Source organism: Pseudopodoces humilis, chromosome 9 (genome assembly GCF_049639895.1).
Source record: "Pseudopodoces humilis isolate 2021_Gansu_Grassland_sample_001 chromosome 9, ASM4963989v1, whole genome shotgun sequence".
NCBI lineage: Eukaryota > Metazoa > Chordata > Aves > Passeriformes > Paridae > Pseudopodoces > Pseudopodoces humilis.
The window spans coordinates 6,472,454-6,544,542 of record NC_142208.1 but is presented as its reverse complement, the minus strand read 5'-3'; the positions used below and the strand labels follow the sequence as shown (position 1 = coordinate 6,544,542).

Below are 72,089 nucleotides of genomic sequence, written 5' to 3'. Positions count from 1 at the left end.
TAGTGGTGCATTGTCAATTTCCCTTAATAGTGCTCAATGTAACCTCTGTGTAATATCAGCTATATAGGCAGAGTCAATCACAACAAGTAGAGGAATATGGGGAAAACATTGGAAAGCAATTGCTACAGCATGTAGCTCAACCAGCTGAGGTGATCCACTCTCACAACCTTCCAACATTTGCCACCCACCTTCCTCTTTCCATGTTACAATGGCTTTTCCCATTTTTCCAGAACCATCTATGAATACTGTAATACCTTTTAGGGGTGTGCAGCTACTCGGAGGTTTTAGGGATAGTTCAGTGGGCCTACTTAACAGTAATTTATGGCTTGGTAGATGGTAAGTAATTTGCCCTGAGAAACTTTGTAAGGCGCTTTGTAAAGCTGTGCTGTTGGCAAAGTACCATTCAAATTGTTCTTGCGTCACAGGTATAATAATTTTTGAAAGATGTCTAGCATTCAATTGTAAACACCTATGACGGCATTTGATAATTAACTATGCAATCAGCTCAAAGACAGTAGGTGCCAGCTCTTTTGGTTGGTGTGGTAGAAACATCCACTCTAGAATGTGCAAAGGATCAGGCTAGTATGTATTCCACTGTCCAATAATACCAGTAGGGTGAAAATCAACTATGAGAATAAATACAGTAATGCATCAAATTAATTAGCAAAGTAATCTGGGCACATCTGGAGGACTTGTCTGTTATGACTTGCTCTACTGTTTTGAGACTGGCTTTTGTCTCTGGTGTTAATTTTCTGGGGGAAGTTAACTCAGGATCACCTCTTAGGAAGTTAAATAAGGGTGCCAATTTTGAGTTGGACAATCCTAGATAGGGTGTGAGCCAGTTTATGGTATCCAAAAGTTTTTGCGCATCATTTAGTTGTTTAGAGTTTGAATTGTGGTAGAAAGTTGAATCATTTGTGGCTGTATAGTTTGATTCATTATTTTGAGTCCTACATATTTCCAGGGTGGTTGCTGCTGCACCTTTTCTGGTGCTACCTGCAACCCAAATGTTCTTAATGCTTGCAACAGGCTTGGCTGAATCTGTCAGAGTTCTTTTTTGGTTGGTGTTGTTGTCAAGATATCATCCATGTAGAGGTAACAGTATGCCCCTGGAAATTGTTCTCTCGCTGATGAGAGTGCCTGTGCAATATACCACTGACAAATTGTGCGGCTGTTTTTCATACCTTGCAGTAAAACTTTCCATTGATGCAGCATTTTTAATGGATGGCACTGTAAAAGCAAGCTTTGGGGTCTCATCAGGGTGTAATGGAATAGTAAAGAAGCAATCTTTTAAATCCACAGTCAGAATGTCCCGAGTGGCAAATATCATGGTAGGACATGGCATACTACCCATGCTCTCACAATGATAGCAGTGATTTTTCTCAAGTCATGCAGCAACCTCCGTTTAACAGATTTCTTTTTTAATAACAAATACTGGAGTGTTCCAAGGGCTCATTGAAGGTTCTATGTGACCTTGAGCTAGTTGTTCTAGTACCAGGGATTTTAGGGAGTCCAGCTTCTCCTGAAGGGACCACTGTGGTACCCACACAGGCTGAGTACTGAGCCATTTTAGAGCTAATGTATTGAAGGGATGCTTCACACCCTTCAATACAGCGGCCCCTGTTAAAAATCCATGCCCATGCAAACTCCCTATGCTGATAGAACATTCCTCCCCTGCAAGTTAAGTGGTGCAGCAGTGATATATATGGCCAAATGGTAGCTGTCTGACCCTCCAGATTCTTGACTAACACAAGAGTGCTGCTCAAGCAGCTCTGTGTGGTCCCTCCGAGGCCAGCAATGGCAGATCCTTGTAGGTGTGGTGGGCCACGATGGAAGCCAAGTGTTGGCAGAGATGATGGTGATGTCTGCCCCTCTATCATTTATCCCACTGACCTTTATTTGTTAAGGCCTTGCCAGAGGCATCACAACAGTACAAACCATATTAAGTCTTTGATCACCAACAACCTGAGTCCAGTACACCTGGGGCTTTCCTGTTGATCCAAAGCCTCGGTCTCCTCACATCCTAGAATCTGTTTTGGGGACAGAAGACTTTAATGAGTTGTGCAATTTGCGTTTTAGCACGGATAGTCATGGGTGGAGTAGGGGTTGATACCATAGCATGTGTTTGTCCTGTAAAATCAGTGTTGATGACACCTAGGTGCACAAAAATACCTTCTAGAGTGGCACTGGATCTACCAATAAGCAGAGCACTCAGTCCTTTCCCTATGGGCCCCTGGGCCTTGAGAGGGATCTTACATACCGTTAATGAGCTTATAGTTGTTGTGACTGAGGTGAAAACATCCATTCCAGCTGATCCTCTTGTTCTTGCTGTGAGCTGGTCACACAGGCTTGCACTGGAGTGTTGGAAAATGCTTGTGTCATCGTGCATTTCCCTTTCACACTCGTTCTTCTGTTTCCCTGGTCTTTGTGAAATTTTCCATTAATATGAAATTTGGACTTGCATAGTTTGGTCGCATGTCCAGACCTACCACATCAGTTGCAGTTTGGATTTACACCCCTCTGTCCTTGAAACGTCCCCAGTGAAATGGACTTGCAGGGACAGTTTACCATCAAGTGGTCTTGTTGTCCACATCTGTAGCAATGGGGCATCAGTTTTACCACAGTGGATCCTGAGTAGGGATGGCATCCTCTCAGAACAGTGATGGAGCTGGAGCTGGGACCAGCAGTGTTTCAGGGGCTTCTTCTCTGGGTCTGGCAGTAGTACAGTGACTTGGGTTCTCTTTGTGGGGGTCTTGTGTATCCATCAGCAATGTGGGTTGCTCAGGCTGCTTGAGCCTTGATTGTAGGGATGGTGGGGTCATGGCAGCAGTGCTCACCCAACATGGTGGTGTGGAGCAGCACAGCCATGCCTCTACCATCTGCTGGGATTTCACTGCTCTATAGGACTCCTCTGCCTGCTGCAGTTTGGCCACCCACAAGGATTGTACTGCTTGGCAGGACTCCTCTGCCTGCCGGGGCTGTGCTGCCCACCTGGGCACTGCCAGCCGTGGCAGCACCACCTCATGGCAGGTCTCCACCACCCACCAGGATTGCTCAATCCAGTGCAGTAGGGCAGAGAGCAGCCAAAGGGTGCCCATTCAGAGCAGTGCAGGAGCAGCACAGGGTGGCCATTCCATCTGGCCATTTCTCCAGCATGCTTGGTGGGGTGCTCATACCTCCCACTGCCTTCTCCAGCACCCAGTTCTTGCCACTCATGTCACTTTCTAACTGCCTCAACAAGTCCAAGGTAAGCTTCCAGGGTTTTGTAATTTTTATAGCCCTTTCATCACCTTTAGACGCTTCTTCTATTATAAATCTGCCAGTCCACACCCAAGTTTTTATATCAAGTGTGGCTTCTTTGGTTGTGTCCAACTCTCCGTTCTTAGTCCACATCAGCAAGGCTATCAAAGCCTGGTTTTCATAATCTATCCTCCATTCCCATTAAAAAAGGGTCCCTACCTTCATAGCTGGGTGTTCTTCCACCAAGATATATCCACCCATGTCTTCAGCGGCAGTTTTCTTCTATTTTCAGGGGTATGTGAAAAGGAATCTGAATTTGAGCAGCTTTTTCCTGTAGTAAGGATGTCCTCGCCTTGGTTTTTGCAACCTTTTCGCTATTTGGCGGCTCTCCTCACTTGCTGTCTGTCTGCCCACTCTATATGCAGAATGATTGTGTCAATCACATTGGGAATTCACCACTTACTATGTAATGGTCATAGGTTGGAGACAGGCATGACAGGACTCACCAAAGATCATGCAACAAATAGCAAAGATTTATTATGGCCATCCCCTTTTATAGGGGTGCAAATTCAAAACTCCTGCACCTGAACAACTGCTTGGTCAGGGTCTCAGCACTGCCCAGCTCCCTGGCCAATGATATGTGTGCATTCAGGGTTGAATGGGATTGGCTGGGGTCCCCTGTTTGAATTCAAAGCCATCCTATCATTGCTCACCCAGGGTTTACTTCTTTTCTATAAGTAACTAGGCTAGCCAAATTGGATTTCTGTTATGTCCAGATTTAACTGCCAGCTAAAGACCAGCTGTGCTGTGACATCAAGCTGAGGCATTTTCTTCTTTTTATGTTGAAAATGCAGCCAGCCAGTGAAAGAGGTGGGGGAAATGTAGACACCTGGATGCTGGCCTTTGGAGGAGATGCAGAGATGGCCAAGGCAACTCAGTTTCCAGCACTGCTTGTTTCCTTAGCCTTAGAAGGGCTTTTTTTAGACCCCCCTGGTCTGTGGATTAATGTAAGCCAGCACTGTTCATGCAGTGCTGGAGGTGCCTGTTGGGCTGCCCTACGCACTCCTCAGAGTGGCTGGGAAGAAGACCCCAGGAGCAGCACCCTGGAGCTTTTCATAGCCAGACCAGCCTGGACTGTGAGTGGCACTGAGGCACAGCATCCTCCCACGCCCCCTCCCACTGGGCTGGGCACTTCCCAGTGAGTTTGCTGGGGGTCACCTGGGGGTCAGTGCACCCACACCTGGGCAAGCAGTGCAGCAAAGTAGTTTGTGTTGACAGCAGCCAAAGCATTTGTAAGGAAACAGGCACCTCCGCAGGGTTCAGTGCACCCCACCAGTTGCTGGTCTGCAGGACAGCTGAGCTACACCCAGGAAGAATTCGTCACTGTATTAGGAACTCCAAAGTGCTTCTGTGTTTGAGAGTGAAATGTCCAGTGATGTGAGAGGACAAGGGATGCTGTACCACTGGCTTGCTGCAGACAGAGAGTTTGTCACCTTGTAACACCAGATTTTCAATTCAGCGGCGAGCAGCAGGGAATTAACAATTTTGAGGGTCTAAAGCAAAGTGGAGATGCACAATCTGGTGTTGCTGGCTGCAGTGTAGTTCCCCTGGCTGAGGGCTCTTAGCTCTCTGCTTTGCTGCCTCACTTTTCCACAATTACATGGCAGTACTCTGTGCCAGGCTCCTTTCAGAAGGAACAATGTAATTGAATCTGGTCTCCTGATTTCTGGGCCACAGCACATGCCCCTTGAGGACCTTGAATAACTTCTGCAAGCCTTGCACCCTAGCAGATATGGAACAGAGGGTACAGAGGGCTGAAAGCTAGTGGAGGTCCTGGGGCAGGATTCCCCTGCTGTGGATGGATCACAGGGAAAGTGTCTCAGCAGCAGCTGCATTGCCTGGCATCCTTTTGGGGACAATGATTATCCCATGGTGATGCCAACCTGTTAGGAATGGGGCCCTTCCTCCATCTCTGCCTCACCAGCGGTGTCTCTGCTCCAGAATATTTCAGGGACATTTTTAGCAAAGTTTCTGCTGCTGGGAGAAGCTGATCACCCACAGACATCACTGCTAATCCTCACTGCACCCTGTTTGCTCTTGGAAATTCAGCTCTCATCCACAGGTGAGAGGTGAGGCTTTCCAGGAATATCAGACACCTTTTGCTTTTCCCAAAGCAAAAACAATGGAGCCTGTATTCAGGCACACTCGCAGCCAATGGGCTATGGGTATGTATTGCCTCTGCAGCTGAAGAGAAACATGGAAGATTGGATGGTCTTGAGGAAAGCAAAAGGAATGGCCCTCAAAGCATCTCCAGTCTACTTGGAGCCATGGCTGCTAAGGGATTGCATTCCTGCAGGAGAAAGCCATGGCTGTGCCCAGGCAGTATCCCCTGCTGCCTCCTGTGCAGGCACTGCATGTCCAGCAAGCGGGCAGGGATACAGCTTAATCTGTGCTTTCCTTTAGTTTTTCAGTTTGTCCTTTATGGGATTTATAAAGAGTATTCACAATGTCAGATGCTCCATCTAGTGCTCACCTGGAGAACGAGCCCCCCAGGTCACAGGCCAAGCCTGCATCCAGAGGTGCCCTGTCCTGGTGGTTGGGGCAGTGGAGACAGGACCCTCCATGAGAGCTGTCAGACTGGGCACAAATATGCCCAAAACTGGGTTAACAAATTCATGAAGACTTTCATGGCTGCTGAAAAAGCAGCCCTGTGAAGACCTCCCCACCCTCACAAGGGTGAGGGGTGTCTGCGTGTGCCCTGTCCTTGGGTGCTGCACCATAACATGGACACAAAAGTCCTCATAGTTCCCCCTTCCTCCTCCTGGTGCTGTTCCTGGGGTCAGAGCAGCTCAACAGCTGCTTGGTTTTGGTGATGAGCATAAAAACATTTAACAAATTGTCTTGGATGTGGGGGCTGCTCTCCTGGGAAATGAGGTGGCTGAGGATGCCGGGCCCATAAGGGGCTTCTTAATAAAGGAAGAAAGAGAAGGAAAAGTCACTGAACTTGCAAATGTTGCTCAGTTTGTTCTGCAATTTAGTCAGGAAAGGAAAAATCAAAGGGCATCTACATCCCTTCCTCTGCCACAGGCATTGCCCCAAGCAAGACATGTGAGATGCCATCCCAAGAGGGGTTGCCATGCCGTGAGGGGCTATGATGTTTTGAGGGGCTGCCATGAGGGGCTGTCATGCCATGAGGTGATCCCATAAGGGGCTCCCATGTTGTGAGGGGCTGTCATGCCATGAGGGGGCTGCTTTGAGGCTGCTGCCATGCTGTGAGATGATCCATGAATGGCTGCCATGCTGTAAGGGGCTGCCATGCTGGGAGCAGCCGTCATGCTGTGAGGGGCTGCTGGTCCATGAGGGGCTGCTGTGAGGCACTGCTGTGCCATGGGGGTATGCAAGGCTGTGATGCAATGTGGCAAAACTTCCCATCTTGCACAAGCCAGTGAGAGATGTTCTTTAGCCATTTTGGTGCCAAAATTGTTTGTTTGTTAAAATAGGTGTCTCACGATCTCCAAGGGTTTGGGCAAACTGCAAATGTCCCCCCATGCTGGGAGACACCAGAGGGGCAATCTACGACCCAAATTTATTTCAGGGCCACCACACAGATGTGTGGTAGCTGCAGTGCAATTGGGCAATTCCATGTCCCTTCCATGAGGCAGGTGCCATGATGAGGCCAAGCTATGGAAGTGCTGGGATAGGGAGCAGGAGTTAAAAATGAGGGGCAGCCATGCTGCACTCCCAGCACACATTCTAAGTACTAAAGGATACACAATGGACACAGTGGTGTCTCATGCCATGAGGATGAAACTACTGCACCTCTGTCATTCTGTGGATAGTTCACAGATACACCTAAACAGTGGTAAGTTGAATTTGCAGGCAACCCAGGTATGTGTAAGCAGGGGAACAGTGGATATCTGCAGTGAGAGGTGCTGGCCAGTGCTGCTTGGAGTAGAATTCAGTTCCTGTAACCTAAACACTTTGTGTGCACCCAGCTGGGGTTCAGCCACTGCTGGTCTGGGGAGGGAAGCCCAGAGAGTGCTCTGGATGTGGATGTCTACACCCCACTCAGGTCCCATTGGGGTGGCTGGGACCTTGACATGATCATCTTGTGTAGTTACATGAGCAGGTGATGGCCATGTGGCTCCCTGGGCTGGTGCCCTGCTCCAGTCCCTTCCATGTCCAGTACCAGTGGGAGGAATTACCAAACTTCTGGCACAGGATGCACACACAGCAGCCTTGGCCTCCCTTGGCACTGCCTCCTGCACCTCTTCCCAAACCCTCCATCTTCTGCAAGGCTCTCTCATATTTCTTGGCAGTGGTTTTGTCTGAAAGCTCCCCAAAAAAACAGCCAGGCAAACCAAACTGTCTCACTCTGCCCCCCACCAGTGTCTGTGGAGCTCTCAAATGACGAATAAAACCATTTGTTTCTAATTATATTTGGCAGCCACTCAGTGAATTGAGGATTAAAGCACGCCATTTCTTTTGCTCGTGATTAAAGTACTTGACCTCATAAGCAAAAAGCAAAGATTTCAACACACTCCCACAAGTAGGCTAGGAATGAACTACACAGAAAAGACCAAAAAAGAAAACTCCCTTTGCTCTAGATACACAGAATAATTCATTATGAAACAAAAGGCAGAATATTTAGTTCATTTCCCGAGTTCGCCTAGGGCTTAGCTAACCGCCCAATTACTTTTAGAGTTCTTACACCAAGCAAAGGCACACACAGTGAAGCCCCATATGCCCCACTGAGCCTGCACGTGGCCAAGTTCCATTTGCTGCCTGCAGGAATAAAGTACCTTTCTTGCCATGCCAGCTTTCCTGGTCCCTGTGCCCAGCTGGCAGGACACTGGGATAGGGAATAGTGACAGTGGGCACGTGAGTTGTCATCATCATCATCATCATCATCTTTTTTCCCCCCATATTCCCAGGCTGAAATAGTTTTTACCCACCAGGTGCAGCATGCTTGGTGCCTAATTTCAAGCAGCTGCCCTGGGGTGGCAGAGGGTGGCCTTCCTGTGCCTTCCACACAGCAGCATCCAGCTCCCATGTTTGCTATTTTCCCCGTCTTTAAGATAGCACAAGGATGTGTTGCAACTGCAGAAGAGTCAGTTGGCTCCCAGCCAAGAGAAATAGCAGTGATCTTGATGGCATCCTTTAAAATAGCAGAGAAACCAGCTCAGACAAAAATTAACTACCCTGTGAGGTTCCGTGGTCCATAAAATACTTCTCCCGGCTCCGTGGTTTTAAAATAACATGAAAGAAATGCTTTCCATAAAAAGTAATTGACTATCATACAGATTTTTTAGTCGTAATTCTGAGAGTCATACCCAAAAAAAATAGCTATACAAGCATTAAATTATACATTAAAGAAGGCTGATAAAGACAGTGAATTACAGAGCTACCATATAAGATTTCAGATATACAGATAACAGCATTATTAACATTTCTATTAAAGGTGACCTACAAAAAAGGGACTAAAATAATCTGCCATGCTTCTGATTTCTCATGATGCAGGAGAAATGGCTCCAGCCCAACTGCCACCTAGTCTATGCTATCATCCCTGCTCTCCTTGCTATCATCACTGCTTCCCCTCCCCATCCTCTCCTCCAAAAATTAATGGAAAACAGAGGGTTGTTTTCTGCAAATAGCTAGGCTAATGTTTTACCTGCAAAACTTCCTTGGAGGACATAAAATGGATGTTTTTCTCAGTGCTTACCCAAAATCTCAGTGGGATGATGAATTTTTAGTGGAGAGGTATATTTTTTGTCTGTGTTTGACAGGTACCAGGGTTTGTCCATGGCAAACAAAGGCAGCAATGGATACAGGTGGCTGCAGTGGGGCTGGGGGGTGGTTCCTCATGGAACCTGCATCACCCTCCAGTAGTTCTTCCCCTGGGGGTTTCTCAGCACCTGTGAGGTTGGTGTGCTGTGCTTCAGCTCTCCCTGGGGTGGGGGTACTGCCTGCCTTTCCCCTCCAGCCACCTCCGTGGTTTCGTAATGCCTGTGGCAATATAAATGATATAATTATAAAGATATATAATGAAATGTTAAAGCTATTTTTATATAGGTAGATATAAATACAAAAGTATAAATAAAATATTAAAATAATTTCTATATTTCTATAAATATTTTTTCTGTAGGTTTATATACTTATATTTATATAGAAACTATATACACTTTCATTGTATAAATATGTAATGTAAATGTATAATTAACTCTGAGCCTGCTGCTTCTCTGCTCCTGGGATTATCAGGTTATTTGGTTGCTCTTAGTTTCAAAATTTATGTGTAAGTAACTGAAGAACAAATTGCCACACACAGGTACACACAGAAACACACCAGCCCTGCACAAGCAGCACATCAGTAGGTGACCAGGCTCACAAAATGGCGATGCCCAGTGTATTTGATCTTTCATGCTGCCACTGGGCTCGGCTGTTGGGATACTGCAACCACCCTGTTGGGGTCCCCCTCAGCTACCCTTCCCATTTGAGCCACTTTGGCTGGATGGGATCTGAACTGATGGTGGAGAAAAATGATTGTTAAGGACTATAAACTATAGATTTATATAAAATACCAATATGCAGAGAGGGGGAGAGAGAGATCATGTGTGCATGCCCTGAAGTATTGAGAACTCAGCATTTACCATCAGAGCAGTAGGGTTAACAGGACTACTGGCAATTTTGCACCAGAGTGGCTGTCCATGAGGAGCTGGTGATGGTTTCTTGTGGCAATACTACCCAGAAATTAAAAATTTGTCTCTATTTTTCCTGATCTTTTGGTACAGTTGTGGCAGGCTTGACAGAAAACAGGTGAGGAGGATTGGGTAAAGGTGATTTACTGTGTAGGGCAGCTCTCAACAGAGCCCACCCAACTTCTGCTCTTGCTATGCCCTAGGATTGAACACCATCACTTTGGAGTAACACACCCATCTATGAGTTGTGTCCACCTTGCTCTGTTGCTGTAAACTGAACACCTCTTCCAGCTTGAAGCTGGAATCCCATACTGGCTCTTGGTCTGTGATGATCCTGTCCCCATAGCCTGTCCATAGCCAGGGTTAGGGGGGCTTGCAGAAGTGTGAAGGCTGGGTGATTTTGTAGAAGCTTGTCTGTGCATTTGGGCATTAGGTTGCTATTATACAATGACTCCAGATTTCCAGCTGTAGCCTGTTTTTCTGTATCTTTAGTATCTGCTTTGTTGTAAGCCAGATGGCCCCAGGGTGGCCATGTGGCCCGTCCAGCAGCCTGTCTTCAACAACCATGAGGGGTCCTTTGGAGAAATACCCTGTGATGTGTGTTGTCCAACACTTCTTTTAATACTTACAAAAGGTGTCCCCCATTAGCAAATCCAGAAAAGGCTGCTGACACGTGCTGCGGCAGGGCAGCCTGTGGAGATAGAGCTGGCTGGGCATCAGCTTAAGACTGTGGGATGATAGCAAGCCTTTTCATATAAGGTTATGCTTCCAGAATGTTCTCAGTTTTCTCCCGTGATTGGTTGTCCTTTGCCACGTTATTTTTAATATTCCTAATCTCAGTTTGTGTTTGGAACCCTGTGCTGGAGTCTGAGACACAGAGTGTGTGCACTTGTTTCTGATACTTAGTTTTAAGATCCAGAAAAACACTGAATTCTATATAACATGAAATTTATGAGCATGTTCTCATGGTGATGCATGAGAACAACTGTTAAAGTTAGAAAAAACTAAAAGTGTGAGTGTGTAGATTAGAAAGTTTTTTAAGTCACTGGGTGAAAAAGTTAACATTTAGAGTTTAAAACAGTTTAGAAAGCAGAAGACAAGATGGAGGATTTAGACTGTTGTTTCTTTTCCTTCTTCTTTCTTCTTCATGTTCTTCTAGAGGTTTTTGGGTAATAGTAAGTGATTGGACAGAAAATGCCACAGTGCAGCACACAGGTGTTGGGTCATGGGGTCATTAAGAAAAATAATACACATGTCTATAGTTAATTAGATAAGAATGAGTATAAAGATTAAAGAACTGCGTAGTTCGGGGCCATTTTGAGCTTTCAAAGCCAAAGTGAGCCACAAAGTGAGCCACAAGGCCATTCTGTACCATCAGAAGAAAATGAGCCAGATTGCAGTGAACTGAACTTGTGCAGATAGTCTGAAGAGACCTGCCAAGTTTTGTGATAACATCCTAATAAACACGAGAAACAAGCCTAACAGGCTTTGGAGTTTTTGTCCTGACCTGGAGGACTGTGATAAGCAGGACTCCCCATGAAGGAGTATCCCAAAGGAGCTCAGCTCAGAGAAGACTGAGAAATCCAAGAGTGGAAAAAAAGTACAGAAGAAGTGCAGCAGAATCAGAAAGAGAAAAAAGAAATGAAAAATAATTTTTTAAAAAAGTTACACCAGAATGTTTTCAGTTTTCTTCCCTGATTGGTTGCTGTTCGCAGCATTATTTTTAATATTCCTAATCTCAGTTTGTGATTGGAGCCCTGCCTTCAGAACCACCCTCAGATCCTCTGTATATATACTGTTGTACCCACCCTTTTTGCACCATTTGGGGTTGACCCTATACTGTGTGTTCATCTTCTGCTGTTTGTTATTTTGCCATTAAAGCAGTTTTACTTTTCAGGTCACCCAATCATGCCCGTCCTGTTATTTGCCACACCACTCCCAGCTGGCCCAGGTCCAGGGTCACAAAGCCAAAACGCGACAGCAGCCATCTGCTTTGCTGCCATGGACGTCTTGCCTCATACATGATAATCACACCATAAAATCCTAGTCCCTGCTGAAGCACAAGGGAGGAGATGTAGAGGAAAAACTGCTCTGTCGTTCTCTTTTCATTAACTGCAACTTTAGAATTAGACAAAACTCCACTTCATCTGATGTGAAAACAAGAAGCCAGCATTACTACATCAAGAGATGAACAAAACTGGATTACATTTTCCCATCTGGAATGATACTGCAGCCCAACAAAACACTACACATATGATATAAAATAACCTTGAAATAATAAAGACTGACAACAACCCATACATTATGAGTTTACCTGTGTGATATCAGTCAACTCTCTTTTGGTGTGGACTGGTTTCTGATCCAAACCAGATCTCCTACAAGGCAGTTGCAGATGCTTCTCTTCTCCAAACTATTACAAAATACATAAAAATGGTACTCAAGAAGAGTCTGAACTACAGCAAAGGAGCTGGCTTCAGAAGCAAGAATGAGAAGATAGGAGTGCCAATCCATTAAGAAGTTATGTACATCATCAATAAGAAGAGGATTTTGCTCCTAATAACTTTGGAGTGTGACATGAAAGGCATTCAGGTTTCACACTTTAGAGTACTGCTGCCTTGTGCAGCCACAGACTCTGACCCCACCAGTCTCCATCCACCATGCCTTGTGCCACCATCTGCCACCATCACGGGGGGACTCTGAGAAAGAAGACATTATCCCCACCATCTCTCCATCTTCCCCTGCATATCCTCCTTTCAGCTGCTAATGGAGATGGAAGAACAACTCCAAGACTGGAGCCACCAGTTGTATTTTCCATTGGCTGCAGTTGGATTGTGTGTTTTTCTAACCCCTTCTGTCTTCACTGGTGCACAATAGCTCTGCTCAGAAGTATCTGTTCTTCATTTAAAGCCAGTGTTGAGCTACTTTGCTACAGAATTGGTGGAGCCAGAAGGAGGTCAAACTTGATTTATCCAAGTTTTGAGATAGTCCCATTAAATAGCTAATAGTCTATAGCACTTATTGATTATTGGCCCTCCTCCTTTCAGAGGAATTATATGGATCTAAGAATTGAAATCCACATGATAACAAAAAGCAGTTCCCTACTCAGTCCATATTTGGCTTTTCAGACGAGCCCTTTATAAAGCTGTGGACTGAAAACCGCAGAGAAGACTGAAAGAGCTGTATGCTATTAGAATAAGGCTACATTTCCATATGGATCAGGCACAAAGGAATTACATCTGCATGCTGGATACTTCAAACGAAGCAACAAGGTTACCTGGACTAGAAATCCAGTGGCCCCTCCATCTCTGGTGGGCTGGACGGGGGCTCTGCACTCCTGCTGCCATCACCACTCTTCAACGCAGTTCCCTCTCTCTCTGACAGAGCAGGGTTTGGATATTATTATTTGATTATTAATTTTCATTATTTTTTACAAAACCAAGCTCTTCTTAAAAAAAGCTCTATCTGCGTTAATTAAGCCTCCTGAAATAAAGCTGTATTTGCTGAAACATTGCTATATAGTGCATGATGCTGTGATGGCTGCACTGCTTCTGTACAAGCTGGTTGCTCTGCAGGGCCATTGTTATCACCATGTGCCAGATCACCCAGAGCTGGACAGGACCACACTGTGAAGCTCCCTGATGAGAGTGTGGACTGTGCCTCACTTGACCAGCACAGAACATTCAGCCAGCAAATTGGCACCAAAGGCCCTCAGCCCTATGAGAATTGCTACACCAAGACAGTCATCCTCACCAGGGGAGCAGCCCACAGCTTTGGTGTTGGCAGAACTGAGATAGAGGATAATAAGAAATGGAAAACTTGTGCTTGTGCCATTTTGTTTTATTTTCTTTATCTAAGTAAGAAAGGAGGAAGAGAAGAAAGAAGGAAAATGTCACTTCTTGGCTTCAGCCAGCTCAGAAGCAATGGGTAGATGCAGAAGTTGCGTATCACATTTTACAAGCCCTGCTATCTAGGCTCCCACTGTGTGTGCCTTAATAGGTGGCTGGCAGTGTAAAAACTTACACATACATGTGCACACACAATAGACAGCAAAAATACTTTAACATTTCTGCCTCAAGTTAATGGTATGATTATTACCTGGAAGGAGTATGAACACAATCTTAATTCTCCACTTCTCCTGTTCACAGCCCCTGAATTACATTCTCAAACACTCTCTTTGAGATCATACTGACCTGTAAAATTTTGATCTGGCTCCTGAACCTGTTCAGAAAGGTTTGCAACCTTCAGGAAATTGCACTGAGAGTGACCGTGCTGCACACCTCAGCACTTTGGAGGAGTTCAGGTGTGATTTCTGTCTGCAAGCTAAGACATTCCATGCTTAGGTATCATCTCTGCCCATCTCTTCTAATTATAACCAATTCTTCTGTCAGTGATCCTGCAACACATCATGCAGCAGAGCTTCTGTGATCCATCCTGGGCAAATGCAAGCTTGTGCTGCCTACAAAGGTGAGCATGTAAAAGCTCTGCTTTGCAGTGACCTGGCTTCTCCTGGCTTTTACCATCCAGGTTAACCTCACTTATGTTAAAGGGAGTTTGGCAATGAAGGAACTACTTTATGGAGAGTGCAGGGATATTATTCACATCCAGTGTTTAATATGGAGACAATTCATTGCAAATGTTTCACAGCTGATTCAGGCACTTCTCCGTCAGACTCTCTCCAAGAAAAAGATCTGCTAAGGACTTCCAATGAGGTCTAATTTCAGGCAGCTTGGAGGCACCATCAGTGCAGTTTGGCTTGTGCTCACCTCTGCAGGAGCATAGGAAGACCACCTGTCCTCAGCCACAGTGAAAAACCTGATCAGAGATATTTAATTGATTTCTCTGAAAGCTGGGACGGTACGGAAAAAAACTCACCAGGGCTACAGTGAACATTGCTGAACGCAAGCTGGTCAACCTTCCCAGGAAAACTTGAATTTATACAATTGCTGTGCTCCTGGAGCTGCAATAAAACAGATTTCACTCTAGTACCCTGGTACGGGTCCCCACTCCCCGTCTGTACCCATGCTGTGTGCTGCTGCTCTGCGTGGTCCCTCCAAGCCGTGCTGCAGGCAGGACCCATCTCTTGTACCCAAAAAAACCCTCCAACAGGTCCAGAGTTACACAAGCCTGACTTCCTGGCTTTCTGTTTGCTCCATACTTGTGTGAACAGGCCTCACCTGGAGCCTACAGGCATGGAGGCCATGTAAATGAAAATGTAAACACAGCCATTCTCATTAAAGGATGTGCCGAGTGAGGTGTGCTGCAGCTTATGTAATCCCGCTTTGAACAACTGTGAGGAATTCATAGAATTCTCATAAATCTTGATTGTTTCACTTTCATTGAGGGTTTTTGTTATCTCTTTTTGAATTTTGTTTACTTTTTTTTCCTCCCTCCATTAATTGTTCTCTTGTTCCAAAGTTCCTCTCTCCAGTGAGGGAGAATTAAAAACCTCTGCTTGGCAGACCCAGTGAACCACACCAACTGCATACTAACAAGGATGAGGATGTCTCTTGATCAACATGTGTGAAAAGAAGGGATGCATCCACTGGATCCAGTGTGTAGCCTTCCAAGAAAGCTTGGATGCTCTTTGTCAGCAGTGCATCTATGCAGAGTAACTGGTCCTAACCCTTGTCTTACCAGCTTGGGGGATACTATTGTGAACTTCATGACATTTGGCCATCTATGTCATCCTCTGGCTGCTGCAGTCCTGTAACCAACCATGGTTTTGTGTGTATGATCTGTCTTCCAACTACCTTGATCACTTCAGAAAGGTCCAGTACCTTGAAACACTCTTAGGAAACCATTGTCCTTAGTTACTACACCAGGAAAATTGGAAGTGTGGAGGGGAGGCAGACAGAATATGAGACACTGTGACACTGAGAGCCATCCAGGGGAAATAAGAAGAGTGGGAGAGGCCCTGAAGTAATCTACAAAGGAGATGAACCTGGAAGGATGCTGGAGCAAAACCATGGGATAAAGTTGCAACTGTGCCAACACTGAAATACACAGGGTTTTATTTTAAACAGGCAACTTGCAGGGTTGTGTCTAAAATCCCCTTATTCACAGGGCTCAACTTCCATGACAAAATAGTCTTGGTGGAGAGAAGCCTCCAAAGTGTGACCTACTGGACTGAACAGCCAAAATGTCAATAGAAATAATATTCTATGACTTTCTTTAAAGGCAGCTGCCTCAGTATTAGGATCTGGGGTTGGCAAAGATCAACTTTCTTAGCAAACAATTTTATTTATGAACCTGCTTTACTAGCACATATGTGGTAGCTCTGCAGTCCAGGTCAAATGCTCAGCTTGTGAAAACCATTGAGGAAGGAGCATGAAGCTGGAGTCCTGCAGAAACCCATTATCTTTTATGTTAACGGAGCACCCAGAATGGTGGGGGCAAGGCTGAAATGGGGCATGTGGACCATAGCCAGCCCTGGGGCAAGGATCCCAGCCCCACTCTGTCCACAGCTCCAGGGACCAGTAGTGTCAGCCCCCTCCTGAATTACTGCCTTCTGTAACATGTGCCACAGGGATGTGAAGACTGGCAGCATTCAGGGAGCTCATCCTGGGACACATCAGAAAAGATGCTCTGATGAAAGCTTTGCCTCCAGTGCCATCCAAAAAGCAAACAAAAAACAGCAGGTTTGGGCTACAAGCAGCAGTGACCTCACAGGCTCTGACTATGCAGACCATCACTGGTGCAGTGGCCTTCACAGGTCCATTGTCTCAGAATTATGTACTCTGATCATCTTTTTAACAGTAGTTAAGTGGTTAATTACCTGAAGGTTGCAGGCTGAAGTCTTATTTTTCATATGTGACTTAGTAATTAAATAATTAAATTAGGCCTGTTGCTATTACATAATGTAAGAATCAGCTACTTGATTTTAAAAGAATAGTCAAATTTGGCAGACAGTTCAAAGTAATTTCATTTTATATTGGAGTCTAATGCTAAGAGATTGTACAAAAAGCAGAAGGCAGCTACATGGAATAGTCTAAAATAAGCATGTGGTAACCAACAACTATTATTATTGTATTACTGCTTATAATTCCCAAACAAAGAATTAAATTTCTGTAATAGATACTTTTAATGAAAACAAAAATAAAAGTATTTGCTTTTTCTGTCAATGAAAACTCTTTTAGGAAATTATACCACTGAATGTACATTTCCCAGGGGAGGGTGGAATAAAAAACCACCAACCTTGCAAGATTCTTTTGCACATGGCTTCTGCTTTCCACAGATTCCATTACAGGATTGTCTCAGATTTCTTCTAAAGGGTGGGCAGAAAGAATATATTTATTATTTAGAGATAAAAATGAGCTAAATAGATTTTTGAGCTATAATACATACTCTCTGTAATTGCATTTAGGCTGGTAGGTTGGAATTTAGCATTCACTTGACAAAAAATTACATTCCCTCCTCCCCACAGGTCAATGAGCCAGGGTGTTCCATTTCTGCCTCCTAATGTGTCTGACCAGGAACAGTAAGGCAAATTACAGGGCTGGTGAATAGGAACATAGGATCACATTTCAGGCTCTAGGAGTTTAATATTGGCTAGTACATTTTTGACCTTAATTTTAACAGGCTTTTACTTCTGCATGTCAGTTTATATGGGAAGGCTGGTTCAGGCATGGGGACCTGGGCACTAAGCTGGTTTCTTGGCCAGACCTAAAAGTAACTCAAACAATCAATGCATTTTTAATTTGAAATGCTTGATGACTAATTTCTTGTTTAATTAATGATCTACAGTTAATCATTATGAATGGTAAATTGTCTATTTCCTATCAATAGGAAGACTTCCTAAGGGAAAATGTTCCCGTATAGCTTTAATTTAAATACGCATTTTCTCATCATACTTACCATATCCTTACCTTTATGCTATCGCATGATTACAGGTCCATTAACTAATCACATTTGACAACTTGTTTATTGAGGGGAGCAACTATTTTACATCTCTTGCCTGGGAAAGTAAATGCTCTAACAAACAATTATTCAGCAGCTGCAATCATGCAACACTGAATTAATTGCTTTGAAGATCTCAGTCAAGAAGATCTTGATAAAAAACCAAAGAAAATGTTGTTTGACAGAATGCATGAATGAGAGTGCCAGAAGGAACCCAGGCTTGATAAGCTGCAGCCCTGCTCCAGGGAGCATTCTATGAGGACCTTGAAATATTGCACTCAGAGGAGGAGGAGGCTGTGGAAAAGCTCATATGCTTGTTTGTTCTTTTGTGTTTAGTTTATCAGAACCACAACTTACACATACAATTTGATTATAGGATCAGGATGCTGCTAAAACAGGCCAAAAAAACTGAGCATAATCAGGTCTATAAAGGTTGACGCATGGATATCTCATATGTGTAAACTCTGTGAATGATTTCTCCTGCCATTCAAATAATTAACTCAAAGGGTACTGTGAGGCTTAATGATTAAAAAGCACTTTAGAAATTTCTACCAGTGGGAGCTGCTGTAATTGTACTGGGGTGGGATAAAAAGCAGAATAAGGCATGTGTGGATCTTAACTCTGGACCTGGCTGGGCAAAATTGTCTTGGTGCACCTTGGTGCTGGGGAAAGCCATTCACTCCCTAACAAATGTTCAGGACAGTTTGTATCTTGAGTGTGCAAGATTGGTGCTTTGTTGGGACTAGAGCATTGTAGAAAATAGTGGGATTGCTGATAAAGCTTGATGAAGGCACTGAAGACATCAGCTGTAAAGTGGTTTCTGATCTTTCCAGCTCCTTTGTGACTGTTGCTCCTTTATCAGCCTGAGGAGGACCAGTGTCTCACATGAGACAGTCCCAAACTCTGCTCCACAGACAAGTCACAACCTGCAACACACTGGCCAGTCCCAAGCCATGCTTCCTTCTTTCAGCTGCTGCAACCTTGTGTGAGAAATGAACTTGTAAAAATTCGTAAAAATCTAAATAAATGTATATAACAATAACGAAATAAAATATAAAGTACAGTATGACACACAAGCCCTTCCCAGATCTAGCCACGAATTCCCACTCAAAGGATAACGATCCTAGCCGGCACCCATCAACAAAAGAATAGACAGGACGCGGCCCATCAAGCTGACAGAAAAAAAAACTCCTCAAACTGACAAGGACAGGCTCGGTGACCATCAACGGGGAAGAATAGGCAGGACACGAAACATCAAGCCAAAACGGAGAGGCACCGACGAGATATTCATCACCGGACCCGAACACCTCGCCTTGCGGGCTACCGTTGGGGGAAGCCATCAAGTAAACAAAAGGAAAAATCCAGCCGAAATATCCATCGGCTCCAACCCGGATCCAGCCATCCCATCCGGATGGCCTGGACCACAAGAGCCACTCAAAATTTCTTTACATATGAGGAGACTCGGTCCGGACGTCCATTCGACTCTATTCTCCAATGCCAGGAAATCAATTCATACGACAATCAAGGACTGTTGATGAATGGTGCCTGCCTGGAATTTGGCCTCAAGGCTAAAAATCCCTATAAAAAACCCCGGACAGTTTACCCTCCTTCGTGGATTTGGGAACACCTATACCTTTGGGTATAGACCCCTGTCCACCCAGCGCTGCGCTGTTTGTTTTATTGTGGTTTTCCCTCATTGTTTATTTTTTTATAAAAATTGTTTTATAATAAATTGTTTTTATTTAACCCAAATCTGCCTTTGCATTTATAACAGATTGGTGCCGTGACTCGGATCGGAGAAACTGCGGGGAATCTCGCTGCCCAGGACGGGTACCCCCGCTGATTTTGGCGGCCTGGTGAGTTGAGAACCCCCGTAGTTCGTTCCGATATCCGAACCAAATTTAGGCGGAGGTAAAAACCACAATAAAAAGGATAAATCCGGATCGGAGAGCTCGGAAGGCACGGAGCCTTCGGGAGCCGCGGCTTACTTTGCTCGTAAAACGTCTAGTGCGCACAAGGGACACCCACGCAGGAAAATAGCTGTAAGTACTGCTGGTTGAGCGGGCGATCGGGCGAGTGTGTGAGACGTGATCTGATCACGAAGCGAGTGCGGACTTCAAGGTCGCGTTTCCATCCTCCCGCGAGGGAATTGGCCGGCCGCGAAGGAAGCGATACAGAGTGAAAGTTTTTTTTTCCCTCGACACACACTGGTAAAACCTGAGACCAAAGGGTGTCTCGGGAACTGATCGCAAGGTACTAAGAGGGGAAGGGACGTCTTGTCGAGCTCGAGGCTGGTAAACCCTCTTAGTAACGGACCCAGGGAGAGGTCCAGGGAAGAATCAAAAGTTCCGATTACAAGAGACCTCAGCTCAGCTCGCTGAAAGGTGAGTATCGGCAAATTTTGATTCCTAAGTACACAACGCAGAAACTGATATCGACTCACGGAGAAGTCGAAGAAAGGTAAGAATATATTTGCGAAGTATGGGGCAGAAAAAGAGTAAGCTTCAAGGAAGAAGCACAGGAAAAAATTCCTCCGATTAGGGGGAGGAATCACCAGACATCCCACTGGAAAGTCCCTTGGGGTGGATGCTAAAACACTGGGAAGATTGTCCCCAGAGGAAGGGGAAATCAAAGGAGAAATTAATACATTATTGTATGGAGGTTTGGGGAGGACAGGAGTTGAGAAGTCACCTCACTTGGCCAGTGTTAGGCACATTTGAAAAATGGACGTGTAACAAGTTGTTCTCCTATGTGGAGAACAAAGTCCCCTCAGATCCTGAGGAGAGGGAATACGCTAAGCTCTGGGTAAATGTCAGAGTAGGGCTATTCCCAATAAAGCAAAAAGAAAAACGTGAGTCGAAAACTGAGTCCTGGGAACCCCTCGATCACTTACCACCCCCGTATCGAGGACCAGCGGGACCTTCCTCTGCAGATCAAGTAATGCCCACAGCACCCTTGGGCCCCCGAGACCAACCCACTGAGATACGTGTGTCTCAGACGGGAGACTCGGGGCCAGCAGCGATGCCAGCAGCCCTTCCCCTTTCCCCGCCTGTAAACACCGTAACCACAGCAACCTCCTCGGAGGTTTTTCCTGCACAAGGCTGGGGATCACCCTATCCGTCCCTGCCGATCCAGCCGCCACAACCGGGACCCTCCCATACAACGGAGGGGGCTCCTCCCTTCAACCGGGTGGCGGCAGAAATTCCACAATTAATAACAGGGAGGCAACCCACAATCACCAATTCCCCTCCCGCAAGTAGAACCCGTTTAAAAGCAAGAATGATAGATAATGAATGGGGAGAGAGTGAAGAGGGGCACCGGTTGCTCCCTCTTAGGGAAGTACCGACGGCCCCGGGAGTGATCAGTTTGGTGAATGTCCCCCTTAACTCTGGAGATGTAAGAGCATTTAAAAAAGAGATGGGGCGGTTGTTAGATGACCCTCTCGGAGTGGCTGAGAGGTTAGATGAATTTTTAGGGAGTAGCATTTATACCTTTGACGATCTTATGGCAATCCTGAGATCACTGTTTAATCCGGAGGAAAGGGAAATGATTAAACAAGCCGGGATCAGAGACTGGGACAGACGCAATCCACAGGGGATGCCAGGTAACCAGAAATGGCCTAGCGCAAGCCCGAGCTGGAATGCACAAACAGAGGAAAGCAGATAGAACATGATGGATTTAAGGAGCATGATTGTACAAGGTATAAGAGAAGCGGTCCCTAGAGGCCAGAATATTAGCAAAGTTTTTAGAGAGTGTCAAGGAAAAAAAGGAACCACCCACTGAATAGATCGAGAGATTACGGCGAAGTTTACAGATTTACTCTGAGACTGACCCGAACTCTCCTGTGGGGGAGGTTCTGTTAAAAAACACAATTCGTTGCTAAATCTTGGGAGGACATTAGGAGAAAATTAGAAAAGATCGAGGAGTGGCAAGATAAAAGCCTCCAGGAGCTCCAAAAAAAAAAAAAAAAAAAAAAGTATACATGAGGAGAGAAGATGAGAAGCAGAAACTGCAGGCTAAGGTTTTAGTAACTGCAGTAAAAGAAATCCAGAAACAAGAACAGATGCAGGGTAAGTTTAAAAACACTACCCGGAAAAAGTCGAGGTTCTCACTGGGCAGCCCCGGCCCCACGGAGAGAGCCCCCGGAATGCTACTACTGTAAAAAGGTAGGACACGTTCAGCGGAATTGTAAACAAAGAATAAAAGATGAGAAAATTTTTCAAGAGGATTAAGAGTGTCAGGGGCTCTTTAATTTGGGGACCAGAACATCCAAGAAGCCCTTGATAAAATTAAAAGTGGGCCCCTAACGACAAGAAGTAAGTTTTCTTGTAGATACTGGGGCAGAGAAAAGTACCCTGCAGAAATTGCCGTACGGATGTGTGGCTAGCAGAGAAAAAGTTTTTGTAATCGGTGCAAAGGGAGACCCCTTTGAAGTACCTATAATAAAAGATGTGGAAATAGAATCTGAAAATAAAATTTGCTTAGGGAATTTGCTATTAGTAGAAGAAGCAAATTACAATTTACTGGGAAGGGACATGATTGTTGCTTTAAGAATTAATATCTTGATTAAAAATTCTGAATTAGTGGTGAAAATATTTAAGTTGACTCCTAAAAATGAAGAGAAAATAAACCCTGAAGTATAGCATTCAAAGAGAGAAGGGAGTTGAAACAAATAATTGATGACCTCCTAAACGAGGGTACTTTAGAGCCTTGCATGTCTCAACACAACACCCCCATCCTGGCTGTAAAAAAAAAAAAAAAAAAAAAAAAAAAGACGGATGATAGCGTCCGATTAGTCCAGGACCTACGAACGGTAAACGCTAGGACCCGGACTAGATTCCCGGTGGTGGCCAACCCCTATACTTTACTAAATAGACTCACACCAGAAGATGTGTGGTATAGTGTGATTAATTTGAAAGATGCTTTTTAGACTTGCCCTCTGGATGAAAGGAGTAGAGATTATTTTGCATTTCAGTGGGAGGACCCAGATACAAACCGTAAGCAACAGCTAAGGTGGACGGTCCTCCCCCAGGAGTTTGTAGAGTCTCCGAACCTTTTCGGACAAGCTTTAAAACAAATGTTAACCCAATTTACTCTTGAGGACAGGACAAAGCTTTCACAGTATGTAGATGACTTGCTAATAGCTGGACCGACTGAAGAGAGGGTGAAGAAAAGCACGATTGCCTTGTTAAACTTTCTAAGAAAGAAAAGTTTGAAAGTATCAAAATCCAAGCTGCAATTCACAGAGCCTGAAATAAAAAATAAAATACCTCAGACATTAGATATCTCAAAGAAAAAATTAGACCCGAAGAGGGTAGCAGGCATCCTTGCATTGCCTGCACCAAAAACAAAAAGGCAAATTAGACAAATTCTAGGGCTCTTAAAGATATTGCAGGCAGTGAATTGAGGGTTTCAGTGAAAAAGTGAAGTTTTTGTATGAAAGATTAAACACTGACAAGCTGAAGTAGACTGAACAGAATGAGTCTAATTTCCAGAAATTAAAAACTGTTCTTATGACTGCCCCAGTACTAACTCTACCAGATACGAATAAAGAATTCCAGTTGTTCGTGAATGTGAGTAAACAAACAACACAGGGAGTCCTGACTCAGGAATGGGCAGACAAAAGAAAGCCTATAGGCTTCAAAGATCTTAGATCCAATCAGTCGGGGTTAGCCTACGTGTTTACAAGCAATTGTAACAGTGGCTCTGTTAATAAGAGAAGCAAGGAAAATAACTTTTCCTCCCCTGGTAGTTTACACTCCCCACGATGTGAAAAACATATTGCAGCAAAAAGCAGAGAAGTGGCTGACTGATTCCAGGCTTCTAAAATATGAAGCCATCTTAATCAGCTCACCCGGTTTAGAATTGAAAACCACTGCACAAAAAATCCTGCTCAGTTTCTATTCAGAAAAATTAGTACATGATTGTTCTAAAATCGTAGAGCTGCAGACCAGATAAGTTACATCAACGCAAACTGTGATTGTTTTCCATTTATACATTTTAAATGTGCTTGTTGTAAACAAATTTGAGTAACCCACTGTTGGGGAGAGTACAAACCTAAAAGACTGTGTACCAATTGTCTGACTAAAGAACAGGAGCTGACTAGCCGTCTCTTAATACTTGCCACCAGGGCGGGATTGTTGGAACTCGACTCTCCTGAGTGGTTCCTACTTTTTCAAAAGGGGATAAGAGGGAAACTAGACTCCAAGGCAGAGGCTTTGGAAATTGAGTGCCGAAAGACAGTAAAAGTACCGTGCAGGACAGACACAATTAAGTCGTCTCGGTGGGCTGCTTTCAAGAGAAGGTACGCCATTAGGACTACAAAGGCCCCTGAAGAATATCCTTGCTGCCGAGAAGATGGTAATCCCCGCCGTATATTTCTATACGGGCGAAGGGCAAGGCAGAGGGATACACCGGTGGGGAATCCTGACTGTCCTGAGTCTAGCCGTGTGCTTAGCCGAGAGAATGATTCCCGAAGTACCTCCGGGGGAGCGTCTCCTGGGGAAGTGTGAGCAGTGTCAGACTGCCACAGATACCAGACGAATAGTTAACTACTGTCCTCCGGAACGTTGTTTGTCTAACAGCACTCAGTATAATCTTTGTGAATTAAAGGGGAAGGTCCAGTGTTACCACTCAGGGGCAAAGCTTAAGAACGGGCAGTCTAAAACTCCTATGAAAAGAAAGACTGAAAATTCCCATTTCAGGTATAAGAGAGAAGTGGAAATGATTCCCCCAATTCCAATCTGCAGTCAATGTAACAAAACGGTCTAGATAGGGGGGAAAAGACAATCCACCTTTTTGGCATATTATGCGGTTAACCCTTTATGTTACAATAAAGCGAATTTGAAAATGTGTACCATGGGAGGGAAAGTATATTGGGAAAGTAAAAATTTAAAACATGAAAAAAAGGTTTTTTTTTAATAATGAACCGATAATCCTTGATTTGTTAAAAAGTAGTGATGACCGGGTATGTTTGCAATTCAACCAAGTATTCTGCTTCTCCAGGGATGAGGAAGGGGTGGACCCTGAAAACAAAATATAAAACAACTAACCCTAGAGTTAAAGAGGCAAGAAGCAGAAGCTCAGAAAAAGAAACTAGAACAGGAGAAGCTTAACTCTCTTAGTGAACATTATGAGCAATTAGAGAAACAATACAGCAATTGGGGGTTGCCAAACCCCAACCAGAATCTTTTCATAGATCTAATGCAAGAAATAGCCACAGAATTAGGTCTATCTAACTGTTAGATCTGTGGCGGTTTAAAATCAACTGAAAGATAGCCTTGGAAGGGAGAGGAACTAACCCCAGAGTAACTTCTAAAAATGAGAAGGCTCTAAAATATCAAAAACAAAACAAAGACCAGAGAGAAAAGAATTCACTGATTTAGTAGGCTATACCCCGTGTGTAAGCACACTCACGGTGAATTCGGAAAGCAAAACAAAAACCTGGCAACCTGAACCACCCGCGGGCTATTGGAGTCGCTCCCGGGGGAATAACTGTGAATAGATGGAAATAATTGAACTTTACTGGTACAAAAACTCTGGGGCCAATCCCTTCCATGAGCTAATAGGATTGAAAGAATATTGAGATGATCCGGCAAAGTTGAACAAGGGTTGGGAAGCTCCTAATAGTATATATTGGATATGTGGAAAAAGGCATACAGCGAGCTACCCAGAAAATGGAAAGGATCCTGCACACTTGGAATAATTCGGTCCTTTTTCTTTACTCTACCTAAAACAGAGAGTAAATCATTGAGCCCCTCTCTTTGAGACATTAAACAAACAAAGGAGGGAATTAAAACGGAAACTACCAATAGCGGGAGGCAACCAGAAGTGGAACGAGGAAGAATGACCTGCCAAAAGGATCATTCAATATTACGGGCCGCTACTTAAGCAAATGATGGCAGCTGGGGTTACAGAACCCCCATTTATCTCCTCAACAGACTTATCAAGTTGCAAGCGGTGGTAGAGATAGTTTCCAACCACACTTCAGAAGCCCTAGAACTCCTAGCCAAACAACATTCACAAATGAGAGCTTTTGTGTACCAAAACAGACTAGCTCTCGATTATTTGCTAGCCGAGGAGGGAGGAGTGTGTGGCAGATACAACGAATCCGAGTGTTGTATGGAAATAGACGATTACAGAGAAACAATAAAAGGATTGGCTGCTGAAATTAAAAAGGTAGCTCATGTGCCAGTCCAAAAATGGAATTCAATCCTACAAGCCTCCTGGTGAGACCAGATATTCGGGCAAGGGGCTTGGTGGAAGAAGCTAGTATTTTTCATCACTTGTTCAGTTGCCGGAATCATTTTCCTTCCCTGCTTAATTCCTTGCTTCATCAGACTAATTCACTCTGTTGTGCAAGGAATGCAGATTGCCACACTTCCAATTGATCCTGAGAAAGCGCAAGGGAGACCTACTCCTCTCTCTAAACTAATGAAATTAGAAGAGGAAAAAGAAAACGAAAATGCGATTAAAGCCTTAAAGAATTTTTGAAAATAAATATAACCTAGCACAAGCATATAGTGAGAATTCGTTAACAGACTGGGAAGAAGATGAATGTGAGTAAAAAAATTATAGTCCTCCCCTGCAGAATTAGATGAAATAACACGAATTTTTAATGTAATGAATTATTAGGCGGGGGACTGTGAGAAATGAACTTGTAAAAATTCGTAAAAATCTAAATAAATGTATATAACAATAACGAAATAAAATATAAAGTACAGTATGACACACAAGCCCTTCCCAGATCTAGCCACGAATTCCCACTCAAAGGATAACGATCCTAGCCGGCACCCATCAACAAAAGAATAGACAGGACGCGGCCCATCAAGCTGACAGAAAAAAAAACTCCTCAAACTGACAAGGACAGGCTCGGTGACCATCAACGGGGAAGAATAGGCAGGACACGAAACATCAAGCCAAAACGGAGAGGCACCGACGAGATATTCATCACCGGACCCGAACACCTCGCCTTGCGGGCTACCGTTGGGGGAAGCCATCAAGTAAACAAAAGGAAAAATCCAGCCGAAATATCCATCGGCTCCAACCCGGATCCAGCCATCCCATCCGGATGGCCTGGACCACAAGAGCCACTCAAAATTTCTTTACATATGAGGAGACTCGGTCCGGACGTCCATTCGACTCTATTCTCCAATGCCAGGAAATCAATTCATACGACAATCAAGGACTGTTGATGAATGGTGCCTGCCTGGAATTTGGCCTCAAGGCTAAAAATCCCTATAAAAACCCCGGACAGTTTACCCTCCTTCGTGGATTTGGGAACACCTATACCTTTGGGTATAGACCCCTGTCCACCCAGCGCTGCGCTGTTTGTTTTATTGTGGTTTTCCCTAATTGTTTATTTTTTTATAAAAATTGTTTTATAATAAATTGTTTTTATTTAACCCAAATCTGCCTTTGCATTTATAACACTTGTGTGCTTTGCAAGTCAGCTGAGATGAAATATGTTTCTGCCAGATAAGACTAATTCCTACCATGACACTGGAAAGGGAAGGAGAGCTTAAAGATTCAAAATTCTCTGTAGTAAAGGGCTTCAAAAGTGAAGTACAAGGACTAAACAATATTGTCTCTGAATATTATGTCACTATAAAAAGTTGAAAAACCTGCCCAGTAAGCTGAAGGGCAGTGATAATGTCAGGTGGCTTTTCAGAAAACATCCTGTTTGGGCTTTTTGGTCACATCCCATTAGTAACACAGTGAATTTTCAAAACTGCTTTGTTCTTACATTAAGAGTTGCTAAAGGTTTGCTAGCATCATCTATCTAGGAATGAGGAGAAATAGAGTTCTTTTCCCTTTCCTGCATGCCCAAGTTCAGAGGGTCTGTGAGGATAGCAGTATTAAGTCAGTCATGAACATGGCACTATTTTGCCAAACCCAGCACCCCTAAGGACTAATGCCCCAAAAAGTGTGATGGAAACTTCTGACACAATGGTTCATATTTAAAAGTGAGGGTCAAGAAGCTGTGGCCCCTCCCTTGACTCTTGTTTAATGTCAGTGAGAGCCTAAATTGAATTTATACACCTGTATATACCCTGATTTATCTAATTGTTTCTGCAGCAATCCCTTGGCTCTCTTTAATGTTGGAACAGGGTGTGGCTTCCTCCCTTGTTGAGTAGCAGGGTGATTAAAAGGGGCCTGTAGGGAGTGCGGCAAACAGGAGTAGGCAGACAGGGGCGAGGCACATCTCTGAGGGTGTTTGCACAGCAGTTCGGGAAAGCAGGTAGGGTTGCAGGTTTTCTTGCTAGTAAGGTTAGCTGTGTGAGAAATGAACTTGTAAAAATTCGTAGAAATCTAAATAAATGTATATAACAATAATGATATAAAATATAAAGTACAGTATGACACACAAGCCCTTCCCAGATCTAGCCACGAATTCCCACTCAAAGGATAACGATCCTAGCCGGCGCCCATCAACGAAAAAGAATAGACAGGACACGGCTCATCAAGCTGACAGGACAAAAACTCATCAAACTGACAAGGACAGGCTCGGTGCCCATCAACGGGAAAGAATAGACAGGACACGAAACATCAAGCCAACAAGGAGAGGCTCCGACGAGATACTCATCACCGGACCTGAACACCCCGCCTTGCAGGCTACCGTTGGGGGAAGCCATCAGGTAAACAAAAGGAAAAATCCAGCCGAGATATCCATCGGCTCCAACCCGGATCCAACCATCCCATCCAGATGGCCTGAACCACAATGAAATCAAGAACCACCCAGAACTTCTTTACATATGAGGAGACTCGGTCCGGACGTCCATTTGACTCTATTCTCCAACGCCAGGAAATCAATTCATACGACAATCAAGGACTGTTGATGAATGGTGCCTGCCTGGAATTTGGCCTCAAGGCTAAAAATCCCTATAAAAACCCCGGACAGTCTACCCTCCTTCGTGGATTTGGGAACACCTATACCTTTGGGTATAGACTCCTGTCCACCCAGCGCTGCGCTGTTTGTTTTATTGTGGTTTTCCCTCATTGTTTATTTTTTTATAGAAATTGTTTTATAATAAATTGTTTTTATTTAACCCAAATCTGCCTTTGCATTTATAACAGCTGTGTGTTGTTTGCAGTATTTCTGTTGGTTGGTTGGTTTTGGGGTTTCTGTTTGTAACTGTTTTTATACAATGAAAAACTGTAGTTAGTAGAAGTGTATGTAACCAAAGGGAATCCTTCAAAAAGGGTGCATCTGTACAGACCAATTCCTGTGCAGAGTGTTTGAGCTGATTAATGGTACCAGGGGCGCTGCGGAAGAAGCCTGCCTGCAGTGTGAAAGGGTTAATGATCTCCTTTCACTAGTGGTCGAACTTAGGGAGGAAGTTGAAAGACTAAGGAGTATTAGGGACAGTGAAAGGTAAATAGATTGGTGGAGTTCTGCCCTTCCATCCTTGATGGAGGCCCACCAGGAGTCAGAGGACTCCCTTGCCTCGCACTGTCAGGCAATAGAATTATACCTGGTAGATGAAGGGGAGTGGAAATGGGTCCCTGCTCAGGGAGGTAATCATAAAAATTCCTTCCGACCCATGCCCTAGCCAGGTACCAATTCAGAATGAGTCCCTGGATCTAGAGAGTCAGCCAGATGATTTAGAAGAAAATGATCTGTCCAGTGAACTTCCCAATTATGATTCATCTGTAAGATGGATCACCACCTCTAACATCAAAAAGAAAAGAACATTAATCGTAGTGGGTGACTCCCTTCTGAGGGGAACAGAGGGCCTCCCTCATATGTCGACCGGACCCATCCCACAGGGAGGTCTGCTGCCTCTCTGGGGCCTGGGTACAGGATATTACTGAGAGACTTCCTGGACTGATTCAGCCTTCTGATTATTACCCACTGCTGATACTCCAGGCTGGCAGTGATGAGATTGAAGGGAGGAGTGTGAAGGCAGTTAAAAGGGACTTTAGGGCACTGGGTCAAGTGATTGATAGGACTGGGGCACAGGTAGTCTTTTCCTCAGTCCCTTTGGTGGCTGAGAAAAATAGTGAAAGTAATAGAAGAGCCCACATTATCAACAAGTGGCTCAAGGGTTGGTGTCATTGGCAGAATTTTGGCTTCTTTGATCATGGGGCAATTTCTACAGCACCTGGCCTGCTGGAACTGGATGGGTTTTCTTTCTCTGATAAGGGCAGAAGGATTTTAGCTTATGAACTGGCAGAACTCGTTGAGAGGGCTTTAAACTAGGTTTTAAGGGGAAAGGGGGGGATGCAGCTGGGCTGTCTGGAAGCAGGCCCAAGGGTGGTAAGCCTGAATTAGGGGTGAAACCCCAGCTGAGGTGCGTGTACACCAATGCACACAGCATGGGTAACAAACAAGAGGAGCTGGAGGCCATGGTTCAACAGCAAAGCTATGACATAGTCAACATCACAGAAATGTGGTGGATGACTCACATAGCTGGAGCACTGCCCTGGATGGCTACAAGCTCTTTAGAAGAGACAGGAAAGAGAGGAGAGGTGGAGGGATGGCCCTTTATATTAGGCAGGTTTTGACACCATCAGTATTGAAACTAATGACGATGGAGCTGAATGTCTATGGGTAAGAATTAAGGGGAAGGCCAACAAGGCTGACATCCTATTGGGAATCTGTTATTGTCCACCCAGCCAGGAAGAAGAGGTGAACAACTTATTCTATAAGCAGCTAGAGAATGTTTCAGGATGATGAGCCTTTGTTCTTGTAGATGACTTCAACCTGCCAGATATCTGCTGGGAACTAAATACAGCAGAAAAGAGGCAGTCCCGGAAGTTTTTAGAGTGTATGGAGGACAACTTTTTGTCACAGCTGGTGGGTGAGCCCACCAAGGGAGGGACTATGTTAGACCTGTTGTTTGCAAATAGAGATGGGCAGGTGGGAGATGTGGTGGTTGGAGGCTGTTTGGGGCACAGTCATCATGAAATTATACTGTTCTCAATATTTGGTGAAACCAAGAGGAACATCAATAAGGCTTTTATATTGGACTTCCAGAGGGCAGACTTTGGCCTATTTAGGAGACTTACTCAGAGAGTTCCTTGGGAAGCAGCCCTTAAAAACAAAGGAGTTCAGGAAAAGTGGGTGTGCTTCACAACAGAGATCTTGAGGGCACCGGAACAGACTGCCCCTGTGTGCCGAAAGATGAGTAAACAAGGCAAACATCCAGCCTGGATGGGCAAGGAGGTTTTAGAGGAACTTAGGAATAGAAAGAGGATGTATCATCTTTGGAAGGAGGGTCAGGTCTCTCAGGAAGTATTTAAGGGGGCTGCTAGAGCATGGAGAAAAAATTAGGGAGGCCAAAGCTCAGTTTGAGCTTAAAATGGTGACTTCTGTAAAGGATAATAAAATATGTTTTTACAAATGTATTAATGGTAAAAGGAAGGGTAAGACCAACCTTTGTTCTTTATTAGATGCAGGAGGAAAATTAGGAATTGCTGATGAGGAGAAGGCAGTGGTGGTTAATGACTTCTTTGCCTCAAACTTTAGTGGGAAGATGACTTGCCTTCAGGACAGCTGTCCTCCTGGATTGGTAGATGGTGTCAGGGAGCAGAATGGTCCCCCTGGTATCCAGGAGGAGGCAGTGAGAGAAGTGCTAAAATGCTTGGATAGTCATAAATCTATGGGACCAGATGGGATCCATCCCAGAGGGATGAGGGAACTGGCAGATGAGCTTGCAAAGCTGCTCTCCATCATTTACCAACAGTCTTGGCTCACTGGTGAGGCTCCAGATGACTGGAAGCTGCCCCATGTGATACCCATTCACAAAAAGCATGGGAAAGAGGATCCGAGCAATTATAGGCCAGTCAGCCTGACCTCAGTACCTGGTAAGGTAATGGAAATGTTTATACTGAGTGTCATCATGCAGCACTTACAGGATGGCCAGGGTATCAGACCCAGCTAGCATGGATTTAGGAGGGGTAGGTTGTGTTTGACCAACCTGATCTCCTTTCATGACCAAGTGACCCACCTGGTGGATGCAGGAGAGGCTGTGGATGTTGTGTACCTGGCCTTCAGCAAGGCCTTTGACACTGTCTCCCACAGCACGCTCCTGGAAAAGCTGGCAGCTCATGGTTTGGACAGGAGCACTCTTTGCTGGGTTAAGAACTGGCTGGAGGCCAAGCCCAGAAAGTGCTGGTGAACGGTGCTGCATCCAGCTGGTGGCCAGTCACCAGTGGTGTCCCTCAGGGGTCTGTGCTGGGGCCAGTCCTGTTGAATATTTTTATTGGTGACATGGATGAGGGTATTGAGCCTTTCATTAGTAAATTTGCAGGCGACACTAAGCTGGGAGTGTGTGTTAATCCGTTGGAAGGTAGGAGGGCTGTGCAGAGAGACCTGGAACTGTTGGATGGATGGGCAGTGTCCATAGAGTAAAGTTTAACAAGTCCAAGTGCCGAGTCCTGCATTTTGGCCACAGTAACCCCCTGCAGTGCTATAGGCTGGGGACGGTGTGGCTGGACATTGCCCAGGCAGAAAGGAACTGGGGGTACTCGTGACAGCTGGCTGAACATGAGCCAGCAGCGTGCCTGGATGGCCAAAAAGCCAACGGCATCCAGGCCTGGATCAGGAATAATGTGACCAGCAGGGGCAGGGAGGTCATTCTTCCCCTGTACCTGGCACTGGTGAGGCTGTACCTTGAGTTCTGGGTCCAGTTCTGGCCCCTCAGTTCAGGAAGGACATTGAGACACTTGAGGAGGGCAACAAGGTTGGTGAGGAGCTTGGAACACAAGCCCTGTGAGGAATGGCTGAGGGAGCTGGGGATGTTTAGCCTGGATAAAAGGAGACTCAGAGGTGACCTTACCACTCTCTACAGCTTCCTGAAAGGTGGCTGTAGTCAGGTGGGGGTCGGTCTCTTTCTCCAGGCAGCAACTGACAGAATGAGAGGACACAGTCTCAAACTGCATCAAGGGAAATATAGGTTGGATGTTAGGAAAAAGTTTTTCATGGATTGAGTGATAAAGTATTGGAATGGTCTGCCTGGGGTGATGGTGGAGTCACCATCCCTGGATGTGTTTAAAAAAAGACTGGATGTGGCACTCAGTGCCATAGTCTAGTTGTGTTAGGGCATGGGTTGGACTTGATGATCTTGGAGGTCTCTTCCAATCTAGTCATTCTGTAAATTCTGTGAATTCTGTAATGCTTCAACATGAGACAGATGGAGCCAAAGTAAATTATTTTTCCTTTCTCCTTTTTCTTTTTTTCTTTTTTTTTTTTTTCCAGGTGTAATTGACAGAATTTGCACTGCCAAGGGAAACGTAGAAAAAAGCAAGTAAACGAGCTGTTGCTGAAGTTTGTATTAATCATTCTAGTAAGCTGTAGTGTAGCTGAAGGCTCATGTGTTCTGGCTTATCCTTATGAAAAATGTAATTAGCAGGTTACATATTAATGCTTGAAAATTACTAACTTTACTTGCCAAGAAATTATAGAATTATTTAAAATGAATGAATGGAAAAGTGTGCATCAAGCTGTAGGCTCAAGTGGCTATTGCATGAGCTGGGTTAAACCTGAGGTGTTCCCAAGACAGCAGACCTTTATCCTTCTTTAGGTTAATGATCAAGAAACTATTTAAGAATCTTTCTAATGATGTCATGAATAAAATGTGATGCATTATTGGACACACAAATGAACTCTTATTAAAATAATAGAAAAATCTTGATATAGTAAAGGCATGGTGTATTAAATCCAATTTGACCTAAAGTCACGTGTTGAATACCACTATTAAGATCTGTCCTTAAAAGGCTTTCCATTTAGTTAATAAAATTTGAGACTACTAATTTTGAGCAAAATTTCTTCCATGCTTGAAGAACTGGTCTGCCCCATGTCAGGCGGCCCATGCTGTGTGATAAAGTTACAGCAATGAGAAGAGCTTTCTCATCCTCTACATCCAGTCCCTAGGTCTGGATTCAGAAGAAAGACAAAGTTGCCACAGGCTCTCTATTTTACTACAAGCCAAATGTACAGGCTAAGAATCTGTTACTCAGTGCTTCGGCAACTGACACTCCAGCTGATCCATCCACGTCATGAGAAGGTCAGTTAAATTGCTCTCAGTTTATTTCAAAAGCTCTCAACCCTTTTGTACAGATGTTGGACTGAAGAGTAATGACCACTCCAAACCAAAGTAAAGCAGCTACTATCTGAAAAACAAATGCTGTGAGGACAAAGCAGCTCACTCATTCCAGCCATGCAGTTAAAACAATTTTTCCTGCTATTGAGAAATTTGTGAGATATTAAGCTTACCATAACAGCACTAAGATCTTCCCTTGCTTAAGTTACATCTTTATTTAGGCATACACCATTCTGGCCACACAGTTATGGAAATATTTTTATTTGGTTTTTGCTAATGCAGAATGAATACCTAAAATGGAGGCAATATTAATGAATGTATTCTGTTCTTGTATATCAAGAGCACCCCTGAGTGAGTAGAGTATGTTCAGGTCTGGGCACCCAGCTCAAGCAAGATACCATCAAAATACATGTGGGATTTTGAAATAGACACTAATTAGAAAATGAAAAATATAATCCAAATGAAGATGGAAAAGACTGGGACCATTTCCCTTTAGGGTGAAAAAACTTAATCAATGATATTTGTATTTTGGAACCACTTTTATATTCAGTGACATAAAAAGGCACGTGATGAACACTTGCTGACCCTTTCCTTCTTAGCAAAAAAAAATACACAAATTTTAAAATTTGGAAAGAAAACTCGTGGCATATCATCAAGCTGCAAGTGCTACAAGACAGCAGTGATGCCAAAATTTAAGTAAATTAAAGAATACAATTTTTTAACTGCCACTCTGAATTAGTGTCCAGACAGAGACATAAAGTGAAATTTTGACAGACTAAAAGGCTTCCCATATCTGCATATTAAAAAGCCTGTAATTACTAAGGGCTGTGAAGAGGCTGTGTTTGAAACTACTTTCTTCTGCAAGTATTCCTATATCTACCTAACACTGGACAAGAGCCTAGAAAAAGCCTTTAGGTGAAACAATGTATATTATTAATAATATATTTTTGTAGCTATTTTGCAAGAAGTTTATAGAAATGTGAAGAAATAGCAAAGTATTTACAGAAATAACTAACAAAATAAAAGACACTTCATTAGTTATAAATTTTCTTCCTCCGGGGAGGTACATAAAAAACATTTAGAAAGCTATCTTGATATAAAAATCTTGAAAGGTTGTTCTTTCCTCATAAAAAGCAATTTATTTTCATGTCTCACAAACTTTTTTTTTTGGTGAGTATATAGTACATATATGGAATGATTACAGTTTAACCATTTGCTAATGGTTATATGAAGAGATGATCATCTTGTATTCCCATGATCTCTTAAAGCAAACTGCTTTAAGAATGATTAAATGAAGCACAGCTTTCATTTAATCACTCAGCTGCACTGTCTTGCCTTGCAATTGTCAATCCCACTTTGTTTCATGGACTCTTCTTCCAAAATTAAAATGTCTATCAATTCCCTTTCATTTATTATACTAATTTTATAACTGGGTGAAAAGAACACTTTACTTGAGCAGCTCAGTAAGTTCTAAATTTGCAGTGCCACAGTGAGTTCTAGCTGGTGAGGTGCATAAGCTTCCCTTCAGCACAAGGCTGCTTCTAAAAGGAAAACAATTAATGGATGGATTGATTAATTAATTAACAACAGAATTCAAGAACAGAATGACTAGGTTGGAAGAGACCTCCAAGATCATCAAGTCCAACCCATGCCCTAACACAACTAGACTATGGCACTGAGTGCCACATCCAGTCTTTTTTTAAACACATCCAGGGATGGTGACTCCACCATCACCCCAGGCAGACCATTCCAATACTTTATCACTCAATCCATGAAAAACTTTTTCCTAACATCCAACCTATATTTCCCTTGATGCAGTTTGAGACTGTGTCCTCTCATTCTGTCAGTTGCTGCCTGGAGAAAGAGACCGACCCCCACCTGACTACAGCCACCTTTCAGGAAGCTGTAGAGAGTGGTAAGGTCACCTCTGAGTCTCCTTTTATCCAGGCTAAACATCCCCAGCTCCCTCAGCCATTCCTCACAGGGCTTGTGTTCCAAGCTCCTCACCAACCTTGTTGCCCTCCTCAAGTGTCTCAATGTCCTTCCTGAACTGAGGGGCCAGAACTGGACCCAGAACTCAAGGTACAGCCTCACCAGTGCCAGGTACAGGGGAAGAATTACCTCCCTGCCCCTGCTGGTCACATTATTCCTGATCCAGGCCTGGATGCCGTTGGCTTTTTGGCCATCCAGGCACGCTGCTGGCTCATGTTCAGCCAGCTGTCACGAGTACCCCCAGTTCCTTTCTGCCTGGGCAATGTCCAGCCACACCGTCCCCAGCCTATAGCACTGCAGGGGGTTACTGTGGCCAAAATGCAGGACTCGGCACTTGGACTTGTTAAACTTTACTCTATGGACACTGCCCATCCATCCAACAGTTCCAGGTCTCTCTGCACAGCCCTCCTACCTTCCAACGGATTAACACACACTCCCAGCTTAGTGTCGCCTGCAAATTTACTAATGAAAGGCTCAATACCCTCATCCATGTCACCAATAAAAATATTCAACAGGACTGGCCCCAGCACAGACCCCTGAGGGACACCACTGGTGACTGGCCACCAGCTGGATGCAGCACCGTTCACCAGCACTTTCTGGGCTTGGCCTCCAGCCAGTTCTTAACCCAGCAAAGAGTGCTCCTGTCCAAACCATGAGCTGCCAGCTTTTCCAGGAGCGTGCTGTGGGAGACAGTGTCAAAGGCCTTGCTGAAGGCCAGGTACACAACATCCACAGCCTCTCCTGCATCCACCAGGTGGGTCACTTGGTCATGAAAGGAGATCAGGTTGGTCAAACACAACCTACCCCTCCTAAATCCATGCTAGCTGGGTCTGATACCCTGGCCATCCTGTAAGTGCTGCATGATGACACTCAGTATAAACATTTCCATTACCTTACCAGGTACTGAGGTCAGGCTGACTGGCCTATAATTAATGAATGATATATTATTAATCATTATTAATTATAAATTTATATCATTAACTACAATTAATTAGTTAATAATAATTAACATTAATTAATGAATATCAGTGGCTCATTTATGAAGCCACCTTACAAAGCAGAGAACAAGATGTAAATCTGCTTCATGGCATGTTTTCCTGCATGACTATGAGAGAAAAATGATGTAACCTGAAACTGGATGTTTCATTTTGCACATTGTGGAAAAAAGGTGCATCTCAGATAACTGAAATTTCTTTGTTTACCTACTCAGACAGGGTGCTGTCTGTTGGATTCACTGGATGGCAGACAGCATTGATTTAACTGAAAGCCAGTTAAGTGGCTTTTCCTCCAGGTCAGGAAAGGCTGATACTATTTGCTATTGCCAGTATGAGCCTATAGGGGTACCTTCATGGCAGGCCCAAGGGAAAAGTAGCTACTCCTGAGCTCTCTCATTTTACAGCAGCCATCACACATGGTTTATACACTGGACTAAATCTTAACGTAGTTCCAGATTGAAGAAAATCACACCAAAAACCTTTTATTCTAGAAACATTTTTATTTTACTTGCATATTTTAACAGAAATACAATATGCTAGCAACAAAATAAGAGGATTTCTGTTCTAAAATTTCTCAACACATTAGTGCCCAAATTTCCACTTTCCTATTATGGCAGTTTGCATTAATTAAAAATCCACTGAATACTATGGCAGTATTTCCAAATACATACAAGCCACCATAAAATAACTATTAGTATTATTACCATATGAAAATAAAAATCACAATCCTAGTAAAAATCTAAGCATTTGAAGGTAATACCTTTAAAACCACAGAAGGTACCATCTACCACTCCAAGACCAAGTAAACAGCTGAAGGCATTAGGTAAATATAAAAAGTTAATAAATTAAGTCTTTGTTCAGTCAATATTTCATAAGTTCATGTTCTGTGAAATTTATATTCAAGTTTGAACTAGCAATTACTTTCAAGCTGAACTTCTTATAAGAAAAGTTCAGGCTGACTCCTGTCTCTGCCCCACTTCAAGACTGCATCCAATCACTTAATTCTGGTTTTAAGCAGCATTAATTCATCCCAGCAGAGAACAAACAGGTACAGTTTTCAGAGCAGGCCTGACACATTCCTCAGAAAAGCCTCTAATCCCATGCATAGTTCAGCAGGTGCTACCAACATCCTCCCTGTGCTACACCGGATTGTTTAAGCCATTCATCCTGGGAGATGTGTTTCTCAATGGACTTCCCTGCTAGGTGATAGTATTCCAACTTGCCTACACAAATTCGAACACAAGGGAGTGGGACACAAAGGGCTGGAGAAGCCACAGGCCTTCTGCTGTCCTCCAAGCCTTATCCCAGCAGGAGGCTGCCAAATGACTTTTGGGTTTTGATTACTGCTATTTTGAGTCATGCAATTAAAGCATCCTCATGATCAAATGCAGCTGTTAAGATGGTGAAACATTACATTCTCATCTACTGCCAGGGAGCAGCAGTTCCTTGAGGGGCACTGACTTTATTGTATAGCTGAGCTCTGCGTTTCCTGGTAGCTGCAGGTTTTATTGGCTAAACCAACTTGCTTCACAGAAGATGCAAAGGCAATAATAGCAATACAGAAGGCAGGAACAGGCGGGGAAGAAAAGAAAGATGAAGTAACAGTAAATACTAATACCTGAAATCAACAATCAACTCATTCTTCAGAATAGGGATTATATAGTTCTGAAGCAGATGAACAGAATAATCAATGGCCTTGTTTGCTTAGTGATGGTCATTGCAATATCATGAGCTGGCTCACATGAGTCTAATTTAAGGATCGATATAAAATATTGACACAGCTTCACAGAGAATAGGTACTGAACATCAGGTTACATTTTACTCTTTGATATATTAAGCTTGGCTTCCAAAGACACCTGCACTGAGGTGTTACCCACAAGAACCCCAAGTAACTTTCTGAAAACAAGATGAACATGTAATTTTCTTTAAAATATCATAGTAATAATTTCAAGATACAGTATTAATAGGGATTCAGCAAGAAATATAGCTGTTTGCCACCTTACTCAAAGTAGGTAAAGGCTCTGGGATAAACGGGACAGAAATCAATGGCCTGTCTGTTTGCTTTTCCCCACCCCTTACCTACACGTCACTGCTGTAATAAAAATTTACCACCTCTCTCTACAAACCTTGCCTTGCATTCAATTTTAAAAATCAATGATATATATAATGTATGATATATATAATAAACTGTAAAAATCATTTGCAATAAATTTGCAAAGGAAATGCAGACTGCTGGAGTAGTAAAGAATGAGGACAGGTTACTTACACAGAGCAATCTGGATCACTTCATGAGCAGTATTTTAATGCTGGCAAAATACAATGTGTATTTCCAAGAAAATATAAGGTAAGGTAATAAGAGGATGATGTACCATATTCTTGAGAAAGACTCTGAAGAGGACTTGGCCCATAAAAGTCAGCATCTAAGGCAGTGCTTCTACCAATAAAAAGATAATGTAATTTTTAAGGAAAGAAAGTGAGCAAGATATTAATCAGAGTAAAAGCATCACATTATGGCTCTATACAGTCCTGATGGATCACTATTGACATGCATCATCTAATTCAGATGTCACCCTTACAAATATTTCTACATATGAGAATTACAGAGAAGAATGTGAAGATTAATTAGTCTTGGATAACATTCACTGCCATAGGAAAGTTAAGGAATTCAGTACATCTCATCAGAGAAAAGGTTAAAGGGGACATAATCATGATTTATAACTACACACAGGCAATTAGAAAAGCTGATACTACAGAGATCAATATAAGCAATCAAAGGCATAAAAAGACCAAAATAACCTAAGGTGGAGCTAGAAATGCAAATAGAAAATCAAGTGAAAAATGTACCTAGGGTAATTAAGTATTGCAACAGGAGGTATGAGTGAATTCTCATCACTTGAAGACTTCAAATTAATATTAAATGCCTTGCAAAAATATGTTTGTACAGTTCAAAACAAAGCCACTGAATTTAATAGAGAAACTGCTTGTTGAAGTTCAATGGCCTGCTGAATTTAAAAATAAATCCTTATTATGGTGCCTCGTATATATGCCTCATATATTTATGAGGGTTTTTTTTTAACTATAACTACAAAATGAAAGGGGGTTACCAATAAAAGTTGTTTTTTTTCTTTCTGAGCACAGAAACATTTAGGGCTAGATTTAAAACTAAATAAACTGCAGTTGCATTTTGGAAAATATGATTCCCCCCATGCCCAAATTTTTCCCATTTCTTGCTCAGAGTTGTACAGTCCACTTAGTTCACTGTCTGATTTACATAATCATGTAGTTTTTCTTCAGTTTTTCTGTTCCTATTTATAAGCTCTTCACAAACCATCCACTTAAGTAAGAGCATGATTTATTGTAAGAATGATTATGGTTGTTTCAGAGGGAAAATGGAATGTGATTAAACAAAGAATGAACAAGGACATTCTAGAACAAAGGGCTCTAATCCTGCAAAAGGATTTGTAAATGAAACTTGCCTTGAAACCCCATCCCAAATGAACTACTGAGGGAATTCAGCAAATACCTTTACAACTGTGCAGCCAAGAGCTTAGCAGAAGACAAAAAAATTAGATAAAATCAACCAACCATGCCCACAGTGTCTTCTGGAGAAATGGTAAAGCTCCCAGAGTCATCCAAACTTTGGAAAAAAAATAATAAAAATGAACTGTATGTATACAGTTGCTTATATGACCCTCTCAACACAGGTCTGAGCACCAAGACTCCAGAGGGAGAACTGCAAGCAGACCTTTGTCTTTGGATAAGTTCCAGCATCTGAGACAAATGCATCAACCAAGGAAACTGTTGGGCATTTAAACTGTGGATCTGAGAGCATACAGCTTTTCCTTATGCAGTAGATGTGCTGGAGGTGCCACAGGAACCCTAACAACCCATACTTCTTACAGAAGTGGTGAACAGTCTGATGAAAGAATATCGAAGCTCAGTATCGTCACCTGAAGTGCTTCTTCTCTGCTATTGCAGAAAGAACAAGTAGTGAAAAACCTGTTTACTTTCCAGTAACACTGCCTGTTTACAAACCAGTTCACTACCAGGAACAGCTGAGAGGCTCCACAAAGGAGGAGCTGTGTTACAGAGCCAGGTTTGTCAGGAGCCAGGTTTGTCAGGAAAAGCAACCGTAAGATGAGCACATGTGCATACCCAGCAACTGCTTTTAAACCCTTGTCTTAGCCCAAAATAAACAGCAGTGATGGATCACATCTTTGCTTAAAGACCCTGGTACATTCCAGTAGCACATGAACCAGCAGGAACTTGGGAAATCTCACACTAAATTGATAGAACTGCCTCAGAAATTCATATGGTGTTACAGAGCCATTCAGAACAGCACAAAAGCTTTTCATACTTGATTACCATATAAGCAGTGTTTCCTAAACAGGAAGGGAGAGAGAAGATGCAGCAAGCATGAAGGCCAAGAAAATCAGCTTTGCAAGATCTGTGCTGAAATATGTGCGAATTCCCACTTAAGTAGTCTGAGGAGCTGTGGCTGGGCTAGGCTGAGGGACTGGTAGGAGGCACTGGTAACATCCCTGCTGTGGGGACAACTGAGGTTACCCTGAATACTGTGGTTTTTTTCAAGAGGAAAGTACTGAACTATTGTTTTCAGAAATAGCACTGTTACTCCAGACAGAGACAGACCCCACTCACCCCCGCAATTATTTAGATGAGCACTAGTGAATACAGCTGAGACTGCAGCTAGCAGTAATGTCCTGGATTACAGGAAACACTTGAGCTATATGCTAAATGAAGAGTTTTAATGAAGAGTATTAGGAGAATGCTGAGAAACTTTAAATTCCAAAGACTCCTTTAAGCTAAATATGATGCCTATGGATGCATCCAGGACCTGGGGTCTAGTATTTCTGTGATGCCCTTCTGTCTAGGGTACTGGTTTGGTTTCAGACTTGGTCTTGCTCAGCAGAGAAATGGGATTCCCCAGGCCAGCTAAAACACTTTTTCCAGAAGGACCAATTTTGCGAGGAGGAGCAATAGGGGTTTGCAGCTGCTGCATTTTTGTAGATAACACTGACTCAAAGGAAGAGCTACTGGCAGATGTATGGTCAGGCTTCCTCCAGTTTTCCTTGTCCAGTTGCTCTGTGCTCACCTGTGCTTTTGCACTGTATGGTGACTTATCAGAGGGTGGAGATGGAGCTCTATTCTTTCCTCTGCTGCCATTAGGACTTGTAGTATATCTTTTGGGGTCCAGATGCATGTTTTTCTCAACAGTCATCTCATGAGATCCATCAAAGAGTGATGCCCATAGGGCAGATGCAGACTCTTTTTCCTGGCCAAGTAGGAACTCACCATCACTCTCTTCAATTTTCCTTTGTATGATATCAGCTAAGCCCTCATGTTTTACTGGAGAATCAATGCCTGTAATTTTAAGGGACAGCAATTAACCCAGACTGAAACACCACCAGTGATTTAGTTATTACTACTCAGAATACAAAGATGTATTAACTGTCTCACCAAGTCTGTACTACTAAGAGTATTAACGGATGAAATGAAAAATATTACATTTTCTATCCAAGAGAGAACTGAGGTGGCAGGAGGGAATTAATTTTGTGACAGCTGGCATTGAGGCAGCAGGGTAGGCGCTGGTATTTCTTTCCAAGTAAAAGAAAAAACGAGTGTATTTACTGGGAAACCTGTATGTATTAGTTATTAAACACATTTTGTTGTATAGTGCTTTGAAAATTTTGTTTCACAGGAGGCCCATGAAAGTCTATGACCAAATATTCTTATGCTACCAGTGTGTAGAAAATGTGACATCTTTACATAGATCATTTTTCTCTAGGTGCCTTAAGACTGCCTTGCTCCGTTTCTTATTCTTACTGAGTTTTCTATGTATACTGCAGTAGTACCAGCCTCAAACAGCAGCAGTATCTGATTTTCACTAGAATCACGAAACAGTTTAGGATGGAAAAGACCTTTAAAGGTCCTTGAGTCCAAATGTTACCCCAGCACTGCCAAGTCCACCACCAACCCATGTCCCTAAGCACCACATCTGCATGTCTTTCAAATACCTCCAAAATAGTACTCCTACCACTGCCTTGGGCAGCCTGTGCCACTGCTTGACAACCCTTTCTGTGAAGAAATTCCTCCTAATAGCTGATCTAAACCTCCCTCAGGACAACTGTTTCTTCTTGTCCTACCACTTGCTACTTGAGAAAAGGGACTGAACTCCCCTGGCTGCACCCTACTTTCAGGGAGCTGTAGAGAACCACAAGGTCCCCCCCCAGCCTCCTTTTCTCCAAGCTAAAAACCCCCAGCTCCCTCAGTCAGTCCTCATCACATGTGTGCTCCAGAACCTTCCCCAGCTTCATTGCCCTTCTCTGGACATGCTCTAGCCACTCAATGTCTTTCTTGTCATGAGAGAGTCAGGACTGAACACAGGATTTGAGGTGCCTCACCAGTGCTGAGTACAGGCTACTACAAATACTATATATAAGCCATGGAAAAAAATGGTGTATTGAGAGTGAAAGAGAGTTTGTGTTCTGCTCCTCACTGAGGTACATGTGTATCAGTGGAATTATGCTACCATGTTACCTTTGTAAAGCTTCTGTGTGGTTCATTTAATGCATTTCTGCTCTGCATTCACAACTTAGATAAAACTTGATAAAACTTGGCTGTTCAGTGCTCTGATGCACAGTAGCTCAATGACCCACATGGTGTTTTGAGCATCATCACAGCTCCATCCCAAGCAGCAAGCAGTCAAGCATTTAGTCATACAGTGTTTCTCAGTCAATACTGCATTGGACCCAGTAAAACAAAGTGACCCACTTTTTCTAGTCTGTAAATATTATTTCTGTAACAAAACCATTAAAAAAAACAACTGCTGCATACCATTTTTCTCTGCAAAAATACAAGTCGCAGATACACTCTAGCTAGCTTTTCCAAGCATATTTTTCAACATCATTATCAAAGACCAAAAAACTAGGAAAGTTATGCTAGGTAAGCCTTCAAATAGCTGTAAGAACAGCAGATTAATTTCATGGAATTGGTTTGTGAGCTGGACTATTTTACCTTTACATTTTTTGAGCTGTATACTACTCTTACCATGAGTGTTTATTTCTAGGGACAGTTTTTTGACGGTGTTCAGGGGCAGATTGCAGATTTTTTAGCTAAAGGTATAAAAATGTATTCATTATTTGCACAATTACAAATTCAGATTTAATACAAACTCCTTGGTATGCAATTATGTTGCTCTTTCATTGTCTGATTTGTCCTTGAAAAACTCAGTGTTTCAACACCAACGCCAGAAGCCATATGAATTCAGACAACGTTGTTTCTGTTACTCTGCAACTTGAAAAGGCAAATCCTACTTACTCATATCATGGTAGACAGAGGTCGCTTCCTTTGTCAAGAACAAAGATGGTTTCCGTGGTGACATAATCTCAATTTTCATAAGTTCCTCACAACAATGTTTCCACTGGCCTGAGAGAGAAAAGAGAACAAAGACTGGAACTTAAACATTTCAGCCTGGAAAAAAAATGGAAGTTATTAGATTGTGTCAGGAAACTATCTCCCAAAGTAATGCTAAACCATAAGCATTTACTTTTGTTTAGCAGGAATGCTCAGGATGTGTTTGTATTTTCACCTCTGTATTCATTCTCTTAGCACAACAGTCATAAGATCCTAGCTGGAATTTAAGCATCCTAGCATTACTGTTATACTGTGATGGCTAAAGATTACAATTTGACTTCAAATCCCTAAACAGTATAAATCCAAGGGGAAAAAAAAAAAAAAATAAGGTTCATGAAGCTTCATCAAGTTATCAGAGACAACCTCCAACATACTGCAAGCCGTATGTTATACAGCTATGTTACAATGTTATGGCAAAGGAACATTCTGTTTTTAATAGAGGATAACTTGCCTTTTATCCCTTAGCAGACAAGGAAACCTCTTTTTCTATAATTGATTTTGACCTTAAGGAAAACAAGACACAGTAAAATTACTTTGTTCATACCAATCATTCCAAGTTTTCTGAGCACATTAATTTTAAGAGAATTTTAGAACCAGGGAAGAAAAAAACATTTAAATGCCAAGTGACCCATTTTTTCTGAATCCAAGGAAAATGTCTCAAAAAATCTGTGGGTAGTGTTCTATGTATAATGAATAAGAAGTAGATCTTTTACCCTACTCTACAGATAATTTAAAGAGGATGCCCTAGTTTTTGCTTGGTGTATTTCTTTAATTGATAGTGCTTTTTCTCATTGTAAATCAGAGCTAGGAATGGCTGGAAATACAACTACAATACTGAGTTTCCACAAGCTCAATTCAATTATTTTATTGATGTTGTCTCTGACTAATGACTGATATTTTAATAATTGACCTGGTTTTGTTTTCTGACCTGATAAAAATGCCTATCAGGAAGCAATGCTACTTTGTCAATGGCAGCATAAAAGCTGACAGTCTCTACTCTCAGTAAATCTGTGACTCAAGCAGAAAGCAGAGAAAAAAGACACAGGCAAATTAATCTATGTGGTTTTTATAATAAGGATTTGGTGATAGACAAGGAACACAATACACTACTTCAAAAATGTCTAACACCAATAAATGAGTTCCCTCTCCCATGTAAGATCAGAGTTGTTCCAGAGGTTTGCCAAAGGATTGGGGTAACACTTTATCACCTGTTACAAAGGCTGAGGTACAGCTTTTACCAGGTCCAGGTAAGCAGAATCTTATTTGCCTGACTGGATGTAGTGTGGGTGGGTGAGCATATTCCCATGTGATGAGGGCTAACAAAAACTTTGAACTACAACACAATCAAGCAGTCACTGTTATAACAAATTGTAATTTAATTTATCCATAATACTGCTGAGCAAGGAAACCCCAAGTTTACTTCTAAGAGCTGTCTGAATCCACATCCTAGCCAAGGCCCCACTTGATTCCAGCATCCTCACCACTTGTCACTAAGACTTCCATACTAAGGTTTCATACAGGATCTTACCAAACCAACACATCACTGGTGGGATGCCCAGGCAGAGGTAGACTCTTCCCATTACAGTGGGAAAGAGGAAGAGACAGTGAGAATTTATCAGTCTATAATAACATTATCTAGAACACTGCTAAGACAACAAGTTTTTTTGAGATTGATGGACATATTCTGCCTGTGGTTCCCTGCAAGAACACATGGACTTTGGTTTAGTCAAATATTTGCCTTCCAACGACTTAGACCACCACCCAGTATTATCCCAGAAAATATATTTCTTTTCGTTCTTGCAAACAAAGGCTTATGAGGCAATTCCAATTCAAATTGCTCAAAGATGCCTTTGATGTTACATAAACCCCATTCAGAGGGCACACTGCCAGCACTGGCTGCTTACTTACTCAGATCATAAAAGTGCTGCCAGAAAGCCTCCATCCATTTGTGAAGTTCATTCCTACTGTCAGTAGCAAAATGCTGCGTCACACCCTCTCCAGACACGGGGTTGATAACAGAGAAGTTGTTAGCTCTTCTCTTGGAGTCCTTATCAACAGCTTGAATCCTGGTTTCCTACAAACAATAAACTGTGATAATGACTTATTGCTTCACACTGGCACCAACTTATGTCCAATGACAGTGCAAGGAAGGTAGAATTTTGCTTTTTGTCTACTTCAGATTAATACCCAATTAAAAAAAAAATATGAGTGGACAAGTTCAAGTGATTATAAAAATGTTTTCTCATAAAACTATTAAAATGGCATAAAACGTGAAAAATAAGGGAATAAAGCACAATTATCGCAGCTCAGAATGCACTGTAATTCAATGTTCCCTCTTCCTCTATCTTCACCAGATCATCTCATACTGCTCCCTCTTCTCCACAGAAGTTTAGTGAATAATCTGCAATAACAGCAAACAGTTCCTTTTTTCCAAATAGTTCAGATGGACAATCACATTATTACAGCTACTACATACACCTCCTACTGCACTTCCATGGGCCATTATTTACCTACTGCATTGTAAACTTGTATCCATTTCATGTTCATCTTAGTGCATCAGGACATTCAGGGTAATTACAATAGTGACAGGAAAATCAAAAATAAACTTACCTAGGCCATCTTTAAAGGGGCATTTGTAGTAGTAACCCATACAGTTCTACTAGAACAAGATTTTGCTCTAATAGAAAAAAACCCAAACTATTTCCCATTTAAAAACAGGCATTTTAGTTTTAACTTCATTATGGAGAGCTACAGAGAAATAATTAATGCATAGATATATATCCAAGAAGTATAACAGGTCTATAAAATCTCTTCAGCTAGAGTTAGAAAAGATCTCAGATTACACAGCAGCACTGTTAGAGCCAAGGTTTCTCCTGTTCAGGGACATAGTTCAATTGCTCTAGACTAGATCCAGTGGTATTTCCAGACTATTTCCTTTCTTTGTTCTGGCATTACTGCAATTAAAAAAAACCACATCCCTAACTCAGTGAGATGTGTGTGCGTGTGTGTGTATGTGTGTGTATGTGTGTGTAAAATGCTGGAATTTTTAAGTCTAGCTAAAACACAACTAAAAGTTCCAGAACACAACTGGTCAACATTGCTGCTCATCACAACATGATGAGCAAATTAAAAAATTAACATAGCTTTATTTACAGAAGTAAAGCAGAAGTCCTAGAACATGCAACTTGACCTGACTGAACAAGCAACAGCCCATTACAGCACTGCTCCTCAGAAGATTTCTGGCATACCCAGAAGAGCAGAGTAATGAGTTTTGGTGCCAGGGCACCAGCCAGCTCCCTGCAGCTGGCCAGCTCTGAAGACTGGAAGGACATGAGGACACCTAACACACAGCAAGACCATGCACTGCCCGCCTGCCACACAAGTGTATTCCTGGCATGAGCAGTATCCAGGATATGAAGGAAGCCAACAATCACAGCCAGGACAGTGTTCAAACATCTGTCTGGATAGACAGTGAATATGACCACAAAGGTGGTTCCTCAAAATACAGTGGGGACAGAACAACCAGTTCCCTTTTATACAATTCAACCAAATTTCAAACATCTGCTAAAGACATTAAATATACACCTACAGAAATTAAACTTATGTATGGGATCCTATGGGGATAAGCCTAGTTCCGATACTCAGAAAAACAGAAGTTATTCTACAGACCATTCCCCAGATTTTAAATGCATTACTGAAGTAACCATTTGAAATACCAACAACTGCTTGTTGTGTATCTGATGGATATGCTCATTTAAATTCTTCTGTCTAAAAATAGGAGATGAAGTAATTCATCCATCAGTGCTCTATATCCCATTAACTCAGGTAACCATAGATACCAGCAAAAAAATGAAATCAAATAGATTAACATTTGACAGGTAAGAACGTCAAGCATACCATACACACAAGTTTATTTAATGATTTAATTGCTCCATCATAATAATACCACAACTGTGGTATTATTCAAAGGAGATAAATCCTCAAGCAATAATCTATACCTTATGCTTGAATATTTCAGCAGTCATACAAGATACCATTATAGCAATGGGCTGATGAATTTGTCAGGCTTGGGTGAATTACATGACATGCCCAGTTCCACTTAATAAAACAAAACCCAAATCCACAAAAAGCCATTAAAAACAAAATAAAGCAAAAAAAACAAGCAGAAAAAACACTCAAAAAAACCTAACAAAAAGTGTTTTAAATTACCATGTTGTAATAATATCTTTCCCTGTCTTATAAAAAACTGAACCAGTTCTGCTGTAGCAGTTGCAAAAACCAGAACAATTGGTGGATGGCAATAGGAAAACAACTGAATCTTGAACTCAAGTGACTCCTCTGGGGAAGCTGAAGCCAATTTCATATTCTTTATGTAAAAGATTGTTTCTTTGAAAATGGGGAAAGACTAATAGGGAAAAATATATCGTATTTGTAACTACCAACCTTATTCTCCCCACAATATTCTCCCATTTTTTCCCAATATTCCTCCCCACAAATAAAATCTCTTTGCCTGATAATACCTCTCTGGAAAGCTCATATTTTAAGCCAAGAGATAGAACTTTTTTTATTGCTGAGGTAAAATATTTTCCTGATAAGCCAGTCCTGATAAGCCAGACACACTAAGAAGCGCTAGTTATAAAGACCATTTTAAGGCATCAAAACAAATTACAGTTCTTAAAAATATTGAATAACCTTGAGACCCAGTTCTGTGTATCTATTTTTAAGATTAAACAAATCAAATCACATATAACAAGCTCCCTTCATGTTTTTAGTACAAAAAAATAAACCAAACTGAAAATCAGTACAACACTGGAAACAAGTATAATCTGTAGATGCATTGGTTTCTGTTGTAATATTAATAATTTCCATGAAGTTTGTTTTAGGCAAGCAGGAAAAATGGCAAAATTTCAAATTATGGCTTTCAAACACATTAATGTAGAAGACCAAATTCAGTCTGTCAGATAATATTTTTGTCCCTTCTGTGTTTTGTGAGCTTGTACTAATGTGACATCCTCATGAGCACTGGCCGGTCAGTACAATGAGTGAGTATGACATGGATAAGCAATATTAGGATATCTGTGCCATTGATCTTGGGAGCAATACAGCAGCTGAAAACATGGAAAAAGAGATAGCAATATATGACTGGTAAGCATTTTGTAAAGCATGAGAGGGCCAATAAAGCAGCTTTCAAACTGCTCAATTTGAGCATGTGTGCTACAAGGATCTGGATGTTCTACCTGCTTCCCCCACCTGCATCTACCACTTCTTTCATGCAACTGCAAGACTAAACTGAGCAATGGGATATGAGATACCAGACATTTGGAGGTACTTTTTCAATATATTTTCACAGCTAGAAGGCTTTTCTAAGCCAACTAGTGGGACAAAGTCGTTACTACAGGGAATACAGATATTTTCAGGGCTTATCTTGTTCCCCCATGCTGGAGTTCCACAACACATACAGTGATTATTGCTCATGTTGCTGGCTCCCTAAAAGCTCACACAGTCCAGAACTGACATCCATATTCCTCTGCACCAGCCCAAGGATGAACTCCCTGGTTCCCTAGAAATAGCACGGTTCCCTTGAAGTTGTTCTGCTGCAACCATTGCCACATTTTCCAACAAAGTCCTGTAGCTGACCTAGACAGAACAGCTGTACTGCCAAGGACTGTCATTCAAGTTAATTCCAGATTTATTTTGGCCCTCTGCTCCTGCTGCACTGGTCAGCAGTGCTCCCTTGAACCCTGAGCCTGTGGCTACAAACACTTGCCCCTCACCCTGCTCCCCTCAGGGATCAGCATGAACACAGAAAGAGCCTGGGCCTACTGACTGCAGGGCCACGGGACAAAGACTGCCTGGACAAAATATGCCAGGAAGAAAATCATGGGACTACAGTAATTCGAAGCAAGATCCCAGAATTCCTTAAGCTTCAGACACCCATGGCACAAAAAAAGTTTTATAATCTATGAACCAAACACAGTAGATTATGTATTCCAACCACTGAGCAACTAATGTGAACTGCGGGCACATGCACCAATATGCTAAGTTTTTGTGTGTAGGCAAGGCCTTTATTTTTCATTTCAAACTAAAAAAAACTTGAAAAAAGAGCAGGAACTGGCCCATAAAGGATATTTCTTCAAATTGGATTCCACTAAATTTTCTTTGCTACAGAAAATATAATTTCTCTTTTCCTACTTAGTTGTGCAATATAATATGTTATAATCACATTTAGCTGGAACATAATAACAGTATAATAACATAATAACAGAATAACAGTAGCACCTGCATAATAGGAGCTGCATTCTTTCTCAACAGCAGTAGGAGTGAAGTCATCTAAAGTTGAAGTAATGACTTTACTGGTCTTAATGGCTTCTTCAAGTCTCAGTTCAAAGAGAGTGGGAAATACACCTATCAGTGTGAACATTTTCCAGAAAATTTCTCATAAATCCAAATGATTTCATTACTTCTCAGAGAGTATCTTTAAATTACATGTAAAGGATTGGCTTCACGTTACGAATGAAAATGCCACATATGCAACCCAAAGAGATTTTAGTTAGAATGTCTAGAGTTGATGCTCAATCTCAACTTTCACTTCGAAATTGCTGTTTCTATAACAACATGTAGCAGACAAGCCCATATGATTAGTCTGCTTTCATTTAATCCGTAAGAGAATTTTCATAACAAAAGAATAAAAAAATATCTGCAGGCATTAAGTTATTTTCAAGAGAAATTGTTTAAGTAGTAAAGGATCCAAATATGTTTTCAATTGTATTTTTTTTCTTGTTTTAACTTCAGTTGAAGAAGGATTTACAGTCATTCTCCATCAGCCTGACATTTTTGTAAAATGGTTTAAGATACCCAAATCATGTACCTTTTACATGTTAGCTTTAAGGATACTCTGCAAACGTAAGGACAGTCTCTTAGCAAAGACTTATCAAGCTAGATTTTAGGTTCTAAATGCATTGGTTACTCATAGGAGCAAAATACCTTAGCACAATATGGTTATTTTAAAATGAAAAGCAATATTAGGGTTTAGACTTAAACAGAGAAGTCCAAGGAAAGATAAGAGCCAGCCTGACAGATAATTAAAAAAAAAAATATTCCTGTCATGTTTTAGAATGATTTTGTCATTCTATAATTTACTAAAGCTTACCATTTCTTAACTGATACTGTGAACAGCTGAAAAACAGAATTATAGCAGAGGCTGACTCGTGAAATTGAAAGTGACTAAAGAAGTAAACCTACTTAAATATGTATCACAGTATAAATATTTATTTAATGTAAATGTATGAACAGTTGGAAGAAAAAATAGCACAAGAAAAAAAGGTGATTTTATTTAAGAAATCAGTTTAAATCCTAGCAATTAAAAAAGACATCCTAACACCAACAGGTCACATTTTTATGACCCATTTAAATGTTTGAGTTCTACTGCAGTCTCAGTCTGAATGAGAATGTAGTAATCTCTCCCAGGAACACTCAAGCCACCAAAAGCTGATTCTCCTGCTGTAAGAAGCATTCTTTTTCACCCCATGCCCCCACATGTTCCAAATCATAGCCTATACCAAACAAGCATTTGTGCAGCCATGTAATGAGCTGGGTAAGAGAATTGATTAAAGGGAAACACAGTTGAAGCCAAGACTCCTCTTGCCCCCCAGATGACCTAACTTTAACTCCCATAAGTTGCCCTGTGCCTGCCTGGCATGACACGGTGCAGCAGCTGAACAAGCGGCTGGGCCCCGGAATGCTTCTCAGAATTGGTGTTGGCACTGAGAGCTCACAGCAGCACAGCAGCAGAATCCAGAGTGGCCTGTGCTTAACACAGCTTCCAAATGTGTCTATTTACTTATGTAAGATGAACCCAGCTATGGTGATAGCAAATAACATTTAATTCTTCTGCCCATCCTTATAGGATATTAACCCTTATAGGATATTAAGCCTACACCAAAACCAGTTTTTGAAAGCATTTGTTCTCTCTAATGTTTGCCATTCTAGAAGGTCCTTCCAATAACACTGCTAATTTAATTACTTCAGATTAATTACTGTTTCTTTGGCCAAATAGTAAGCAACATTTTAAATTTACATTTTAAACTCAGGCATGAACAACAACAATAATGTAATCCTAGACAACAGAGCTTCCAAAGTTATTGTGCTCTGGACAAAACCAGCATTATGAAAAGCAGCTTATTTTAAGGTACTAAAATATTTTGAAAAATTTTCCATTTCTCCTTCTAATTAAGACTGTAGCCAAATAACATATTAAAACAAAAAAACATTTGTTGGAATTCCACCTTGCTGAGGACAAAAGTCTACCAGAGCATTGCTAGTGGACTTAAAGCAATACATTCCCAAGGGCTGTCTTATAGAACTGTCATATAAAAGGTTATTACTTTTCCTATAGAAAAATACCCTTCTTTTTGCAATAGAAGGAATTTACATCCACATCTAAGGAATATTATCCAGTTCCTGCTGGGGGACTGCAAATTTCACTGAAGTACATCCCACCCTTATTTTACCTTATTCTACCCATAAAGCACTCTGCATACCAGCAGCTTAGAGCCCTAATGACTGCATATATTTCTTAAACCAAAAAGAACATCCCCCAAAATAATAAAACAAATTTGAATACCCCAACAAAAATCCCCATACAACCAATTTTACCTTGTTGATGGAAACTGTCAGTGCTGGCTCCACTTTAGCCTCAGCTTCTTCTGGTGAGTAATAACAAAGGAGTTTTCCACCTCTCAGTATGCAATACAGCCTCCTCCAGCTCCTTACACCTCCTACCATTTGCTAAAGGGAAGAAGTAGTCAGAAATTGCCAAACATAAACCTAAAACAAAATCATATTGCAAGGTATACACATATCAGCCCTGAGTGATCAAAACTTAGCCACACCAAATTCATTCCTACAACAAAGACCTCCTGTTACAGAACATTTCAGTCATTGATTCCTGAAATGTTCTCAGTACTTTAAATGTCTTCTGGTGTTTTGCAGTTTTTGCAGACTTGCCATGTGACACTAACAGTACAGAATCTGCTGGTTCACACAGAATGAAATTTCGATCTGGTGTCTACAGTAAAAAAAGCACCTTTATTACCTACAGCAATTGCACAGTAATAAAAAGAGTGTTTCACTTTGGAAATACACAGTACATTCAACAAATGTTAAGCAAAGACAATTGTTGAGAATTTCCATTTTCTCAAATGAATTTTCTGAACAGCTTTCATAAAACCATAACAGTTTCACAACCAGTTTAAAGCCTGTAATTCAGCACTCCTGACAAATGACCCAGACCCTCTGGCCCTCCACTATCACCTTCTCATATGCCAAGTTGTGCAACAAACCAACATAGAGAAGAGAGTTCACATGAACCATTTCTGAAGGGATGACTTTAAATATGGCTCAGTTCACCAGCCTGATTCGCCATGCTGTGATAGGAACTCTTGTGTCAGCACAACAAGGGGTACATACAAAGATGAGAGCCACAGGATTATTAGGACTGATGCCATCAAATACCACTGCAAACCAACTCTGAAACAAGAGTTTTACTTGACCTTTACTAACAGCCTACATCATTCATTCCAAGGAAACATTGATTTCTCCATGCTCAGCCACTGAAGGCACCTTTTGTGAATATAGCTGTGAGAGAGTTTCCCCCTTGCTCTAGGTAGAATAGGTAAAAAACAATTCTCAGTACACCACTTCAGGTAAAAGCAAATGTTTTAACAATTGACTTAATGACAACAATTAACAGCCCAGGATGCAAATACAAGCAAGGTCTTCTTACCTGCTGATTTAGAAATCCTGCCATCATATCCTTGGCCATGCAGGAGGGCTGGACAACTAAACGGCAACACATGTTTCCATACAGGGGTAGCCAAAAAGAGGATTCCTCTGGGGGAAAGAAAAAGGCAAAAGACAGACAAACACTCAGTTCTGAACAATTGCCCTAAACATATAGTTTTAGCTTTCTACATCTGTTTTTGCATTAAGATCATGAGTGTAAATAAGCATATTTTCATATTTTAAAAAAATACATTTAATCCTGTAGGATTAGATTAGAAATTATTTTTAGTCTTCAGGAAGTGTTTTTTAATTGAAAAAAATTAGTAAATTCCAAAATAATTTCAAGTAAAAATAGCAATAGTGTTCTGCTAAAAAGAGTTGCTCTTACATAAAATGTAGCTCATTCCAGAGCTAGAAACTGAAAGGTAAGTACACTGGCACTCTCATCTAGTATGATCCCTGAGCCCATTCCATTGTTGCACACAGTTCCATTCATACATGAGCACTTTGCTTCGGATTGTTTTATTAAGCCTTGGAATTTGTATCTACTTTTGCCTTCAGCACTAGAAGAGCATTTAGGGTTCCAAGGAGTTTCTAATGAATTGGAATCGCTCAGCTCTGCTATGCAATAGGCTCTCTCTTCTGTAATTAGAAGTAGGTAATGCAATGTTCCATTAATGTGACTCTGTCTTTGGTCAAGGTTTAGAAATGCTTTAGAATAATATCCATGTATGTCCTTTCTCACCAGACTAAATTATGTAAATTAATGTCAGAAAAAGGAACTTCAAGAAGAAAGGATAAGAAGTACTAATAAAGAAAGGCTCACAAATATCAAGGGTACTCAGAATTATTCAGCCAACACTTCAAGAAATTAATGCGCCATAAATCTTCAAATTTATACTTATTCAGAATTACTGAAACATAAAGAAGGGAACTCCCTTTGAGGTCAAGTTTATCCCAGTAAATTATTTAAGTTCCCAGAAGCAACAGTGAAAGTCCCATGCCTTAAGCTAACAATTGGAGGATGGCTTATGGGAGTAGCTATCCTTGCAGAAAATAATGGACAAAGTACCAAAAAGTGAATACCACCATCAGTTGCAGTATAATCAGTCCCCTACAGCGTCAGCATCCAGGCTGACTGCTCCCAACTTGTGCTGCCCCAGAGCTGAAGGAGCAGCCAGCACAGACTGAAAGCATATACACTTACATCCCGTGTTAAATCTGGGCCTCAAACAACATCGCCAAACCAAAACAATTTTTCTTCTTTCCTTATGACTACAGAGGAACAAGCTGTTGTTCCTTTTGATATTCTTCCTTGGTTGTGAGGAAGGGGAAATAATCTGTATATAACTACAACTCACATAAGATGGAGATGCAAATGACAGAAAAACTCCCAAAATAATAAAATTTTCATCTGGATTGAAATTTTACTCAACTTAAGGTTTACTCAGCTGTGTACAGATGCCTGGTTTAGAGCCATTAAATGTTTTATTAAAGTTGCTCTATATTGAGTATCAAGAAAAATAACCTCTTTAGGATCTTTAGTTTACAAGAGTTTCATGCAAATCATTACTGGATTTTAATTTCCTTAAATTGATACCATATGTACTTACCATTTCCTGTAATGGTAAGGCTGTGGGTCCTGAAATTGTCCTCAGCACTTTCCAGCCCCAAAGTGGTGGATGCTAGCAAACTGTACTTTGCTCCACTAAATGTGAAAGAAAAGGTAAATTTCTGCTTCACATTGCTCAAGCAGTAATTAAAGGGAGTCTAGACACACTTGAGAGACCACATTTGGGTAGAAGGAAACATCAAAGTGCACAGCAGAAACTGTCAGTGACCACAGATGGTCATCTCCAACCTCTTCCCACACAAGTCCTGTATCTCTGGTTCTTCTTGTAAACAAACACATGTTCCATGGTCTGTTCATCTTCCTAGATCCTTGTCTCCCGTCTCCATGTGTGTACCTCCAGTTCCTTCCACCCCACAACTTCCAGACCAATGTCATCATTCATTACAACTCTTTCTGTTGCTTTCTGGGACCTGCGGGCCAGGAGACTTCTCATGTGGTCACTGCTTTGTGTTTCCTGAAGAGCCAGCAGCAGCCAAACACAGGCATTAAGGCTGTGCTACCCAAACACTCTGCAACCTGTGGATGCTCAAAGCATCCTCCTCTAGTCAAGACACCAAGTAACTTTCAATAGTTTTACAGCTTTTATTCCTAGGCCTAAAGCAATTAGATTTGGTAATAGGTTCAAAAATTCTTAAAGTTAATAGAAAACTGCTGACAAACTTTATCTGAAAATACAGGTTAAAAATTAAAAGGCATTATACTGCTTCTCCATGTTGCTCCACTCTTTGCTTTGCCTATGCAGACTAGAATTTATAAGCCAGCTGTTTAGATATGCATTTTTAATAGGATCCAATAGATTGATGATTCACAGGCAGAAATCTGTACAAAAATCCTATGGTCAGTTTTGTAGCAGAAAGGATTTTTTTTCACTTGGACTTACAGGTTTCAGAATCTTTTATCTTAGTTTTGTACTTTGCCTAGGGGAAAAAAAAAGTACTGCTCTTAAAATTCAGCACAGTGCAATTGTGGAGTGCAATTCTTGGAATAAACTGGTATAAATTCAGTACATTTAACCTTTTCTTTAAAATACTCATCAGACCAAGTAACAGATTTACAGTCCAGCAATGCAGTAATAATCCCACCTGGCTAACAGCAGTTAGAACAAAGTTCACAGGTTCCAAATCACTAACTGCTCTCCCCAACAGGATCTACCACAAGATCCTTAAAATATCTTCAGGAGAACATAAGAAAGCTTAGTGGTGTAAAAGTTGAGAAGACACTATTGAACTAAGATCACCAAGAATAGTTTTCCATCTTAGTATTTTTCAAATTTTATTTTTCTCACTAGTACAGTGGGAACATACAATTTTCAGACCTTTGGCTCTGCAGTTAAACAAGTAGAGCGTCTATCTCCCCCTAACCCTAACAAAAGAGAAGAAAAATATGAAGGTTGTTAAAGAGGAGATCTATTACATACCTGTCTCCAAGGTACAAAGAGAAAATCAAATACAATATAGCATCCTGGGTGGAAAACCACTTCTGTGAAGCGTTTCAAGAGGGCCATCTGAACAAAAACTCAACAGCATTTGTATGTATTCTCTAAACTGTTCCCTAACAAAAGATTATCCATTGATGTTTGACCATGCAGCTGAGCAATGAATTACCATTCTATTTAAACTGTACCATAAAGTTCAGTTTCTTCTCACAGATTAAACTTCTGTGCTGATTTAAAAGTTGCTTTTTTTTTTCAAAAGTATGACTAATTACAACAACAACCTTGCCAAAAAAAAATAGCTACTTCACTTTCAAAATATGCTTTACAGTAACATTTTCATTCTAAAATACAAGTCATTCTTTTCAGGCAGCTGCAACATAATTTAGGAAAGTTTAATTTACAGTTATTTTTCAGATTTAATGGAAAAAAAAAATTGATATGCTCACCTTTCAATCACATCTTAAATAATAGACAGTAAAATGCAATATAATCTTTGGGCGCTAACAAGGACCCAGCCATAAAAGTGAGGCCCACCAGATTAACTGTGGACTTCCACCAAAATATCACTAGGGATTTGCCACATCAAACATAGGACATGGAAGCTGCTGCACCTTCAGCCCAGAGGAGGACAAACATCAAACAACAACCAGTGCATGTGTAAGCCAGTTCTGCAAATGGTAAATAGGCACTTGAGGGAGATTCTACAGTGATTTATCCAAAGAGCAATCTGGTTACACTGGAATTTATTAGTAAAACTGTAGTGAAAATTTTTCTTCTATGAAAAATGTAAGAAAGAAAAAAATAATATTTAAGTTAGAATGGAAAAACTAAGCAGGCAAAATACTGTTTAGAAACTAAATTAGGGATAATTAAGAGAGAATATCAGTATATTTCAAATTAACCAACTTAAGCAACAAATCAAGCCCTTTGTCACTAAACCTTTTCAAGAAGTTTCAAGTCTGACAGTTTCCTCACTAACCAGAGAGATTTCTAAGCCAAAAAGTTTGAAACAGAGGGATCACAGAGTTTTTGGAAAATGGACAATTTCACTCATGTGTGCACTGAAAAGAAAAAGGCTTGTACAAATGAAATCTAAAGAGAAAAGGTATTCACATAACATGGAAAGTTCACTTTTTTTGTTGCAGTTTAATTTCCCCTGCTGGACTGATAAAACTCTGGGAATACTTGAAAGATCTCTTGTAATCTTGTAGTCTCTTCCCTTTAATAAGGGCTACATATCAAGGTCTAATATAGATATTAAACCTAATATTCCCTAGGGGGAACCTATAAAAAAAATTGACAACTTATTTTCTGCCTATAATAACCCATTTATTTCCAAACAACTATTTTAATCACACAGCAATGCCTTTACATTATTTAACACTCATTTAACACTTAATTGTTCATTTAATTGTGTTAAGAAAGTAGTAGTCACTGTGAGATGATTATCTACAGTAGAAACAATAAACTTCCAAGATGGAGGCAAGGAAAATTCAATTGAGAAACAAAAAAGCAAAACCCAGGGAAGAAAGCAGCTGTTTAAATTGCCTACTGGTGCTTCCTCCTTCCAGGGAAGAAAGCAGCTGTTTAAATTGCCTACTGGTGCTTCCTCCTTAAAAGACAAGCAATCTATATCGAAGCCAGTGGTTATGTCTGATTCTGTGTCTAATGAGTGTCTCATCACCAGCTGAAGCTGGTGGAAAGCACAGACACCTGACATGATGCAGATTGAAAAATACATTGCCATTAGAATCCACTGGAAAGTTAGTGATAAAATTTGTTTTGCTCTGTGGATAAGATCTCTTATCTCTTGTGGATGTCTATTTTTGAGTCAAACAGTAAGATCAGTTTATAGTTATATCAGTTCAACAAAGATAGAATATGCTTGAATGTTTCCTTTTAAAATCCCAGCAAATAGATATATGAAGCTAGACTAATACTACACTAAACACCTAGGAAGAATTAAGCATTGATTCCTTACTGTCAGCTGCCAAAAAAAGGGAATTCCTTGAAAAAACTGCTTTCTAAAAAAAAACTAAATAAATAAAACAAACCAATGCTATTAATATTTGCAAATTAGGTATTTGGCCTGCTTAAATCCCAGTGAAATTAAAGTAGCTGGAAAATATTAGTAGGCAGTTAATTTTTAAAAGGAAACAGGTAGATTATTGGGAAAACCCCTTATGCCTATGAACTCTGAAAAACAGTTAACTCATTTTAAAATGTTCTGTGCTAAAGTCAATTCAGAAATCTCCTGTTAGGTAGTCTGTAACCATAAAGTGCCTTTGGCAGTGCAGAGTTTTACTGAAAAGCTGGCAAGTGGAATCAGGGAAGAGGGTACAGAAGTGGTTTCTCCTGCCTACATAAACACCTTTTCCTATTCCACACAACTTGTAACTTTTACACATATCTACCTGTCAAGTATGAGCAATACTGGCTAGGTGCAAAAATAGTATGGGGGAGGAAGTAAACACAGAAGGAGGAGACGTAGATGGACAGAGAGACACAGACAGACTGTACATGTTCAACTTCCTCTAGAGATCAATGTTTGCAAAGAACAGTGGATTTACCAGCTGGATGGTTGTGGAGCACAAAGATAAAGGCTGCTTGTGTGTTTCAAGATCAGAACCAGGCCCCAAGGCTCAGTGACATGGCTGGAATTCACACTTACTTTCCCATTTCCTATTTTAAATGTAAATTTTTTTCACTTGTGGAAGTGGAGAAAAAAACAGTTTCTTGACAGTTTTCCAAAAAATTACAATTATATTTTCCCTATTTCTATTTTAAAAACTATAAAACCAGAACATCAATATACATGGCTTACTGAACGACTGGGTCAGCAGGCAAAAGGGGTTCAGTGATGTCTTCCTCCAGTGCAGCTTTGAGTTTCTTCCCAGTAGCTTTGCTGAGGGACATTTTAAGTTTCTTTGCCAGTTTCTTAGGAGTGCTTGTTATATATAAAGACTCCTCTATACAGCAGCTATATACTTCAACCTTCACCTGGAAATCTGGGCTTGCTTCATCACTGAAGTGGGAGAGGAGAAAATTTCAGAGTGTTTGTTAACAGAGAGCCAAGGAATGCTGCTGCTACTTTATAGATTAAATCATATATTTCTAATCAAGGGAAGCAATGCCATAAAATTTAGGTGCAGATATACATTAATATGGAATTAAGGACTAGAGTACACAACAGTAACTTAGCATTTGGGTCATGAGATGGATGATTGCACCATAAACAATTACAAACAGGAAATTCAACTTTTAGGTTAAAAACAGAAGAAAACACTGATGTTATGGAAATACACAGTCAAGACATTCAAACATACTTAAATCTGCCCTCTACTGTTTCACAGAAATCACATGATTGAAAACCTACCTCTGCCTATGGTCCTAAATCAGATTTAACTGTTTTAAAGTTATCTTAGCTGCACTCTATCCCCGTCAAATTACTGGAAAAAAATGCTATCTAATAAAATCTGTTATTTACAATTTAACTACCTACTGCTGCATCCTCTGTCCCAAAGCCTTTCTCAGTTTCCAGTTCTACTGATCCTCTTGTTCTCAAGCTTAGTCATCAAGCCAGAAGCCTAACCTCATCTTTCAGATAACAATCATGTCATTCCACACATACCATAATAAAATAAATCTAAAAGCTTTTATATCAATTCTTTCTATGTCTTGTGGGGTACAAGGCAAGTTAGGGTGTTTTTTCTCCTTTTGCTGCAGTGTTTCACAGAAAATCATAATGGTCAAGTCTCAACTTTGAAGAAGCAGATTTAAACCTTTGTCCCCACTCTTAACTTGACTGGGGGTTTAAGAAAATTTAAAATTTGATTTAAACTCAGTTTTCAGGATCTTGATTTAAAGTTTTTGGTAGTTCTAGTTTTCCAGTCTTTCTCAGGAGATAGACTCTAAATTGTTGATATAAAAGATAAAGGTAGGGGGACTGGAGTCAAGCACATACTCAGGTAGGTGTAACAGACATGAGGCGTTACATGAGGAAAGAGACTGTAACTTGCTGGACAGGATAACAATGCAACACTGAATGCAACACTTACACCTATATTATCATAATGCTTTCAGGTTTTTAGCATTAATTTAATGCTGTCCTTGAGATATAAGTTTGTTTATCTCTTTATATAAAGAAAAATGTTTAGCAGGACAAAAATGAAAAGAAATACAGATTAACTAGCATATCTGCAACCAGCATCATTTTGTACACAAAAAACAGGTTTTCAAAGATGGGGATCCTCCACCCACTAAAATGAACAGTTTTGCCCACAGCAAAACCTAGTGGACCTCAGCCAATCTTATTCATTATCACATCCACCTGCAAAATAAAACAGCAATATTTGTACTCCATTCAACAGAATTAAATTATACTCACAATATGGTAACATTTTCAAAACAGATATCTGTTATTGCTTCATCCACAATAGTCACTTCAGTATCAAAAACCTCAGCCCCCATTCTGAATAAACAAAACACTGCATAGCGCTGTGATTCTGGAGAGAGTCAAGAAAGCTTTTATAAGCCACACTGCACATCACTATACTAAACACTGCCAGTAAACAAAACTATATAAAAAAGTAATTCAGACCTCTAAGGAATTGCCCTCAAATTCTTCCCACCAGAAACTTTCATCATAGGATTTTATGATAATTGACCTATCAAAGCTGCTGTAAAGGCATACAATATATACAAAGGGAAAAAATGCTTACTTCTATTAGGAGAAAAAGAAAAAGTTGAGTAATCAGGTACAGTGTTCAAAAACATTAGTAAAAATGTAATTTTGTTTAGTAAAACTGGCTTTACAAAAAAAAAAATGATCCAAAGTCTGTATCATTTTATGAATGTCTTACATAGGATTAGACTATTTTGCCATGCTTTGCATCTCTGACCCTACTGAAAATCAAAGTGAAATCAATTCCAGGTGACAGCTGGAACAGATTTAGGATTAATCTCCATGACACAGCAAAATGCATGTACTTGAAGGCTATCCAATAATACCCTCAACACCAGCAGTCAACTTGCATTTACATTTCTCTTGGAAACAGCCTCCATTGTACTCTCTCAAGTGCAGACAAGACATAGAACGTGTTTAATCAGAAGTTTCTTAGTTAACTATTTAATACAACATTTTTCTGTTGCTTACTCTGGAATTCTTCCTCAGGCAGACTCTTTAGAGAGTAGGGTTTAAAGAGAACCACAGGACTTTGAACTAACTCAGCTTGCTTCAACCAGCAACTTCAAATTACAAGCATTTACACAACAAAGAGTAAAATATGGACTTAATAAAAGGTGAAAAAAGGGGCTGAAATGAGTATGAACTTCCTCATTCAGTTTAAATTTACAGACATAAGCAATTGTTTATCAGAGTAATTCATTACATCCTACATACTTTCTTTTTTGCTGAAGTGGTCAGAGCGTTTCCACATTAATGGTATTCGAACATCTAAAGGTAGAAAAAAGAAGGAAGGGAGATTAGTTATAGTCAATATTGTAGATCTGTAATCAAAACAAATTACAAAAAGTGTTCTGTTTCTTTTTCTGATGTTCTGGTGGTAACAGGACCTTTCTCCCAAAGAACAGCATAACTATTCCAAGTTTATGATCCACATCAAACGAAAATGCAATAATTAGTTCAACTTGAAGTGTCATTTCTGTTTAGAAATTATGCTAGAATAAAGAATATTTTAAATCTCACTTGAAAGTACCTGAAATAACATTTCAGAGAAGCTGTGTAGCAGTTCTGAGAGGTATTCTCTGAGCCCATTATTATGCACAGATGTAAACCAAAATCCTGCTTGCCTTGTGCTGAAAACCACTCATCCCACTGCAAGAGGAAAACCTTCCTGTTTTAATGAAAAGACTGGGATACTTATACTGCAAACAGTTCAGTCTTGTTTTGCTATGCACAGAAAAATACCACTTGTAATCACATTCCCAGTTAGCCTTGTCTTAGCACAAGAAGAGTTTAGAAATCTTTTTTCTTTTAACCCAAAAATATCCTTCTAGTTCAGGACAATAGTAGAGAGGCAATTACAAAACCATTATTTTAAATCATGCCTGTCATTTTCACATTAGGAAAGTATTTTCTTCACTAAATTTTCCAATTTATCTATTAAACTCAACATAACACTAAATTGCATTTTCCTCCAGCTTCAAGGACTCAGGTTAAGACATAATGGTTTTTATTTGTGTCTCTTAAAATAAAATGTTGTGAGGGCATTATAAATCTAAACCTGGTTTCTGATGTACAAGGGTGCTGTTCTGTTTAAAAGTATATGCAATATATTAAGTGACACACGATGGCAGCAGCAAACAGCATAAGCTCGGTTGTCTTGTGACAAAAATCTTCAATACTGTTATAAAGTATTGCTGACTGCACTGTTGTCTCCGTATGAGGCTGATGGAAAAATCCACATTGATTATGCTGAGATGCAAAATGGTGCCAGTATTTTGGCATCATTTTGTCACGTATTCCTACAGGTGTTTACCCACAAAACTTGCTGATTTAAGTGAAATCACATGTAGTCACTCTGTCTCAGAAGTTAAACGAAAAATTCAAATTTCAGTTAACTTTTATTATGAGACATCTTATTATAAAAGCTATTTCAATATTGAAACTTTCAAATTAATCTATTTTTAAGTGTTCATGAAAACAAATGAACTCTCAAGTGAACTGCCAGCATAGAGCTTTAGGCTTCTAACTTACAAAAAAAAATACATCACCATGTTCTGAAACTGCCTTTCACTTCTAAAGATGCATTTCCATAGCAAGCATTTCTAAAAATAGGGGGTTTTACATAAAGAGAAATAGTTTCATTAAAATCATTACAGAAGTCTCTCTCAAACTTATATATATATATATCTTTGTCAGAGGCAAAGCACAGAACATTTCTTCCCTAAAATACAAAGGTCTCAAATCTACATTCATACATGAAAACAGTTACAAATAAAAGCTTTTTCTATCTTTAATCATAGCAAAATGAATGACAATTTTAATGTGCTCAATAGACCTTGTTAGCAATTAGAGTACTACATTAAAGATTACTCCTGTATGCCACTTTCAATATCTTCCTACCTGAAAAATTTACACCTTGGTCAGCAAATCATCAGGGTATAGATAATCAATCCTGGAACAAGTTTGAAATGATACTTGTAAAACAGCTTTCAATTCATTCTTGGACTGAAAGAGCTGTCATTTATCAAAACCAAAGATCAATTTTTACACACCTTAATTTCAGTTACCATTAGCTGTAAATCTATGGATGCAAACTGGATACATTGAAATACTACAATTAATCAAATTTAAACCAAATGATTCCTTGATAAAATTACTTTAATTATGCTCATGACTTTTGATCAACATTTGATATATTATCTTCTGACAAAAAAATCAATTGGTACAACAGCATAAATTATATAATTTATTCAAAAATATGGGGGATAAGTAAAAATTATAGAAGTGCGAAAAACTGTGGACTAAGGAATGCACTTCCCACACAGTATCTGACATAGCTGCTTTCTTTAGGAGCATATTCCTCAGTAGTCCTGCATAGCTCCTCCTGAACTTTTGCAGCTGGCCACGATTGCCCTCTTTTTTGGTAATTGTCATCTGGCATATACTAACTATATGGCATGCTAATAAATTTATAAGTGGATGGATTAATGAGGGTAGAATATCAGGAAGTAAGAACAGGTGACCTATAGAAAGAATAAACCAGCAAAGACCAAAACCTACATTTAAGCTTTTCTGCTGTAAACTGGACCTGGCCAGGCTTCCTGAAACAAGTTTCTGAAGAGGGGCCAGGCATGGCGGCACCCAGCACTCCCAGGCTGGACTGCACAGTAAGGCAGTTGATTCTTCCTCCTGTTCACCTCGATCTGTGCCACATTTCTAAGGACATAACCTCCAGTTTTGAGAACTATTGTGTTGGTAACAGGGTAGAATCATTAACAGATGGCACCAGATACAAGGTGGTGTATTTCACCCTTCCATGGTCTTATTCCATCAAAAGAAACAAGCTAAATCTTTCATATCCTGAGCAAGATTTTCATACTAAAAACAGAGTTCTTGAAAAATTCTGATTTTCTAAAGATAGTGTATTATATGACCTTAAAGTCTTCACTGCAGATAGCTCTCCAGATTTGAAGAAAGGTGCAACCACAGCACAGACAGGCAAACAGATGCTTTCATCCAACTACCATAAGGAGAAAAGACAGATACACATTCTGCAAACAGCTGTGCTGGCAAAAAACATTATTGAACCATGTGCTCATTACTCTTCTACTAGAAGTTACCTCGCTTAAAGATATATTAAAATATGCAAAATTAACTGAAACAGTTTCAGTAGTGAGCTGTTCTACATGATTTTATTCTTAATGAAGCATGTCAGGGAAAAGCTGGCAGAACAGCCACAGGACTGCTGAATGTAGTAGCTACTGTCACAGGCAAACAAAACAATAAATAAACAGTGCTGAAGTTCGAGAACAGGCTTGAAAACAGCCCACCAGGAATTGCTGTTAAACATCATTGTTACTAGCCTGCACTGAAGTTGTGCCACTATACCTTTGCTGCAGTAATGTAACCTGCATTGCCTAAATAACATTTGCATATTACTTATAATTCTGCTCTCAATTTTTTAGCCATGCCATGTACTATCACTTCAAAGTCTGCTGTTGTGGGGAGAAAAGAAGTTCTCAGCATACTCACACTTATTTAGCTTTGAAATGCATTCAGTGTTTAGTGGCAAACAGAAAACAAGTATTTCCCTCTGTGGAATGTCCTGTGAGTAAAATGGAAATAGAAGGTAGGATCTTCAAAAGCCCACATGTAACTTAAGCACAAGTCCCCTTGCAGCATTAGAGGATTGATGCCTCTGAACCACATACACACTTTAAAAATATAACCTTTTTTATATAATTTGTATTACAAGATACTGTCCAGCTAATTAGCTTCTTTAATTAAGTGACTACCTGGCCTCTTACCTGATATAGCAATCTTTGCTCTGCATGCCATCCAGTCCTTTGTCCCGTTTTCTGAAGACCTCCAAAAAAGAAGAAAAGAAAAAAGATATTTGAGATCTGTGCATTTAGAAATCTAAAACTCAACCCTTTAAACACTAAGAAGTGTCAGAATTTTCATATTATAGCTCCTTTCAAATGCTTTTCTTTAAAGTTAATTTTTATATCTCTGGTTTAAGATACGAGTCATTAATCTCTTGAGCATAATCTGGAAGGAAGGTACACCACCATTTTTTAAATTCCCTAGAAGACTTTACTCCAAAGCATATGTAATCTGAGTATTAAAAAACAAATAGATTCATCTTCCTTGTCTTTTCCAGCTGCAACAGGATCAAATACATTATCAATTTTTCCCTTCATGTACATGTCAATGAAGATGCATATTAATTTATCGGTTCTATATTGTTTAAAGAATTGCCTCCCCCTCCATTAAAGAAATGAAAATTTCTAGCTGCTGCCAGTATCATGACTTCCAGAGGCAATTAGAATATCTTCAGAACTCACAGATGATAGACTCTAGAAAACACTAGAATTTTCTCTCTCTGCCATGATTAAGCCTTAAACAAATTCCAGTCTGAAGCAAATATCAAAAGAAAAGAACTCCAAATAGACCATCAGCTACCAAAGATACAATTTAAATGATACAAAAAGAACTCTGTAGCATGCACCTCTTCTAATGACCTCCACAGACATCTCAAGGACCCCTAAAGAGAGAATCCAAGCAATGCATGGCAGTCACAAATCAAGTACACAAAACAACGGTTCAGATACATGTCCAAATATCTCTGCCCTATTCTAGACATGTGCCATCACCACTCTGTGCTCACTGACATCGAAGACAAGGAGTTGAGTAAATCAGCACATATACACATTTGTCATTATTCTATCATTAAAGACATAAACAAAAGATTAATCACTACAGTATTCCTTATTCAATTAGGAAAAAGCAATACAAATGCAATAATTACAGAATACCATACGTATTATATGCTATTTTTCAAAATCAGCTTCAGAATAGTGGACAGAAAATGCTGCTGTTTCCTCCAACACGTTTCACCTATAAGGCAACATTTCTGAAACCAAAATGTAGTGAAACTGCTCCTATAGATACAATTAACTGGAGCCAAGCAGGTACTCAAAGAGTTTCTATGCTAAACTGCAACATAATATTTAATGAAATTACTAACCTGAGAGCAATAGTATCTCTGCACCACGATTCTCAACATTGCATTCATAAATTTTATTTGGCCCAAAAAATTGTAACATTATTCAAATAAAACATACATACTTTAGGTCCTTCAAGACTTATAATGTGAGAATATTTTCAGCTACTTCTCTTCCCAGTGAGTTCCATTTCTCACTTCGCTGTAGTTAACACAAGTGGCCACCAGAGGGTACCAATTAACCACGATGGGGCCATTATTAAAGGACCCTTGATAACAATAGAAAGACTAAAAAATACAAATAGCTGTATTCTGACTTGGACAGCTTTGTTTTGTCCCATTAGACTTGGCTAAGTACTTTTTGTATGCTAAGGATAACCAAGAAAATATGTCCACTATGTTACTTGATACTAAATTAGAGTTTAATGTCAAAAATAAAAGCTACCCAGGAAAATATGACTTGTATTTAATTTTCTAAAGCAAAAAGAAGATAATGGAATTATTTTATAAATTAATGCTTTAAGAGAGCAATAATTTATGTTTAAGAGATATGGAAGGATTTAAATCCACATTCCTAGACTGACTGCTAAAAATTCATGTAAGTAAATGAATTTCATCCTGCTCCCTCTGAATTTGAGTTGTTACTCACTGGTCATCAGTCCTTCCCAGACTGGGGTCCTCCTTTTGGCCCTGCAGCTCTGCCCCATAGGCCCGTATGCGAGCATTGCAAACCATCAGGTTCTTCACCGCACACAGGAGCTGCTCCTTGTGCGTGCTCACTGAGAGCAGTTTGCAGATGCCTTCTCGCATGTGGACCTCAAAGTTGATCTTCTCTTGAGTGTCATGTTCCTAGATATGCAAAAAAAACCAAACGGTTAAACGAAAAATCAACTAATAGTATTCTAAATTTTTTACATCTTCTGCAGATGGGATAGAGAATTCTAGGTTTTAATTATGAACAGCTATTGTAATGGTTACTGAATGTAGAATGGTAGTTCTCTCTTCAGGAACAAATGAGTAAATCATGGGACAAAACAGATTTACTATATCCATTATACATGCAAATTTCAAACTAAGATTAACTCACTGTAGCATCTGAAAATTGCTAAAAGTTATGTGCCTCCATATGTCATTTACAGAATAGTAACTAGAGAGAGCTAACTGAACAAAGCTTATAAATTAATAACCCACTTTTCACAGTGACCCCCACTAAAATACACTTTAAACTGAAGTAAATGTCTGAAATATTTTAAATCAGAAATTCAATCTCATCACCTCTTTGGCTGGCTTTAAAAAGGTGAAGAAAATCTGGTCTTTTTCACTTATGGTTGATAAGCAATTCAGATAACAGCAGAAGCAAAAAAAAGGAGACATCCCAATACTCAGCTGCAACAGTTGATGAACTGAAAAGTCAAACAGCTATGGTGGCTTCAAGACTATACAGGCATCATGTCAGGCACCCTTTTCATTCAAACTATGAAGTAAACTAAATATGGCTGGCAAGTCACTAGAATTCACCATTGCTATATTTTTAAGGAGTGGGGGATTTTTAAGGTTTTATAAAAACTGCTGGGAAGCCAACATTTTCCTGCCTACTTTCACCGAAAACATTTATAAATGTGCATTATTCCTCAACTTAAAAGAGGTCAGTCAACATGAAGCCAGAAAACAATTAAGGTGAAGGATCACAGACTGTTTTCTGTCTCCCAAAGCCCTACTAGATGCCACTGATGGTTGATGATGTGATGAACACTTTACATTGTTATATGGCCATCCCCGGCCAAACCAAATATTTCTGACGTGCGAAGAACAGAGTGAATAACACAATGTTGTCATGGTATTGCAGGGTTGCATTGCAAATAATCCACAGGTCAGTGAAGAGTGATGATTTCTCATTACTAAACAAGAGTATCACAACTACCTCTGGAATTAACAAGTTCGTGGTTGGTTGATGGTAAATGGCTCCCAAAGCTCACATCAGAGATATTTTCCATAGTAGTTCTGCTGGTTTTCTCTACAGCCGATATATGAAAGCCTGGGACCCTATACGACACAGACTATGCCATTTTTAACCCTCAGAGGTTTGCTTTTCAAAGTTTCAATCACAGCCAGAGGGGAATAAAGCCGGGCAACAACACCTCTGCATTCTCAGCACCTGCGTTTTTGTTCACACTTTTTCCTAGGACTCATCAAAGAAAAAAGGAGAGCAGTAAATAGCTTTCATCCATCTTCTTTTCTTCTAAGTCAAATTTTACGTGGCTGTGAAAGCCTAAGCAAGGCCATACACACCTGTCCCTAAGAAATAATCACTTACTCTCTGAGCCTAAACTAATAAATCAGCTGCTACAAAGAATGACATCCTACTTCCCCCCTAATAATTTCCAAGAGAGCAGGCCTCTGTACTACCCTAGCTCCTCTCCACATCTATCACCTGTTAGAGAACTACAGTGAGGAAATAAACACTCCTATTTGGGGTGTCTGCAGGTATCCATATTAGGGCTTTCAAGAATTACACAAAGCATTCTCCAAACTACATCTCAGTCAGGCTCACATAAAATATTCTGGACTAGCAATAAATGGCTGTTGGGCCAGAACTTAAATAACCACACCATATAAATCTCATCTGAAGGAAGGACTTAGGAGCCTAATTTGGGAACGTATGAAGTTCTTTGTGCCTACCAAAAGAGACTGGTCAGCTTTCCCCCTTCCCCCCTGCATTCTGTCTAAAAATATAAGCACACCATCTGGACTTGGAGGAATGACACAGCACTGTTATGCCACATGCTGTCTAATGCATTGTTTCCCTTGTGGGGGTCCATCCTTCCCCCACCAGTGGCAGCACAGTCCAGACAAGATTATTAAAAGCTGCTGGGATTTTCAGCCCCACACTCAAGAGCTACCTAAGCAACACTTCCAAAAAGTGTCTTTGTATTCCCTACCTAAGTATACTTAGTATAAGAAATTTCAAATAGTTCTAGTATTACACAGGTAATGCAGTGACAAAACCACAAAAAATAACAACAACGGCTGAGAAAAATTATATGGATACTGCTGAAGGTAGGACAGGTAGAAATTTTACTTCATTTAATTGGTAACTTCATCACAGGCTATCAGAATCTTATTCCAAGGTACACTTCTGATTTGCTGCCACAGTGGTTTACATTTAAACCCTATAAATATAGTGTATCTATTTAAGATAAGCGAGTAGCCAGGCAGTGGGTGTCACTGTTGGACACGAAATGATTCACACGGACGCAGCTCGAGGTGTGGTGAAAGAATAATCGTTTATTTGTTCTTTCAGTATTTATAGGTTTTCGACCACGACCAGGGATTGGATAGCCAGGTTACCACCTTCCCGACCGCACTAGCCGTGAGAGACGTCTATCAAAAGGCATATCTTTAATGGAATGTATAAACACCTATGTTTATAGTTACTTTCCTGGGAAAGTGGCTAGAACTGTTGAGAACAATATCGAAAGACCTGATTCTCAGGGCGACACAGTGGGTACTCTTCTCAGTGGGTACTCTTCTAAAACAGGGACTATGAAGTCAAGACACCAACTTGGGCATTTCGTAGCTAGATAGAAATGAGCGTTTTCTGCTAATGACAGCCACAGTTTCACAGGCACTCCCGAGTTCAACAAATTAGTTGGGTTTTTAACTAAGTCCAGGTGTAAAAAACCCCTCATGAATCGGAATACCTGTGTCTGAAAGATTAAAGAGGTGCAAGGGAGCAGCTCTGAGCCTGCGGAGGAGAGTGTGAGCGGGGGACCCAGTTCGGCCCAGCCCAGAGCAGCAACTCTGCCGGGGCGGCCGCCGCGTCTCCCGGCGAGGTCCCTCAGGAGCGCGGCTACACCGCGGCCACCCGGGCACGGTGCGTGGGCAGCACGCGGCTACCACAGACTCGCCAAGCTCGGAGACAGCGCAGCTTCCACCCCCCCGGGCCGCCCGCAACCGCGCATCACCCGCCACACCGCCCCCGCGGCACCGGAGGGTGCGGGCCCGGTCGCGTCTGCCTGCCTGCCCCGGCACTCACCGGCCCCGCGGCGCCTAGCCCGCCCGGCCTCTGCCTCCTCTTCCTCCTCGGCGGCGCCGCCATTCAAACCTCCCGCCCCGACAACGGCCGCTGCCGCCCCGCCCCCAGCGGCACCAGCGCCCCGCGGGACAGCGGCTGGCGAGGCTCGTCAGGAAAAACCACAGATATGCTTCGGTGCCTGTGGACTGTTACTGACGGCAGCCGTAACCACCTAATGTTTAGCCACAAAAGCGAGTGCCAGTAATAATGGCCAGGACAGTACCTTTCTTGGCTTCTTTCTTCCTCATTAATTTACTTTCCTGAAACAAGCCGGTGCCACCTCTTTCTGATGAGCGCTCCTTCGGGGAGCGGGGGGGAGAGGCTCATGGCAGCTTCCCGGCGGCTGCACAGTGCGCAACCACTGCTGCTCCAAAGCATGCCATGAATTTTTAACCATGTTCTGGGATTCCTGCAGTTCATCTAATTACGCATCTTTAGTATGATGGTAATTCAATAGCTGCACTAGTAGCACGCATTGTTAAAATATACTGTTATATAATGAGTAAAAGTGCATTGATTATTCACTGGACTGACTGAAGAGGAATGGGAGTCATCTCTCTCTTCTGCTGTCAGTTTTGCAGCTCTGTTTGTCTTCGGCAGATGAAACAAATAAGCCAAATAGTGTCTCCCATCTATTGCTCATCCCTGATTTCTTGGGTTTCCTCTCTGAAT

General features: G+C 41.2%; 1 protein-coding gene across 1 annotated transcript; it reads right to left on the bottom strand.

Annotated features, from left to right (window-relative positions):
* Positions 1 to 37,434: 37,434 nt before the first annotated feature.
* Positions 37,435 to 71,511, bottom strand: RTKN2 (rhotekin 2). The gene is given in 13 exon segments (XM_005520425.3): positions 37,435 to 41,758; positions 41,760 to 42,246; positions 44,203 to 44,310; positions 46,207 to 46,372; positions 52,954 to 53,085; positions 54,083 to 54,189; positions 55,695 to 55,789; positions 59,974 to 60,174; positions 61,537 to 61,654; positions 62,551 to 62,604; positions 66,144 to 66,202; positions 67,992 to 68,191; positions 71,379 to 71,511. Coding segments are annotated over 13 exon segments (1,848 nt in total). The 5' UTR covers positions 71,442 to 71,511; the 3' UTR covers positions 37,435 to 41,700.
* Between the last annotated feature and the right edge of the window lie 578 nt (positions 71,512 to 72,089).